The following is a 72,089-nucleotide window of genomic DNA, read 5'->3' on the forward strand; positions in this document are numbered from 1 at the left end:
TACCTAAATCTATGCAGTGGAACAGGAACACGGCCTCTCAAGCTTGACAGTGTTGTAGCATCACCTCTGACATGGACTTGAGTGATAGAAAGCAGGCAGTGAAACTCGTCAACACTGATTGCTTAAGGAGCTGTTAATACGAGTCTGGATGGTTTTGCAGAAAGACTCTCCCTGCATCTCCAGACCCTAACATTCGTCAATGCTCTCACTGAGAGGCTGACAAGACTACTTAAAACTCCAGTCCCATTTCGAAGAGTACTACCCTCCATAAGAGACTAATCTGAATCTTCCGACACTTCTCTGCCATCCTCCTGTGAGGAAAGGCAAAGAATGACAGGGGGATGAGAGGAGTGGGGGAGGTATTTAAGCCTTTGGCTGGGATGTCTATGCCTCCTTCTGCTGGCCAGGTTCTGTATTTAACACAAGTAATGAATGAAGCCATGGACTCTCCTCGTATTAAGATAAAAATTTGTTTTTGTCTAATGAAACTGCTGAAAATATTAATACTGCTGTATTCTTTATAAAAAGAGATGTAATCAAGAGGCATCAGCAAAAAATAGTTGGATATTGGGGTTGATTACAATCTATCACTGCTTTGCTTTTAAATTGTTTGTTGTGTGATCACAATGTAAAATAAAATCAGTGTGTTAAAAGCCCACAGCCGTGAATGCATTTTCCAAAGAAACGTTCCCAAAAAAAGCCTTTTTGTGTTAAAGGACCAGTAAACACAGTTGCTTTGCATAATCAACAAATGCATGATGAAAAGACAATGCAATAGCACTTGGGGCTCCATTTATTAAGCCGCAGATGTTGTTTCGGAGGCCCATCATTTCAGGCTTTTCATAAGACCGCTGCTCCTTAGTCTTTCCGGCACCTTTTAAAGGTGAAATCATCCCTATCTGATACGATCGGGATAATTGACAGCCCCTGCTAGCGGACAATTGGCTGTCAGTGAGCATGGGGCGGCATTGCTATCCGCATTTAGCCATGTCGAGCATAAATGATTTGCTATAGCTCGACATATGATAAATCTACCCTTAGAGGGCCATTTATCAAGCTCCGGATGGAGCTTGTGGGCCCGTGTTTCTGGCAAATCTTCAGACTCGCCAGAAACAGCAGTTATGAAGCAGCGGTCTAAAGACCGCAGCTCCATAACCCTGTCCGCCTGCTCTGAGCACACAATTGCCACACGAGTACGATTGGGATGATTGACACCCCCCTGCTGGCGGCCAATTGGCCGCTAGTCTGCAGGGGGCGCGTTGCACCAGCAGCTCTGGTGAGCTGCTGGTGATGAGCTGCTGGTGCAATGCTGAATACGGAGAGCGTATTGCTCTCCGCATTCAGCGAGGTTTTGCGGACCTAATCCGCACTGTCGGATCAGGTGCGCAAGACCTTTGATAAATATGCCTCTTAGTCTGGACTGTATCATGTGACAGCCATCAGCCAATCATAAAAGCATATACGTATATTCTGTGAATTCCTACACATGCTCAGTAGAAACTGGTGACTCAAAGGGATCAAATTATCATGCTGCAAATGCAGCAGTTTCCACACAAGCCTTCAGGCTCAACGGAAACAAAAGTTAAGAAGCAGCGGTCTTAAGATCGCTGCTCTTAAACTCATCCGCTACCTCTGAGGGATGATTGACACCCTCTGCTAGCGTCCAATTGGCCACAAATGTGAAGGGGGCGGCATTGCAGAAGCATTTCACATAAAATGCTTGTGCAATGATAAACGCTGTCAGCATTTATCAATGTTGGGGGGACATGATCCGCTACAGCAGATCATGTCCGCCCGACACTTGATAAATCGTCCCCAAAAAGTCTAAATATAAGACTGTGTACATTTTGTTTATGGAAGTAAATTGGAAAGTTGTTTAAAATTGCATGCCGTAACATAAAACTCATAACTAAAGTGCTAAGTACACTAACACCCATAAACTACCTATTAACCCCTAAACCGAGGCCCTCCCGCATCACTAATACTAAAATAAAAAATGTAACCCCTAATCTGCCGCTCCGGACACCGCCGCCACCTACATTATATTTATTAACCCCTAATCTGCTGCCCCCAACATCGCCGACACCTACATTATATTTATTAACCCCTAATCTGCCGCCCCCAATGTCGCCACAACCTACCTACACTTATTAACCCCCAACGTCGCCAACACTATAATAAACATATTAACCCCGACACCGCCGCACTCCCGCCTCGCAAACATTAGTTAAATAGTATTAACCCCTAATCTGCTCTCCCTAACATCGCCGCCACCTACCTACATTTATTAACCCCTAATCTGCCGCCCCCAACGTCGCCACCACTATATTAAAGTTATTAACCCCTAAACCTAAGGCTAACCCTAAACCTAACACCCCCTAACTTAAATATAATTTAAATAAATCTTAATAAATATTCCTATCATTAACTAAATTATTCCTAATTAAAACTAAATACTTACCTGTAAAATAAACCCTAAAGATAGCTACAATATAACTAATAGTTACATTGTATCTACCTTAGGGTTTATTTTTATTTTACAAGCAAGTTTGTATTTATTTTAACTAGGTAGAATAGTTATTAAATAGTTATTAAAGGGACACTCAAGTCAAAATTAAGCTTCATGATTCAGATACAGCATGCAATTTTAAACTGTAATTATTCTGCCCGTCTGGAGGACCACTTCTGCCCGGCTTGGATAAAGACTTCTGCCCATATGGAGGACCACTTTGCCTGGCTTGGATGAAGACGTCTCCCGGTAAGTTGATCTTCAGGGGGTTAGTGTTAGGTTTTTTTAAGGGTGTATAGGGTGGGCCCTTTTAAGGGCAATGCCCATCCAAATGCCCTTTTCAGGGCAATGGGGAGCTTAGGTTTTTTTAGCTAGTATTTTATTTGGGAGGTTGGTTTTGTGGGTGGTGGGTTTTTACTGTTGGGGGGGTTGTTTGTATTTGTTTTTACAGGTAAAAGAGCTGATTACTTTGGGGCAATGTCCCGCAAAAGGCCCTTTTAAGGGCTATTGGTAGCTTAGTTTAGGCTAGGGGTTTTTTTTATTTTGGGGGGGCTTTTTTATTTTAATAGGGCTATTAGATTATGTGTAATTAGTTTAAATTTCTGTAATTTGTTTATTATTTTCTGTAATTTAGTGGGGGGGGGGGGGTTTGTACTTTTAATTTAATTTAGGTAATTGTATTTAATTTAGTTAATTAATTTAATTATAGTGTAGTGTTAGGTGTTAGTGTTACTTAGGTTAGGTTTTATTTTACAGGTACTTTTGTATTTATTTTAGCTAGGTAGTTATTAAATAGTTATAACTATTCTACCTAGTTAAAATAAATACAAACTTGCCTGTAAAATAAAAATAAATCCTAAGCTAGCTTCAATGTAACTATTAGTTATATAGTAGCTATTTTAGGTTTTATTTTACAGGTACAGTATTTAGTTTTAAATAGGAATAATTTAGTTAATGATAGGAATATTTATTTAGATTTATTTAAATTATATTTAAGTTAGGGGGGTGTTAGGTTTAGGGTTAGACTTAGGTATAGGGGTTAATAACTTTAATATAGTGGCAGCAACGTTGGGGGTGGCAGATTAGGGGTTAATAAGTGTAGGTAGGTGGCGGCGACATTGGGGGCGGCAGATTAGGGGTTAATAAATATAATGTAGGTGTCGGCGATGTTGGGGTCAGCAGATTAGGGGTTCATATATATAATGTGGGTGGCGGCAGTGTCCGGAGCGGCAGATTAGGGGTTAATAATATAATTCCGGTGTCGGCAATGTCGGGCGGCAGATTAGGGGTTAATAAGTGTAAGATTAGGGGTGTTTACACTCGGGGGTTCATGTTAGGGTGTTAGGTGTAGACATAAATTTTATTTCCCCATAGGAATCAATGGGGCTGCGTTAAGGAGTTTTACGCTGCTTTTTTGCAGGTGTTAGACTTTTTTTCAGCCGGCTCTCCCCGTTGATACCTATGGGGAAATCTTGGAGTGCGGTAATGAGCAAAATTTTGCTCTACGCTCACTTCTTGTCTTTTAACGACGGGTTTGTAAAAACCTGTAATACCAGCACTGTAGGTAAGTGAGCGATGAGAGAAAACTGCACAGCCTCTAACGCAAAACTCGTAATGTAGGTGATAGCTTTTATAGGGAATGCACCTTTGTGCACAATAAATCCAAACATGGTCACAACAGTCTATTTTATAGTGCACCAGTCTATTTTATAGTGCTAGCACCTATATTATTGAACATCTAAATAGGATAGCGCCTTTGTGAATGTGAGTTAAAAATCATTTGATAAGTGATAGGTGAGCTTAGGTTGCATACATTGTTTTAAAGGGACTAAAGCGCTCAGATTTGTTACTAATCAGTAATTATGACCTCGATCACAGTCTATTGGCTTAGGCCTTTTCAGCTATTTTTCTGTTCGAAAAGGCTACATTTCAATTTGGCGTGATAACCTTTTAAGCTCTTTACCGCACCAGCAAACGTTTTCTCAGATCGTTGCTGAAAACCCTATTTTTACTAGGGGGCAATAAAGTTCTCTGGTATTACAATTAATTTTCGAGTGACTTTTCAACACTTTGTTCAAGGCCAGTTTTGACTTCAAATTCAACACCTCAAGGCACTTACTAAGTCCTTAAAAGGGCATTTTGGATATCTTTACAAATATTTCACAAACTTTTTGCAAACAGTATAATATCTTGCACATGTGCAAAACACTCTGAATAGTTTTTTGCAGTATTTATTTGTATACAGCTAGATTACAAGTTTTGCATTGTGGTTTGTAAATCTGAAAATATGGCATTTTCAGCGTTAAAACAGCACAGCGGCTATTACAAGTGTTGCCAGTATAGCTGTACCGCACACCTTTTAGCCTGTACCGCAACGTCAGTCCTGCACACGTAAAAATTACGTTTTTTCATGGGATTCCTATAGCAGCAGCATTACGAGTTTTGCAGTTAGGCTAAAAAGTGAGCGTTACAGCCTAAAATGACAAGATCTGTACATCCATCTAAAGTAAATAGTTATGAGTTTTACATTAGAAAGCTGTATCATAAAACTCATAACTAAACAGCTAAAAAGTACACTAAACGGCCATAAACTACCTATTAACCCCTAAACCGAGGCTCTCCCGCATCGCAAACACTACAATAAATTTATTAACCCCTATTTTCCGCCGCACCCCGACATCGTCACCACTATACTAAAGTTATTAACCTCTAAACCGCCGCCCTCCCGCATCGCAAACACTATTTAAATATTATTAACTCCTACTCTGCCGTCCGCCCACACCGCCGCTATAATAAACATATTAACCCCTAAACCGCAAGCCCTTCACAACGAAATATACTAAAATAAACTATTAACCCCTAAACCGAAAGCTCCCCACAATGAAATAAACTAATTTAAACTAGTAACCCCTAAACCTAACGCCCCCCTAACTTTATTTTAAAATTACAATTTCCCTACCTTAAATTAAACTAAAACTTACCTGTCAAATAAAAAATAAATAAACTAACAATTAAACTATTATAATTAGTAAACTAAAATTAAACTAACTACCAATTAAATAAAACTAAACTACAAAAAAAATCCTAACACTACTCTAAAAAGTACAAAAAGTATCTCATTACAAAAAATAAAAACTAACTAATATACGAAAAATAACAAATTATCAAAAATAAAAAAGAATAACACCTAATCTAATAGCCCTATCAAAATAAAAAAGCCCACCCAAAATAAAAAAACCTAGCCTACAATAAATTACCAATGCCCCTTAAAAGGGCCTTTTGTGGGGCATCGCTGGCTGGATGAAGATCAAAGAGGACGCCTGTATGAAGACTTCTTGCCGCATGGTAGAGGACTTCGCCGGCTGGATGAAGAGGCCGTCTGGATGAAGACTTCTTGCCGCATGGATTAAGACTTCTTGCCGCATGGATGAGGACTTTGCCGGCTGGATGGATCCTTCACGCGGGACTTCAACAACTGTAAGTGGATCGTCTTGGGGTTAGTGTTAGGTTTTTTAAGGGTTTTTTGGGTGTTTTTTTTTTAGTTTAGGGTCTGGGCAGTAAAAGAGCTAAATGCCCTTTTAAGGGCAATGCCCATACAAATGCCCTTTTCAGGGCAATGGGGAGCTTAGGTTATTTTAGACAGGTTTTTTATTTGGGGGGTTGGTTGGTTGGGTGGTGGGTTTTACTGTTGGGGGGTGTTTGTATTTTTTTTTTTACAGGTAAAAGAGCTGATTTCTTTGGGTCAATGCTCCACAAAAGGCCCTTTTAAGGGACATTGGTAGTTTATTGTAGGCTAGAGTTTTAAATTTTATTTTGGGTGGGCTTTTTTATTTTGATAGGGCTATTAGATTAGGTGTAATTCTTTTTTATTTTTGATAATTTGTTTATTTTGTGTAATATATCTTTTAGGGGGTGTTTTTTTTTTTTTTTAAGTAAAAGAGCTGTTTGTCTCATGGCAATGCCCTACAAAAGGACCTTTTAAGGGCCCTTGGTAGTTTATTCTAGAGTAGGGTTTTTTATTTTGGGGTGTTTTTTTTTTAAGGGTATTAGAATAGGATTAATCTTTATTTTTTTTTTGATAATTTTGTTAGTTTTTTTTTGTAATGGTAGTTTTTTTTTATTTTTTGTAATGGTAGGTTTTTTATTTTTGTAATGTTAGCTTTTAGTGTAAGGCAGGTTAGGTTTTATTTCAAATGTAAGTTTGTCTTTATTTTAACTATGTAGTTAGTAAATAGTTAAAGGGACACTGAACCCAAATTTTTTCTTTCATGATTCAGATAGAGCATGCAATTTTAAGCAACTTTCTAATTTACTCCTATTATCAAATTTTCTTCATTCTCTTGGTATCTTTATTTAAAAAGCAAGAAGTTTAGATGGCGGCCCATTTTTGGTGAACAACCTGGGTTGTCCTTGCTGATTGGATAGCACCGAGAAACAAGTGCTGTCCATGGTCTGAACCAAAAATTTGCTGGCTTCTTAGCTTATATTCATTCTTTTTCAAATAAAGATAGCAAAAGAACGAAAAAAAATTGATAATAGAAGTAAATTAGGAAGTTGTTTAAAATTTCATGCTCTATCTGAATCATGAAAGAAAAAAATGGGGTTCAGTATCCCTAATAACTATTTACTATCTAGTCTACCTAGTTAAAATAAATACAAACTTACCTGTGAAATAAAAATAAAACCTAAGCTAGCTACAATATAACTACTAGTTATATTGTAGCTAGCTTAGGTTTTATTTCACAGGTATTTAGTTTTAAATAGGTATTATTTAGTTAATAATTGTAAATTTAATTTAGTTATTTAATTATGTTAAAGTTATGGGGGGATTAGGTTTAGGGGTTAATATAGTTTAATTTAGCTTGTTGTGATGTAGGGGGCTGGCGGTTTAGGGGCTAATAGGTTTATTTAGTTAATTGTAAATTTAATTTAGATATAATTCAATTATGTTAAAGTTAGGGGGTTAGGTTAATAATTTTGTTTAGGGAGCGGCGATATCGGGAGCGGCAGATTAGGGGTTAATAACTGTAGGCAGGCGTTGGCGATGTCAGGGGCAGCAGATTAGGGGTGTTTAGACGTAGGGTTTATGTTAGGGTGTTAGGTTTAAACTGTATTTTTATTTCCCCATAGACATCAATGGGGCTGCATTATAGAACTTTAGTTTCTGCGATTGCATGCGTTAGTTGGTTATTTTTGCCGGCTCTCCCCATTGATGTCTATGGGGAAATCGTGCATGAGCACGTCTCAGCAGCGCTCTGATTGTGTGCGATATGGAGCTAAACGCAACCATATCGCAAGGCGTATGTTTGAGAACTTGTAATAGCAGTGCTATAGGAAATTAAATAATGTAACTTTTGTGGCGTTCGTTAATTTCTCTATAGCGCTCAAAACTCGTAATCTAGCTGATAGTTTGTTAACATTATCGCACCACAAAGGACGCTGTATCTAATTGCTTACAATATATTTTTTATGCAGTTTTCTGTTACACTGAAGTTAAAGGGACATTAAACACTAATTAATGGTTAGCTAGAATAATGCCTTCAAAGAAAAGATAAGTCTGAGAATAAAATGGATATAGTTTTTAAGGTTTCATTAATGTTTAAATATAGACTAAATAAGTGTAAAGTTTAAGTGTCTATAAAACAATGGGAGATGCCATGTTGTAACTTAGGTTACCTTCTCTGCTGTGGCCAATTAAGGACAGTTATAAATAGGTGCAGCCAATGGCTGTGTGGAATACAACAGTTTTCTGCACTTCCATTTCTAACAGAAAATGATAAGCTCACAACTTCAAAATTACATGAAAATGGGACAAAATAAATAATGAATGTATATTGCAGAGGTTTTTTTAACCCCTTAAGGACCACAGCACTTTTCCATTTTCTGTCCGTTTGGGACCAAGGCTATTTTTACATTTCTGCGGTGTTTGTGTTTAGCTATAATTTTCCTCTTACTCATTTACTGTACCCACACATATTATATACCGTTTTTCTCACCATTAAATGGACTTTCTAAACATACCATTATTTTCATCATATCTTATAATTTACTATAAAAATTTTTTATAAAATATGAGGAAAAAATGAAAAAAAACACACTTTTTCTAACTTTGACCCCCAAAATCTGTTACACATCTACAACCACCAAAAAACACCCATGCTAAATAGTTTCTAAATTTTGTCCTGAGTTTAGAAATACCCAATGTTTACATGTGCTTTGCTTTTTTTGCAAGTTATAGGGAAATAAATACAGGTATACCTCACTTTACAGCGCTTCACTTTACAGCGCTTCGCTAATACAGTGCTTTGTGGAGCTGAAGTTCACCCTCCAAGGATTTTAAAACAGTGATGTAATCTTCGTGAGATTGCGAGAAAAGTGACTGGCACCATTTTGTTATGCACAGTTCAGTCTGTTTACAGCATTACAGTGCAATCTGTGTCTCAGTGCTATAGTCTGGCAAATTTTACTACAGTAATTGTCACTATTTTACAGGTACAGTATTTATTGAATACTGTGCTGTGCTAGTGTTAAAACTAAATTAGCACTATTGCACCCCTAATATAAGTTAGTTAAAACATGTTTTAAGTTTTTAAACACACTGGCAAGTGAAAAGAAAGCTAAAACTGCCTTGTTTCACTTTAAGGCGGTTTTCACTTTACAGCGGGGCTCCGGTCCCTAACCCGCTGTATGAGCGGGGTATACCTGTACAAGTAGCACTTTGCTATTTCCAAACCACTTTTTTTTTAAATTAGCGCTAGTTACATTGGGACACTGATATCTTTCAGGAATCCCTGAATATCCCTTGACATGCATATATTTTTTTTTAGAAGACATCCCAAAGTATTGATCTAGGCCCATTTTGGTATATTTCATGCCACCATTTCACTACCAAATGCGATCAAATTGTTTCACAAACTTTAGGTTTCTCACTGAAATTATTTACAAACAACTTGTGCAATTATGGCACAAATGGTTGTAAATGCTTCTCTGGGATCCCCTTTGTTCAGAAATTGCAGACATATATGGCTTTGGCATTGCTTTTTGGTATTTAGAAGGCCACAAAATGCCACTGTGCACCACACATGTATTATGCCCAGCATTGAAGGGGTTAATTAGGAAGCTTGTAGGGAGCTTTTAGGGTTAATTTTAGCTTTAGTATAATGTAGTAGACAACCCAAAGTATTGATCTAGGCCCATTTTGGTATATTTCATGCCACCATTTCACCGCCAAATGCTAACAAATAAAAATAAAGCGTTACATTTTTCACTATTTTAGGTTTCTCACTGAAATTATTTACAAACAGCTTGTGCAATTATGGCATAAATGGTTGTAAAAGCTTCTCTGGGATCCCCTTTGTTCAGAAATAGCAGACATATATGGCTTTGGCTTTGCTTTTTGGTAATTAGAAGGCAGCTAAATGCTGTTGCGCACCACACGTGTATAATGCCCAGCATTGAAGGGGTTAATTAGGGAGCTTGTAGGGAGCTTGCAGGGTTAATTTTAGCTTTAGTGTAGGTATCAACCTCCCACATGACACATCACACCCCCTGATCCCTCCCAAACAGCTCTCTTCCCTCCCCCACCCCACAATTGTCCCCGCCATCTTAAGTACTGGCAGTAAGTCTGCCAGTACTAAAATAAGAGTTTTTTGGGGATTTAAAAAAAAAAAAAAGATAATTATGCTCTGTAGGATCCCCCCTTAGCCCCCAACTTCCCTGATTCCCCCCCCCCAAACAGCTCTCTAACCCCCCTCTCGGCCTTATTATGCGCCATATTGGGTACTGGCAGCTGTCTGCCAGTACCCAGTTTGAAATCAAATATGTTTTTTAGAACATTTTATTATTTTGTTATTTTAAAAATAGTATTTTCTGTAGTGTAGCTGCCCCCCCTCAACAAAATATAGCCGCCAATAAGCAAAATGTAGCCGCCAATAAGCAAGCACTATCCAGGGTGCTGAACCAAAAATCCGGCTTCTAAGCTTTACATTCACGCTTTTTTTTAAATAAAGATAGCAAGAGAACGAAGAAAAAATAAATATTAGTTGTAAACTAGAAAGTTGCTTAAAATTGCATGCTCTATCTGAATCATGAAAGAAAAAATTTGGGTTTAGTATCCCTTTACTTTCAGGCTGTGTAAATCTATATAATCGAGTGTGCTTTGTGGTGTCCTGCTATACAAATGCTGAAGAATTAATAATTTAACCCTTGCTTGCTTCTTATATTTACTTGCTGTAAAGTTCATTTTCACTACCGGGAAGTAAACAACCCAAGTTATTGATCTAGGTGCAGTCTGGTATACTTGATGCCACTATTTGACCACTAAATAAAATCATATAAAACAAATCGTTAAATTTTGTTGCAAACTTTAGGTTTCATACTGAAATTATTTACACATAACTACTGGACTCATAAAACAAATGGTTGTAAAAGCAGACATGCATGGCTTTGCCATTGTTTTATTGCAATTAGAAGGCTGCTTATTGCAGCTGCACATCACACTTCTGAAATTCCTGGCAGTGAAGGGGTTAATCAGTTTGCATTTTTGCTGTATTGCAGAGATTACCCTCCCACCTGACACCACCCACTCCCTGATCCCTACCCAATTCCTCTCAAACAGCTCTCTTCCCTCCTCTCCCCTACTGGTCACCACCATCTTTGGTACTGGCAGACAATCTGTCAGGAAGAAGTTCAGTTTTTTTTTTTATTTATTTATGTAGTGTAGGGGTCCCACCTCCCACTGCAATAACAAATTATAATTTATTTTTATCATATTTTATAATACATTTTATTTCTTTTTCTGTATGTTTCAATAACATCTTTTTCTGTAGCGTATTGTCCTTCCTCTAAACAGTTTTCTGTAGCAGTTTTCTGTCCCTCTCCCCTGCCTTACATTTTCCCCCCTCATTCGCTGTGCCGTCCACCCACATTACTCTTTCCCTTCCATCGCACCCACTCGGCACCAACGGAAGATTGTTACAGAGAGTGTGACAGTGTCACTGTCTGTAACAATCAGCGACCTGCCTTCATATCGTAAGGGAGCATGATCAGTGCAGATGCCTTCTGCCCCCTTGGTTGCAGCTCTCATTGTCTAAGCTGACAGCAGGGACAACAAGAGATGCTGGGGCCGATGTATTAAGCAGCGGAAGCTGCTTATTCCGCGTGAGCCTTCTGGCTCGCCGGAAACAGGAGTTAAGAAGCAGTAGTCTTAAGACTGATGCTCCTTAACTCATCCACCACCTCTGAGGTGGCGGACTGCAATCATCCCGATCTGATACGATCGGAATTATTGACACCCCCCCTGCTAACGGCCGATTGGCCGCGAATGTGCAGGGGGCGGCATTGCACAAGCATTTCACCAGAAATGTTTGTGCAATGTTAAATGCCGACAGCATATGCTGTCGGCATTTAGCAATGTAGGGCGGACATGATTAGCTATCTACCCCGCTGTCTGAATTGGACGTACTACGTCAACACAGTACACTGGGCAAAGTACTTACATCCAAATGGCGCAAGGGCATATATATATATATATAATGAATGGAAGGCCGCACTCTCTGGTCCTTTACATATATAGTTTTATTTGTAAAACTATATATGTAAAGGACCAGAGAGTGCGGCCTTCCATTCATTATATTATTCAACCCCTGCAAGCACCCTGGAGGATTGACTTATGAAGTGAGAGTGCTCTCCAGCTACTTATATATATATAAATGTTTCTTGGAGTCTACACCCTATGTACAAGCTAACTGTGTAGCCACAAACAATCTCAGACTTTTGCAACAACACTTTTTGAGGTGTATTTTACTTTTTTACTTTTTGCTTAGGCAATAACTAATTTTTGTCATAATTTTCGTCAATTGGTATTGCACAACTAGAGAACCCTACTCTTGGTTTGTATTATTTAACCACATGCAGATTTATAAATGAGGCCTTAGTGGGATTGGAATTCCTAAGTAAAAAACATGACCATTGAGTTATAGCGAATCTGTTACCCTGTTCAGTAACATTTGTGTGCACTTTACTGTAATTAAAATGGCTCCACAGATTAAAAAAAAAGAAAAGTAAAAAAAATCTCCTTTTATGACATGAAATGAAGCAAAATGAATTATTTAAGATTCTCTAGCTATGACCTAGGGCAGTGTCTCTATAGCTTTTTGTTTGAGCCATCCCTGACATACTTTTGAAATACATGCAATACCCCTGATTTATTTGCTCAATGCCTCTTCCGAGTCCATTAATGTAATACAATAAGATGAACGAAAACACAGTGAACAAAGGAATATACAAATGCAACATTTCACATCTTGTGGCACTAGATTAATTCTTAACATATTACCAAATATGAGGACATCAAACAGAATTTACTGAACCTAACACTATGGGGCCCTCCATGTTGAAACCTCTGCTGCAGCCAGTTATAAATCAAAGGGATATTAAAGGGACATTATACACTAGATTTTTCTTTGCATAAATGTTTTGTAGATGATCCATTTATATAGCCTATACAGTTGTTGTTTTTTTAAAAAAGTATAGTTTTGCTTATTTTTAAATAACATTGCTCTAATTTTCAGACTTCTAACCAAGGCCCAAAGTTTTAGGAGAATACTGACGTATACCTACTCCAGCTTGCTCCTGTTTGTGTAAAGGGTCTTTTCATATGCAAAGGAATGGGGAGAGGGGAAGGTCTGCTATTTCCCACTTGCAGTGGGTGTTCCAGCTACCTTTTAAACAGAGCTAAACTGGAAGCTTCTAAGTAAGTTTTTAAACAGTTTTATAATGGATTTTTATATCAGTATCTGTGCATCTTATTCTTTATAGTAGTGTCTATTACATGCAGTTATATGAAAATTGGTGTATACTGTCCCTTTAATCACATTTTGCTTTGTCCCATACTCCCTAAAGAGGCCAAAAGCACAGGGGCCAATTTATCAAGCTCCGTATGGAGCTTGAAGCCCCGTGTTTTCTTTCTTTTCGTGTGTTCTTTAAACCGCTGTCCCATAACATGTGTTTCTGGCGAGTCTGAAACCTGTCCGCCTGCTCTGAGGATCGTATTCGATCGCCAGAAATCAACCCAATCGAATACGATCGGGTTGATTGACACCCCCTGCTAGCGGTTGATTGGCCGCGAATCTGCAGGGGGCGGCGTTCTCTTGCTATCTTTTTTTTAAGAAACAGGAATGTGATGCATAGGAGCCAGCCCAATTTGTAATTGAGAACCTGGGTTATGCTTGCTTATTGGTGGGTAAATGTCAGCTTCCAATAAGCAAGCACTATTCATGGTGCTGAACCTTTAATGGGCTGGCTGCTAAGATTTACATTCATGATTTTCAAATAAATATAGCAAGAGAAAGAAGAAAAATTGATAATAGGAGTAAATTAGAAAGTTGATTAAAATTGCATGCTCTATCTGAATCATGAAAGAAAGAATTTGGGTTCAGTGTCCCTTTAAGTGTGTGCGTGACAAGCTGTATTTTTAACATAAAATAGCAAATAAAAGGAATTTCTCAACCAATACATGTGTTCAATTCATTAAATAGAACAAGCCAAGATATGATAAACAACAGAATACTATAAAACAGCCAACATCAACTTTGTGGCAGCGCAAAAAAAGAAATAAATTGACGTTTCACTGCTAACAAGGAGATGTCCCCAGTCTTGTTTTGCATTTATTGCTATACATAGAATATTTATCAGGGTAACAAAAAAGGCTTTAGCATGGAAATATTTACTGATCATTTATAACATTCTCTCTGCATTTTTGTTTTTCCCCCAAAGGATTAGGAAAAGGTACCTTCTTGGAATTTTCAGCTGTTATAATTGAGGTAGACGCAGAGGCTCGATAGTAATTAAAGTGAAGTGAAGTGCTTATCTATCCATATCTCATATTACAGAAGGGACCAGTAACGATCTAATTAGAGTCCGAGGTCAGATATCAGGAAGATGTCTTTAAGTCGAGAACAGGATTGTGAAAAGATATGAAAGAAACAGGAAGGTTTGACCAGTGAATAAGACCTAGAGACCAAAACAACGTGATGGTGAAAGACAAGTTGACAAGAGTTTTACATAAGATGGAGACGGGAAGGGTCAAGCAAGGTCAAACAAGAAAGCAAGATATGGAAATGTCAAGATGATACTAAGTTGGCCACATTGGCCCTCATTCTAATAGATAACATCTGCCATGTGATTCATTTGCATGCATCTTAGGAAATTTCTTGTAATTCCAATCCATCTGAACTGCTACAGCTTGAATAAGTTTAAAGAACGTTCTAATGGAAAAAATGTCAAGCTCTTATAATAAAAGGGAAAAAAATTAAATTAAAAACTCTAGTTTTTTAGGGTATATGTTTTATCATGACAGAGATTAGAGTTCCTTATGCTTAACCCAACAAAAGGGTTAACACATAAAGTCCCATGACTACCAAATGAATAGTAAATACTGGTCAGGCTACTGCTATTCCTGATTGGCTCATGTGTGGTTTCCTGTTAAAGATTTTCAATTATTGCTGGTCCTAAACAAGATTTTACCTATGTATTTAATCCCTTTGGGGAGCATAAACACATAGGCCTCTATCACAATCTTTCCAATATCAGCACCCGATAACTGTTTCAATTTTGATTGATGCATGTTTTTTAGGTGATCATAATCCAAAATGGATTCCGCTGATAAAACACCACAGCCGTAAACAAGTTTTCACTAGAAAAGTTCACAAAAACATGTTATCAGTTGTTAAAGGGACATTAAACTGCTGTGCACAACTATAAAAGAATAGTAACTGCTCACTATGTTATAGCCTTCCATCCTGTTCCTGCAGCTCTTTTCAAATTTGTTTTCCTGTTTTAATAGCTTAAAGGTTCCAGATACTGAATCTCCGCCTCTTTTTACTGGGGGCTGCCATCTTGGAGCTCAGGTATTCTCAAAGCCTGTGACTGAAGCAGTGCACACTCATAGATCAGTGATATTTACCACAACCATTTGCTTGGAGTTAGAGTGCAAAATACAGTGTGTTGGCTTTACATTTATGCATTTTTTATACAGTTTTAAGAAATATATTAAAAACACTCACTAACATTATAAAGCAATACAGCCACTGCAAACGTACAGTTCTGTATCATAACCTGAAGCACATTATACTGTTGTCAAAAAGTTGACAACCTCATTGATATATAAATGCACACTGATGCTGTTACATGCTGTGTGAGAGTGCCTGAGCTCCAAGATGGCAGCCCCCAGTAAAAAGAGGTGGAGGTATCTTGATTTGAAAAAGCAGTAATAAAAGGTTAGGAGCCGGCCCATTTTTTAGTTCAGCACCTTGGTAGAGCTGCTGATTGGTTTGCTACATTTAGCCACAAATCAGGAAGTGCTACCCATGTGCTGAACATGGCTCTAAAGCTTACAGTACTGATTTTTCAAATCAAGATAGCATGAGAACAAAGAAAAAATTGATAATAGGAGTAAATTAGAAAGGTGCTTATAATCTCATGCTCTATCTGAATCATGAAATAAAAAAAATTGGTTTAGTATCCCTTTAATTACTTATTGTAATAAAAACTGGGAATCCAACCTTTTAAGGTTACAGTTCTTTTGACTCAGCCCCTTTGTACAGTGTGTAAGGGACATCATCATTTACATGTGTGAGATTAACCAATTGTAATCTGAATCCATCCTGATCATTGGTTAACAATATGAATGCCATTTGAATATAGGAATGATGGGTATCCTGGGAATGTTAGCTTAATAATTATATTGACACTTAATATTGTAAAAGTATTTTTTCCCAATATTTGCAATTATTGATTGAAAAATCATTATTTTCCAATTTAGGGAGATATAATTGTTAAATCAAGAAAAACATCACAGGTTTTTATTAGAAGTGGCCGCAACTTAGCTCAATTTCTAAAATGGGATTCTCACACTGTAAACCGTGAAACTGTCCTATTGCAATAATTTAGATGTGTTTTGTGACTGGGCTTTCAAATGGGCTAGCGCCTTTGTTACTAGGATTAACAGGTTTTCTCAATGTGGTCATGAAGGTACAATCCCGTTAGATATCCTGGTGATAAAGACGTGATCACGTTTGAAAGCCAGGTTATTGTATTGTGTTGGGTACTTGTAAAGCGCGGCTAATCACCAGTAAGGGTCTCAAGGCGCTGCTCATTTTATCGACCTCGGAAGGATGAAAGACAGAGTGGACCTCGCCGGGGATCGAACCTGCAACCCTTGGGTTGCTACAGAGCTCAGCCACAGTGCCTTAGCATGCTGAGCTATCTGTCCGGCTTGTGCAATCCCATTTTGAAGCCTAGTCATGAAGATACAACCCGTCTGAACGCTCAGGGATAAAGGCGTGATCTGAAAGCTGGTTATGAAGATGGCTACGTATTAAATTGTAACCATGTTACACATAAGGGACTTTTTCTTTTATTAGGACACAGATTTGGATATTTTTTTTCATCATTTTTGTATAATTCTTTTGGGATAATATCACATAAGGCACTTTTGAATATTTTAAGGCATTTTTTGGAACTCTTTCCTGGAAGATATTGGAATTTAATTTCAGATTGGGACTTACCTTTTCATTGACTTATTCATTTAATAATTTTCCAATTTTAATTTTGTTATATTATTTGCATGCTGTTATAAATTCACATTATTTGTACGCTGCTGTATTTTAAAAAAAAATTCACTCAAGTGCTAACTGCACTCAAAGTACAGAATTAGTGTGCATTAGAAGTTGAAACTAAAAAGTTAGCATGCAAGCGAAAGACGTGCTAAATTAAAGGGACATGAAACCCAAAAATTTTCTTTCATGATTTTGATAGAGAATACAATTTTAAACAACTTTCCAATTTACTTATATTATTTAATTTGCTTTCTTCTCTTGTTATCCTTTGCTGAAAGGTTTATCTATGAAAGATCAGGAGCAGCAAAGAACCTAGTTTCTAGTTGCTGATTGGTGGATGCATATATATACCGATTGTCATTGGCTCCTGCATGTGTTCAGTCAGCAACCAGAAGTGCATTGCTGCTCATTCAACACAGCATACCAAGAGAACTGAGAAAAATTGTTAATAGGGGTAAATTAGAAAGTTGCTTAAAATTTTCTGCTCAGTCTAAATCACGAAAGAAAATGTTTTGGTTTCATATACCTTTAAGGCTTATTCCATCTCCACACAGACTTCTATGGGGCGCGCTACAAAAAGTCTTACTAGTTATGGCTTGCGCCAATCAGACACTGAGCTAAAACTGAATGTGCCTTAGAAGTATTTTGCATTCCTATCTTCTTCATACAGAAGAAAATGCACATATAGAGGTCAATTTATTAAATGTTGGGCGGACATGATTCGCTGTAGCGAATCATATCCGCCCGGCATTGCTAAATGCTGACAGCATACGCTGTCGGCATTTAACATTGCACAAGCATTTCTTGCAATGCTCTGTGGGGGAACTTACTGGTACCACAATCTCTGCCATCTCATAACAGGTAATATTTGTAATCATTATGTAAATACTTACAAGAGGTGAATGCAAAATATATCTAACATTGTAAATAACTTTGTCCCTTTGTTAGTCTCAAAGTTACTGAGCACAATATATTAATCAATAATTAGTGAGTACCGGCACTTTTTTTTTTTGGAGTACCGGCACCTTTTTCTTACCAAAAAGCACTATATATATATATATATATATATATATATATGTGTATATATATATATATATATATATATATATATATATATATATATATATATGTATTTATATACAGGGGTTGAAAAGCCCAGTGGTCCAGGACGACCTTGAAATTTCTTTGGACGACTTCGAAAAATGGTCTGCTATTTCCAACATGTATTTGTCATATAAACTTTCATTTTTATAAAGATTTCTGTTTCCTTAAAATATAAAAATGTTTAACATGTTAAAACAATCCACATCATGTAGAAAGTGACTTAAAAACAGAAGATTACCCCTATATTTTTTTGCAGGCTAAGCCATGATGATTTTTTTAATATATACTGGCAACAAAAATTATGTGCCAGCAAAACATATATAATTTAAGTTTTTTTTAATTATGTAAGAATATATAATTCCCTGTAATATTTCAAATAGACTTTACATTATTGTACAGCTACTCCCCTCTGGCTGAATGATAATCAAGTCAGTCAGGAGGGGGGTATAAGGGTACAGCAAACTCTCAGCATTTGTGCACACTTTATAAGAAGTTAAGTGGTCAACAGAAAATATTTGGTATATTATGAGAATAGTATGTATATCTATTTGTGTAAAGCATAAGCTACACTTTATTAAAACGTGTTTACAAGTATAGGCTGCTGGAACAATTTTAAATTATGATTTTCTCATATTATGTTACTACAACTTTTTCTAATTCTGCCCCACACAACAATTTTCAAATAACAAATAAAGTCATCATTGTAGAGGCTTCTCAGGTTAATATTTCCAAATGATAGGGTAATAAATAACAGAAAACAAAGGGCTCCATGTACGAAGCAGCGAAAGCTGCTCCGGAGCCTTTGCGGGGCAGGTTCGCATATGCGAGCCTGCTTCCCGCAATGTAAGAAGCAGCGGTCATTAGACCGCTGCTTCCTACAGCCTACGCCACCTCTTAGGTGGCGAAGCAAAATCACTGAGAGCACGCTCGCTCTCAGTGATTGACAGCCCCTTCAGTCACGTGATTGGTCGCGCGACTGAAGGGGTGGGCATTACACACTCCGATGAGTGTGTAATGGTACATACGGGCAAGCGGATCAATAGATCCGCTGCCCGTGTGTAGCGGAGGCGGGCGGACAGCTTCCCGAGTTAAGAAGCTATCCGCCCGCCTCTTAGTACATGGCGCCCAAAGTGTCTATAATGTTACATGCAGAATGAATTCTCTAATCTGGTCAGTATAAAATGTGCCTTGCCTGAAAAAGATGATAGTTAAGAGTTTGTCTATAGTAGAGGTGGGTTCTACACTATAATGTCTTAGTTGTTTTTTTAGCAACCTTAGCTTGTTCTCTATCAATGGCTGCATAGTGGAGATGGGAGAGGGTATCATATTTACTTATTCCTACTTTTCTGATTTATCATTCTGCTTGTCCTGCTGTAGCATAGGATATGTAAAAAATACCTAGTAAAGGTATGGCTGTGCCTTTAAGAAGTAGGGGTGCTACAGTAATAACTGCAAAACAACTGTGTGTAAGAGAGTTTGTGGGGCCCATTTATCGAGCTCCGTAAGGGCTGTGTGTCACCAGTTATGAAGCAACAGTCTAAAGACCGCTGCTCCATAACCTGTACGTCTGCTCTAAGAAGGCGGACAGAGATCACGTGAAATCAACCGGATCGAATACGATCAGGTTGATTAACACCCCCTGCTAGCAAATCTGCAGGGGGGCGGCGTTGCACCAGCAGTTCACAAGAGCTGCTGGTGCAATGCTGAATGTGGAGAGCTTATTGCTCTCCGCATTCAGCGATGTCTGTCGGACATGATCCGCTGATTGGATCATGTCGGACAGACATTTATTAAATAGGCCCCTATGTGTGTTAGGTAGTGAGAATATAAGAGTATGAGAAATAGGATGTGTGTGTGAGAATATATGTGAGAGAAACGTTGTGACAGAGTGTTTAAAAGTGTGTGTGTCTTATTTGTAAGAGAGTGTGAGTTAGTTTGTGTGAGGGTGTAAAAGAGACCTTGGCCTCTATTTATCATTGGTCTTGCAGACCTGATCCGACAGTGCGGATCAGGTCCGCAAGACCTCGCTAAATGTGGAGAGCAATATGCTCTCCACATTTAACATTGCACCAGCAGCTCAGAAGAGCTGCTGGTGCAACACCGCCCCCTGCTGACTCGCGGCCAATCAGGGGGGTGTCAATCAACCCGATCGTACTCGATCGGGTTGATTTCCGGCGATTCCTGCTCAGAGCAGGCGGACAGGGTTATGGAGCAGCAGTCTTTAGAACGCTGCTTCATAACTTGTGTTTCTGGCGAGTCTGAAACACGGCCCTTCAAGCTCCATACGGAGCTTGATAAATATGGGCCCTTGTGTGAGTGTTTGTGTGACTGTGTATCTGAGATTGTGTGTGTGCGTATTTATCTGAGTGTGTGTATATCCCTGGCTGTATATGTATGTGTGCGTATTTATCTGAGTGTGTGTATATCCCTGGCTGTATATGTATGTGTGCGTATTTATCTGAGTGTGTGTATATCCCTGGCTGTATATGTGTGTGTGCGTATTTATCTGAGTGTGTGTATATCCCTGGCTGTATATGTATGTGTGCGTATTTATCTGAGTGTGTGTATATCCCTGGCTGTATATGTATGTGTGCGTATGGCTGTATATGTATGTGTGCGTATTTATCTGAGTGTGTGTATATCCCTGGCTGTATATGTGTGTGTGCGTATTTATCTGAGTGTGTGTATATCCCTGGCTGTATATGTATGTGTGCGTATTTATCTGAGTGTGTGTATATCCCTGGCTGTATATGTATGTGTGCGTATTTATCTGAGTGTGTGTATATCCCTGGCTGTATATGTATGTGTGCGTATTTATCTGAGTGTGTGTATATCCCTGGCTGTATATGTATGTGTGCGTATTTATCTGAGTGTGTGTATATCCCTGGCTGTATATGTATGTGTGCGTATGGCTGTATATGTATGTGTGCGTATTTATCTGAGTGTGTGTATATCCCTGGCTGTATATGTGTGTGTGCGTATTTATCTGAGTGTGTGTATATCCCTGGCTGTATATGTATGTGTGCGTATTTATCTGAGTGTGTGTATATCCCTGGCTGTATATGTATGTGTGCGTATTTATCTGAGTGTGTGTATATCCCTGGCTGTATATGTATGTGTGCGTATTTATCTGAGTGTGTGTATATCCCTGGCTGTATATGTATGTGTGCGTATTTATCTGAGTGTGTGTATATCCCTGGCTGTATATTAATGTGTGCGTATTTATCTGAGTGTGTGTATATCCCTGGCTGTATATGTATGTGTGCGTATTTATCTGAGTGTGTGTATATCCCTGGCTGTATATGTATGTGTGCGTATTTATCTGAGTGTGTGTATATCCCTGGCTGTATATGTATGTGTGCGTATTTATCTGAGTGTGTGTATATCCCTGGCTGTATATGTATGTGTGCGTATTTATCTGAGTGTGTGTATATCCCTGGCTGTATATGTATGTGTGCGTATTTATCTGAGTGTGTGTATATCCCTGGCTGTATATGTATGTGTGCGTATTTATCTGAGTGTGTGTATATCCCTGGCTGTATATGTATGTGTGCGTATTTATCTGAGTGTGTGTATATCCCTGGCTGTATATGTATGTGTGCGTATTTATCTGAGTGTGTGCATATCCCTGGCTGTATATTAATGTGTGCGTATTTATCTGAGTGTGTGTATATCCCTGGCTGTATATGTGTGTGTGCGTATTTATCTGAGTGTGTGTATATCCCTGGCTGTATATGTATGTGTGCGTATTTATCTGAGTGTGTGTATATCCCTGGCTGTATATGTATGTGTGCGTATTTATCTGAGTGTGTGTATATCCCTGGCTGTATATGTATGTGTGCGTATTTATCTGAGTGTGTGTATATCCCTGGCTGTATATGTATGTGTGCGTATTTATCTGAGTGTGTGTATATCCCTGGCTGTATATGTATGTGTGCGTATTTATCTGAGTGTGTGTATATCCCTGGCTGTATATGTATGTGTGCGTATTTATCTGAGTGTGTGTATATCCCTGGCTGTATATGTATGTGTGCGTATTTATCTGAGTGTGTGTATATCCCTGGCTGTATATGTATGTGTGCGTATTTATCTGAGTGTGTGTATATCCCTGGCTGTATATGTATGTGTGCGTATTTATCTGAGTGTGTGTATATCCCTGGCTGTATATGTATGTGTGCGTATTTATCTGAGTGTGTGTATATCCCTGGCTGTATATGTATGTGTGCGTATTTATCTGAGTGTGTGTATATCCCTGGCTGTATATGTATGTGTGCGTATTTATCTGAGTGTGTGTATATCCCTGGCTGTATATGTATGTGTGCGTATTTATCTGAGTGTGTGTATATCCCTGGCTGTATATGTATGTGTGCGTATTTATCTGAGTGTGTGTATATCCCTGGCTGTATATGTATGTGTGCGTATTTATCTGAGTGTGTGTATATCCCTGGCTGTATATGTATGTGTGCGTATTTATCTGAGTGTGTGTATATCCCTGGCTGTATATGTATGTGTGCGTATTTATCTGAGTGTGTGTATATCCCTGGCTGTATATGTATGTGTGCGTATTTATCTGAGTGTGTGTATATCCCTGGCTGTATATGTATGTGTGCGTATTTATCTGAGTGTGTGTATATCCCTGGCTGTATATGTATGTGTGCAATTATTCCTGCCCCAGCTGGCTGCCATGTGAACAAGAATATTCTCTTTTTAGGTATGAGAATAAGTTTAAAATATTTATTAGTATATAATTGTATACAAAGAGTGTTTTATTATTAATACAAATGTATATTAGAAGCGTATAACAGCGCAACACAAGTTTACTTATGACATCGGGAAAATTTCGAGTTGAAAAAGTGGGACCACTACAAAATTTCATGGGACCACTAGATCTTGGGCAACTTTTTGAACCGCTGTATATTATATAGGTGTGTGTGTGACTGTTTTCATGTGTATATATGTGTTTATATATATGTGCACATGCATATTTACACATATAAACACATGTATTGACATGTATACACACACTCATAAACCTAGGAGTTTCAAAAAAAGATACAGAGAAAGATGTCAATTTTATAATATTAAAAGGCTATGAAACCCAATTTTTTTATTTAATAATTCAAACAGAGCATACAATTTAAAAAAGTTTCACATTTACTTCTATTATCAGATTTGCCTCCTTCTTGTGCTATTCTTTGTTGAAGAAACAGGCTCAGAAGCAGCAATGCATTATTGGGACCTAGCTGGTAATTAGTGGCTGCACATATATGCCTCTTGTCATTGGCTCACCCAATGTGTTCAGCTAGTTTCCAGTAGTGCATTGTTGCTCTTTCAACAAAAGATACCAAGAGAATGAAGCAAATTTGAAAACAGAAGTAAATTGGAAAATGGAACGCTCTCTCTGAATCATAAAAGTTTAATTTTGACTTTACTATCCCTTTAAGCAAAAACATTGATAAACAATTGATTTAAAGAACAGGTGATGCTATGAGGAAATTAAGCATGTTTGTATAACAGGACCGGCATCAGAACCATACCTATACAATTATCATATGATTATTTGTTAATAAACAGATTCTCTAACAGTTAATTTGATATTGGTTGTATATTTTCTCCTTTGTATAATGCTTTTTCCTAGATGGTGAATGGGACAGAAAAGACAAGATACAGAGAGGAGGGCGGAGGAAGGAAAGCACTCAAATAATTTATCTTATTGCCCCTCTAAATCCAGCAGGTGTCGGTTATGTTGGACTGGAAGCGACAGATCAGATTGCATCTGTCTGGAGAGAGCAGAGAACGCTGCTGCTTGATGGCCACAGGAAATTTAATTAGTTCTTGTTCTCCTGATAGAATCAGCTTTCTGCTGCTAAAGCAATGCTCTCGCACCAGTATCACAAGGACTGACAAGGTAATAGGCATTTTATATACATGGTGATGTGTTAACCCCTTCATCTCACATGGGAGACTTCTAGCAAGCCCCTACTGAGCACTAGCCATGTGGATATAGATAACATTGTGATGTTAGGAATATTGCTAAAAGGTCTGCAGAATGCAGCTTACCACATAGCTGGAAGTGCTCAGATCACTGTAGGGATCTGTTTATACAGTGAACAGATTATACCTAAAAGTCCACAACATTTTACTATAGCAACTGAGTTTTACTGAATTGTAACAAATACAATTGTACCCATATTGTCACACACAATTATACCCAAATATAAACAAAAAGTCATACCTAGATTCCAACACACATTCACAGCAACAGTGAAACATATGCTGTCTTAAAGGGACAGTCTACTCCAAAATGTACATTTTTTAAAAGATAGATAACACGTTTACTACCCAACAACATTGTTATATTAAGATACTTTATAACATTTAAACCTCTACATTTCTGTTTCTAAGCCACTACAGACAGCCTCTTATTTCAGCATTTTTATTTATTTTTTCAGCAAGGCACTGCTTGTTCATGTTTGCCATATAGATAACATTGTGCATACTCCCATGGATTTATTCATAAGTCAGCACTAAAATGCCTGTAAATACAGATAAGGGGGCAGTCTGCAGAGGCTTAGATACAAGGCAATCACAGAAGTAAAAAGTGTATTAATATAGCAGTGTTGGTTATGCAAAACTGGGGAATAAACATAGAAACATGGGCCTAGATTTGGAGTTCGGCGGTAAAAGGGCTGCTAACGCTCCGCGGGCTTTTTTCTGGCCGCACCATAAATTTAACTCTGGTATCGAGAGTTCAAACAAATGCTGCGTTAGGCTCCAAAAAAGGAGCGTAGAGCATTTTTACCGCAAATGCAACTCTCGATACCAGAGTTGCTTACGGACGCGGCCGGCCTCAAAAACGTGCTCGTGCACGATTCCCCCATAGGAAACAATGGGGCTGTTTGAGCTGAAAAAAAACCTAACACCTGCAAAAAAGCAGCGTTCAGCTCCTAACGCAGCCCCATTGTTTCCTATGGGGAAACACTTCCTACGTCTGCACCTAACACTCTAACATGTACCCCGAGTCTAAACACCCCTAGCCTTACACTTATTAACCCCTAATCTGCCGCCCCCGCTATCGCTGACCCCTGCATATTTTTTTAAACCCCTAATTTGCCGCTCCGTAAACCGCCGCAACCTACGTTATCCCTATGTACCCCTAATCTGCTGCCCTAACATCGCCGACCCCTATATTATATTTATTAACCCCTAATCTGCCCCCCTCAACGTCGCCGACACCTGCCTACACTTATTAACCCCTAATCTGCCGAGCGGACCTGAGCGCTACTATAATAAAGTTATTAACCCCTAATCCGCCTCACTAACCCTATCATAAATAGTATTAACCCCTAATCTGCCCTCCCTAACATCGCCGACACCTAACTTCAATTATTAACCCCTAATCTGCCGACCGGAGCTCACCGCTACTATAATAAATGGATTAACCCCTAAAGCTAAGTCTAACCCTAACACTAACACCCCCCTAAATTAAATATAATTTTTATCTAACGAAATAAATTAACTCTTATTAAATAAATGATTCCTATTTAAAGCTAAATACTTACCTGTAAAATAAATCCTAATATAGCTACAATATAAATTATAATTATATTATAGCTATTTTAGGATTAATATTTATTTTACAGGTAACTTTGTAATTATTTTAACCAGGTACAATAGCTATTAAATAGTTAAGAACTATTTAATAGTTACCTAGTTAAAATAATAACAAAATTACCTGTAAAATAAGTCCTAACCTAAGATATAATTAAACCTAACACTACCCTATCAATAAAATAATTAAATAAACTACCTACAATTACCTACAATTAACCTAACACTACACTATCAATACATTAATTAAATACAATTCCTACAAATAAATACAATTAAATAAACTAGCTAAAGTACAAAAAATAAAAAAGATCTAAGTTACAGAAAATAAAAAAATATTTACAAACATAATAAAAATATTACAACAATTTTAAACTAATTACACCTACTCTAAGCCCCCTAATAAAATAACAAAGCCCCCCAAAATAAAAAATTCCCTACCCTATTCTAAATTAAAAAAGTTACAAGCTCTTTTACCTTACCAGCCCTGAACAGGGCCCTTTGCGGGGCATGCCCCAAGAATTTCAGCTCTTTTGCCTGTAAAAAAAACACATACAATACCCCCCCCCCCAACATTACAACCCACCACCCACATACCCCTAATCTAACCCAAACCCCCCTTAAATAAACCTAACACTAAGCCCCTGAAGATCTTCCTACCTTGTCTTCACCATACCAGGTTCACCGATCCGTCCTGAAGAGCTCCTCCGATGTCCTGATCCAAGCCCAAGCGGGGGCTGAAGAGGTCCATGATCCGGTCAAAGTCTTCATCCAAGCGGGGCAGAAGAGGATCTTCCATCCGATTGAAGTCATCATCCAGGCGGCATCTTCGATCTTCTTCCATCCGGAGCGAAGCGGCAGGATCCTGAAGACAGCCAGCGCGGAACATCCATCCGGACCGACGACTGAACGACGAATGACTGTTCCTTTAAGGGACGTCATCCAAGATGGCGTCCCTCGAATTCCGATTGGCTGATAGGATTCTATCAGCCAATCGGAATTAAGGTAGGAATTTTCTGATTGGCTGATGGAATCAGCCAATCAGAATCTAGTTCAATCCGATTGGCCGATCCAATCAGCCAATCAGATTGAGCTCGCATTCTATTGGCTGATCGGAACAGCCAATAGAATGCGAGCTCAATCTGATTGGCTGATTGGATCAGCCAATCGGATTGAACTTGATTCTGATTGGCTGATTCCATCAGCCAATCAGAAAATTCCTACCTTAATTCCGATTGGCTGATAGAATCCTATCAGCCAATCGGAATTCGAGGGACGCCATCTTGGATGACGTCCCTTAAAGGAACAGTCATTCGTCGTTCAGTCGTCGGTCCGGATGGATGTTCCGCGCTGGATGTCTTCAGGATCCTGCCGCTTCGCTCCGGATGGAAGAAGATCGAAGATGCCGCCTGGATGATGACTTCAATCGGATGGAAGATCCTCTTCTGCCCCGCTTGGATGAAGACTTTGACCGGATCATGGACCTCTTCAGCCCCCGCTTGGGCTTGGATCAGGACATCGGAGGAGCTCTTCAGGACGGATCGGTGAACCTGGTATGGTGAAGACAAGGTAGGAAGATCTTCAGGGGCTTAGTGTTAGGTTTATTTAAGGGGGGTTTGGGTTAGATTAGGGGTATGTGGGTGGTGGGTTGTAATGTTGGGGGGGGGTATTGTATGTGTTTTTTTTACAGGCAAAAGAGCTGAAATTCTTGGGGCATGCCCCGCAAAGGGCCCTGTTCAGGGCTGGTAAGGTAAAAGAGCTTGTAACTTTTTTAATTTAGAATAGGGTAGGGAATTTTTTATTTTGGGGGGCTTTGTTATTTTATTAGGGGGCTTAGAGTAGGTGTAATTAGTTTAAAATTGTTGTAATATTTTTATTATGTTTGTAAATATTTTTTTATTTTCTGTAACTTAGATCTTTTTTATTTTTTGTACTTTAGCTAGTTTATTTAATTGTATTTATTTGTAGGAATTGTATTTAATTAATTTATTGATAGTGTAGTGTTAGGTTAATTGTAGGTAATTGTAGGTAGTTTATTTAATTATTTTATTGATAGGGTAGTGTTAGGTTTAATTATATCTTAGGTTAGGACTTATTTTACAGGTAATTTTGTTATTATTTTAACTAGGTAACTATTAAATAGTTCTTAACTATTTAATAGCTATTGTACATGGTTAAAATAATTTATATTGTAGCTATATTAGGATGTATTTTACAGGTAAGTATTTAGCTTTAAATAGGAATCATTTATTTAATAAGAGTTAATTTATTTCGTTAGATAAAAATTATATTTAACTTAGGGGGGTGTTAGTGTTAGGGTTAGACTTAGCTTTAGGGGTTAATACATTTATTAGAATAGCGGTGAGCTCCGGTCGGCAGATTAGGGGTTAATAATTGAAGGTAGGTGTCGGCGATGTTAGGGAGGGCAGATTAGGGGTTAATACTATTTATGATAGGGTTAGTGAGGCGGGTTAGGGGTTCATAACTTTATTATAGTAGCGCTCAGGTCCGCTCGGCAGATTAGGGGTTAATAAGTGTAGGCAGGTGTCGGCGACGTTGAGGGGGGCAGATTAGGGGTTAATAAATATAATATAGGGGTCGGCGATGTTAGGGGTAGCAGATTAGGGGTACATAGGGATAACGTAGGTGGCGGCGATTTGCGGTCGGAAGATTAGGGGTTAATTATTTTAAGTAGCTTGCGGCGACGTTGTGGGGGGCAAGTTAGGGGTTAAGAAATATAATATAGGGGTCGGCGGGGTTAGGGGCAGCAGATTAGGGGTACATAAGTATAACGTAGGTGGCGGTCGGCAGATTAGGGGTTAAAAATTTTAATCGAGTGGCGGCGATGTGGGGGGACCTCGGTTTAGGGGTACATAGGTAGTTTATGGGTGTTAGTGTACTTTAGGGTACAGTAGTTAAGAGCTTTATAAACCGGCGTTAGCCAGAAAGCTCTTAACTCCTGCTATTTTCAGGCGGCTGGAATTTTGTCGTTAGAGCTCTAACGCTCACTTCAGAAACGACTCTAAATACCAGCGTTAGAAAGATCCCATTGAAAAGATAGGCTACGCAAATGGCGTAGGGGGATCTGCGGTATGGAAAAGTCGCGGCTGAAAAGTGAGCGTTAGACCCTTTAATCACTGACTCCAAATACCAGCGGGCGCCCAAAACCAGCGTTAGGAGCCTCTAACGCTGGTTTTGACGGCTACCGCCGAACTCCAAATCTAGGCCATAGAATTTGACGGTAGATAAGAACCAAAAAGGCCCATCAAGTCTACCCATATGGAATGGTTAATAAAGGGATTATCTATCTTTTAAAACCATAAATATTTTGGAATAGACTGTGCCTTTAAATGCACACATACAGTAGGCTTACAGCAAACTGGTAGATTGCAATATACAGTGTATGTATGTATATATATATTTTTTTTTGTAGCCATTTACTACCTCTGCTTCTATCTACAGTAGCTATTTTTACTCTTGTAGTTTGTGTCATTATCTATAGCTACTACACTAGAGTTTTACACAATGAAACATCCACCCCCTTGTAATTCAGCTTTCAACAGAAAATTGTAGCATCCCAGTAGTAGTTGTCCTTCCAGGTATCCTAAACCAGCTCCATGTTTAGTCTTTTAAACAGGTTAATGTGTTACTATCCTTGTATACCATAGCTTCTCAGACTACTGAATCCTCAATCGGTCATTTTTTACAAAAGGAAATTTCACCCTTAGTATAAATCTGCCACTCCCATAATTCACTGCAACCAAATTTTAAAGGGATAGTCATGTCAAAATGAAACGTTCATGATTCACATAAGACATGCAATTTTAAACAACTTTCAAATTTACTTTTATCATCAAATTTGATTTTTTTTTGTTTTGGTATTCTTTATTAAAAGCTAAACCTAGGTAGGCTTATATGCTAATTTCTAAACCCTTGAAGGCTGCTCTTATCTCAGTGCATTTGGACATTTTTTCACAATTTGACACTGCTAGTTCATGTGTGTCATATAGATAACGTTGTGCTCACTCCTGTGGAGTAATTTATAAGTCAGCATCGATTGGCTAAAATGCAAATCTGTCAAAAGAAATGGGATTAGGGGGCAGTCTGTAGAGGCTTAGATACAAGGTAATCACAGAGGTAAAAAGTGTATTAATATAACTGTGTTCTTTATGCAAAAATTGAAAATGGGTAATAAAAGGATAATCTTTTTAATAAATAAAAATTTTCAAGTAGACTGTCCCTTTACTCACGATTTTTTTATTATTTATTTATTTTCTCTTTTATATTCTCCTCCCACCATGGATGGAACATACTCCCACCTCTTATAGCCCATCTCTAATAAGGTTTAGAGCTAGATTATGAGTAAAGCAATATTTTGCTAGATTGAGGCTTTTGAGTGCATCGGGTTAAGCTCATATTATGAGTTGAAAGTAAAAAGTTAGCGCGAGAGCGAAAACCTGGTGCGTAAAAAAAAAAAAAAATTTGAATATCGGAAACACGTTAATATATTCTCCCATAGACTTCAAGGGAGCATGAAAACTGCAAAAAAAACTATAAATTATGCTTACCTGATAATTTCATTTCCATCTGTGACAGTCCACGGCTTCAATCATTACTTGTGGTAATTAAAAACCTGGCCACCAGGAGGAGGCAAAGACACCCCAGCCAAAGGCTTAAATACCTCCCCAACTCCCTTCATCCCCCAGTCATTCTGCCGAGGGAACAAGGAACAGTAGGAGACATATCAGGGTATAAATGGTGCCAGAAGAAAAAAAAATAAATTTAGGTCCACCCACCGGAGAAACGTGCGGGAGCCATGGACTCTCCTCCCACAGATGGAAATGAAATTATCAGGTAAGCATAATTTATGTTTTCCATCTTAATGGGAGGAGAGTCTACGGCTTCATTCATTACTTGTTGGAAACAAATACCCAAGGCTCTAGAGCACACGGAATGAAAAAAACGTGAGGGCAAAAGGAGACGGACCCTAATCTGAGGGCATCACAGCCTGCAAAACCTTTCTCCCAAAAGCTGCTTCCGCCGAAGCAAAAACATCAAACTTTTAAAATTTTGCAAAAGTATGTAAGGAGGACCAAGTAGCCACCTTACAAATCTGCTCCATAGATGCCTCATTCTTAAAGGCCCATGAAGTCGAGTAATCTGTAATCTTCTGAGGAGGCTTATATCCCGCTGTCTCATAGGCCAAGCGAGTAATGCTCCTCAACCAAAAAGATAGGGAAGTGGAAGAGGCCCTCTGCCCCTTGCGTTTCCCTGAATATATGACAAATAAAGACGAAGTCTGTCTGAAGTCTTTCGTGGCCTAAAGATAGAATTTCAAGGCTCGAACCACATCCAAATTATGAAGCAACCTTTCCTTTTGAAGAAGAAGGGTTAGGACACAAGGAAGGAACTACTATCTCCTGTTTGATGTTACGATTCGACACAACCTTGGGAAGAAATCCCAACCCAGTGCGAAGAACAGCCTTATCGGCATGAAAAACCAGGTAAGGAGGCTCACATTGCAAGGCCACCAACTCAGAGACTCTGCATGCCAATGCAATCGCCAGTAGGAACAGAACCTTCCATGAAAGAATTTTAATGTCAAGCGAATGCATAGGCTCAAACGGAGCCCTCTGCAAAATCTTAAAAAACAGAATTTATGTTTACCTGATAAATTACTTTCTCCAACGGTGTGTCCGGTCCACGGCGTCATCCTTACTTGTGGGATATTCTCTTCCCCAACAGGAAATGGCAAAGAGCCCAGCAAAGCTGGTCACATGATCCCTCCTAGGCTCCGCCTACCCCAGTCATTCGACCGACGTTAAGGAGGAATATTTGCATAGGAGAAACCATATGTTACCGTGGTGACTGTAGTTAAAGAAAATAAATTATCAGACCTGATTAAAAAAACCAGGGCGGGCCGTGGACCGGACACACCGTTGGAGAAAGTAATTTATCAGGTAAACATAAATTCTGTTTTCTCCAACATAGGTGTGTCCGGTCCACGGCGTCATCCTTACTTGTGGGAACCAATACCAAAGCTTTAGGACACGGATGAAGGGAGGGAGCAAATCAGGTCACCTAAATGGAAGGCACCACGGCTTGCAAAACCTTTCTCCCAAAAATAGCCTCAGAAGAAGCAAAAGTATCAAATTTGTAAAATTTAGAAAAAGTGTGCAGTGAAGACCAAGTCGCTGCCTTACATATCTGATCAACAGAAGCCTCGTTCTTGAAGGCCCATGTGGAAGCCACAGCCCTAGTGGAGTGAGCTGTGATTCTTTCAGGAGGCTGCCGTCCGGCAGTCTCATAAGCCAATCGGATAATGCTTTTAATCCAGAAGGAGAGAGAGGTAGAAGTTGCTTTTTGACCTCTCCGTTTACCAGAATAAACAACAAACAAAGACAAAGTTTGTCTGAAATCCTTAGTAGCTGCTAAGTAAAATTTGAGAGCACGAACAACATCCAAGTTGTGCAACAAACGTTCCTTCTTTGAAACTGGATTAGGACACAAAGAAGGCACAACTATCTCCTGGTTAATGTTTTTGTTAGAAACAACTTTTGGAAGAAAACCAGGTTTAGTACGCAAAACCACCTTATCTGCATGGAACACCAGATAAGGAGAAGAACACTGCAGAGCAGATAATTCTGAAACTCTCCTAGCAGAAGAAATTGCAACCAAAAACAAAACTTTCCAAGATAATAACTTAATATCAACGGAATGTAAGGGTTCAAACGGAACCCCCTGAAGAACTGAAAGAACTAGGTTGAGACTCCAAGGAGGAGTCAAAATTTTGTAAACAGGCTTGATTCTAACCAGAGCCTGAACAAAAGGCTAGAACATCTGGCACAGCTGCCAGCTTTTTGTGAAGTAACACAGACAAGGCAGAAATCTGTCCCATCAAGGAACTTGCAGATAATCCTTTTTCCAATCCTTCTCGAAGGAAGGATAGACTCTTAGGAATCTTAACCTTGTCCCAAGGGAATCCTGCAGATTCACACCAACAGATATACCAAATTATGTGGTAATTTTTCTGGTTACAGGCTTTCAGGCCTGAACAAGAGTATTAATAACAGAATCTGAGAACCCTCGCTTTGATAAGATCAAGCGTTCAATCTCCAAGCAGTCAGCTGGAGTGGGTCGAACGGACCTAGAACAAGAAGGTCTCTCAAAGGTAGCTTCCATGGTGGAGCCGATGACATATTCACCAGATCTGCATACCAAGTCCTGCGTGGCCACGCAGGAGCTATCAAAATCACCGACGCCCTCTCCTGATTGATCCTGGCTACCAGCCTGGGGATGAGAGGAAACGGCGGGAACACATAAGCTAGTTTGAAGGTCCAAGGTGCTGCTAGTGCATCCACTAGAGCCGCCTTGGGATCCCTGGATCTGTACCCGTAGTAAGGAACTCTGAAGTTCTGACGAGAGGCCATCAGATCCATGTCTGGAATGCCCCACGGTTGAGTTAAACACTAAAAAACTCTAAGCCATCTCCGTGGAGATGTTGCCTGTACAACGGCAAAGAGAATGACTGGGGTAGGCGGAGCCTAGGAGGGATCATGTGACCAGCTTTGCTGGGCTCTTTGCCATTTCCTGTTGGGGAAGAGAATATCCCACAAGTAAGGATGACGCCGTGGACCGGACACACCTATGTTGGAGAAACCAAGTTTAAGCTCTAAGGGGAGCGGAATTTTTAAAGACAGGCCTGATCAAGGACAGAGCCTGAACAAAAGACTGAATATCAGGAAGCTCTGCAAGCTTCTTGTGTAACAGTACAGATAAAGCCAAAATCTGTCTTTTAAGGAACTGGCAGCAAGACCCTTCTCCAACCCATCCTGGAGGAAGGACACAATCCTGAATACCCTAAGCTTATGCCAGGGATATCCACATTCCTCACACCAAGCAGGTCCTCCACACCTTATGACAGATGCGACGAGTGACCAGTTTCCTGGCTTGAATGAGAGTATCAATCACTATCTCAGAAAATTCCCTCTTGGCTAAGACTAAGCGTTCAATCCCCACGCAGTCAGCCTCAGAGAATCAAGATTTTGATGTAGAAAGGGACACTGAACCAGCAGATCTCTGCGACAAGGTAACCTTCATAGAGGAGACAATGACATCCCCACCATATCCGCAAACCACATCCTCCACGGCCACGAAGGAGCAATCAGAGTAGCCAGAGCTTGCTCCTGCTTGATGTGGGCCACTACTCGAGGTAGAAGTGGCAATGGTGCAAATATGTAGACTAGGTTGAACTCCCAAGGCACCGCTAAGGCATCTATCAGCTCTGCCTGGGGATCCCTGGACCGCGACCCGTATCTGGGGAGCTTAAAGTTGAGTCTGGATGCCATGAGATCTATCTCCGGCGTCCCCTATCAGTTGCAGATCTCCGCAAACACCTCAGGATAGAGAAACCATTCCCCCGGATGAAACGATTGTCTGCTTAGAAAATCCGCTTCCCAGTTGTCCACATCTGGAATGTGGATCGCTAAGAGCAAACAGTTGCGGGTCTCCGTCCATTCCAGAATCCGAGGTACTTACCCCATGGCTTGGGAGCTTCTCGTTCCCCCCTGATGGTTGATGTAAGCCACCGAGGTACCGTTGTCCGACTGGAATCTGATGAATCGGGATAACCCCAGGAGGGGCCAAGCCCTCAGAGCATTGAAGATCGCTCGAAGTTCCAGAATATTGATCGGGAGAAGAGACTCCTCTCGAGTCCACTTGCTTTGTGCCTTACTGGCACCCCAAACAGCTCCCCATCCTGACAGATGTGCGTTCGTGGTCACAATCAGCCAGAATGGTCTTAGGAAGGATGTCCCCTGGGACAGTTGGCTTGGACAGATCCACCAAGAGAGGGATTCCCTCGTTTGGTTGTCCAGAGGGATCTGTTGGGATAGAGCTGAGTGATCGCCGTTCCATTGTCTCAACATGCACAACTAAAGAGGTCTGAGATGGAACCTGGCGTATGGAATGACATCTATGCTGGATACCATGAGCCAATCACCTCCATACACCGGGCCACAGATGGCCTTGAAGAGGTCTGACAGCAGGACGCAATCTTGCAGCGTCTCTGGTCTGTCAGGAATATTTTCATGGATATGGAATCTATTGATGTGCCCAGGAATTCCACTCTGTTGCTGGGAACCAGGGAACTCTTTCCTACGTTTAAATTCCATCCATTAGATCGAAAGAGAAGAAGAAAAGCCCTCAAATGGTCCTCTGCAAGACTGCAGGACGGAGCCTGGACCAGAATGTCGTCCAGATAAGGTGCTACTACGATCCCTTTGGCTCTCGTAACCGCAAGCAGCGCTCCCAGAACCTTCGTAAAGACTCTTGGGGCAAGTGTTGGTCCAGAAATGCAAATCTTAGGAACCTGAAGTGATCCTTGTGGATTGGCACATGAAGGTAAGCATCCTTCAGATCTATTGTAGTCATGAACTGTCCCTCTTGAACTAGGGGCAGAATAGACCTGATTGTCTGCATCTTGACCGATGGGACCGACAGAAACTTGTTTAGGCACTTTAGGTCTACAATCGGGCGAACCCTGCCCTCCTTCTTTGGGACCACAAAATGGTTTGAATAATACCCCAGACCTCTTTCTGCCAGAAGTACTGGTACGATTACTCAGAGAGAAGAGAGATCCCTCACGCACTATAGAAAGGCGTCTCTCTTCTCTGGTCTTGATGATAGGTTTGACAGGAGGAATCTGCTCCTGGGCGGATGAGTCTTGAACCCTATCCTGTAACCCTGGGCGATGACCTCCAGAACCAAAGGATCCTGAACGTCTCTCATCCAAGCCTCCGCAAAAAGAGAGAGTCTGCTCCCTACATGATCCAGAGATTGGCTTTGTTCCAAGATTGAGCTGGTTTCCAAGATCACTTGGACTGCTTGGTTATTGAGGCAGGCTGCTGGCGTTGGGACTTGTCCGAATGAAAGGGACGAAAAGTAGACCCCTTACGCTTATTCTTCTTATCCTGCAGTAGGAAAGCACCTTTGCCTCCCATGACCGTGGATATAATAGAGTCCAGGCCTGGACCAAAAAGAACTTTCCCCTGAAATGGGAGGGATAGACTTGAAAGTCATGTCAGCAGACCACAACTTTTTAACCACAAAGCCATAAGGGATAGAACTGAAAATCCTGATGTCTTGGCATTCAGGCGAATAATCTGCATATTTGCATCACAGATAAATGAATTAGCTACCCTTAAGGCCTTAATTATTTCCTGTATCTCCTCGAGGGGAGTCTCCACCTCGACCATAGCTGAAAGAGCATCACATCAGTAGGTAGCAGATCCAGCCACCACAGTGACCGCCACTGCCGGATGAAATAAAAACCCTGTGAGCTGAAACATCTTTCTCAACATGGATTCTAATTTTTTATCCATGGCCTCTTTTAACGACGAACTATCATCGAGCGGGATAGTTGTGTGTTTAGCGAGTGTGGAGATAGCTCCATTCATCTTAGGGATGGCCCCCACAGCTCAAGCTGAGAGTCCGGGACGGAGAACAGTTTCTTAAAAGAAGAAGAGGGAGAAAAGGACGGGCCAAGTTAATATATAATATTAAAATAATATTAGTCATCTTAACGGGAACCGGGAAAGTCTGAGGTACCACCCTATCCTCGTAAACCCTATCTAACTTAGGAATCAAAGGTTCCTCCGGTAGTTTTGGTTCCGGAACCTCCAACGTAGCAAGCACCTCTTTCAGCAGAAAGTGCAAATGCTCCATCTCAAACTTAGTCTGGTTCCTCTGCAGCCGGAGGTTGAGATGTCACTGATCCGACCCAGAAAGAGCGTCCTCCAAAGAGTCAGAGTCGTCTTCATCTGCAGATAATCTGTCAGAGACATCCAACGGAGTAGAGGACCCCTGGGACGGATAGCAATGTTTCACCTTTCGCTTGCGCTTAGCAGGGCGTGGTAAGGCACTGAAGGCCGCAGACACCGCTGTTTGCAACTGATCCGCAAAATCCGGCGGCCAAAGGGCACTGTGGAGCTGCATGTGTAATCGGAGATGAATGTAGGGAACGCACCTCGCAGGACAGAGAACCCTAAGAGGTGGACGGCTCAGTTGTACTAAATATCTTATTTTTTTGAGATATTGAAATGCTATCAAAGCATGTGGAACATAGTTGAGCAGGCAGATCTACTGGAACTTCCTCAAATAAACACAGTTATTAGATTTGGTTAAAGAGGTAGTGCCCTCTAACATATCAGAGTCCTCCATAGCTTGCGCCTTTATTACGGACTAGATAGAAAAAATAAATGGCACTTTATACCCCAAGGCCAGGACACCCACCACCTCCTATGACTCGGACCCACAGAAAAACCACTTTGTCTCCTGCAACCGACGGTCAAGAAAGAGGAAGTTGAAGAGGCCACACCCGGTCACATGGAGTGCCATGCAAGACCGCCCTTGCATTAAGGAGAAAAACATGCCAGGCCTCGCCATATCTCCTAATGAAAACCTGACTGTTCCACATTGTCAGAGTCTCATCTCACACATGTTGCAGCATCAAACACAATAAAGTAACATTATGCATAAATCCCCCCCCCCCTGTTCGATAACCCCCTTTTCGATAACCCTTGATTCTATACAGATAAAAGGAGTCACACTGTGACCCTGTATTCTTGCGTTATCATATGTGTATAAATGAAACAATCTTAAACATCGCTCCTGACATGGACTTGAGTGTAGAAAGCAGGCAGCGAAACTCGTCAACCCTAGTTGCTTATGGAGCTGTTAATCCGAGTCGAGATGGTTTTGCAGAAAGACTCTCCCTGCATCTCCGGACCCTAACTTTCATCCAAGCTCTCACTGAAAGGCTAACAGGAATACTTAAAATTCCAGTCCCATTCCGAAGAGTACTACCCTCCATAAGATACTACTCTGAATTTTCCGACACTTCTCTGCCAACCTCCTGTGAGGCAAAGAATGACTGGGGGTTAAGGGGAGTGGGGGAGGTATTTAAGCGTTTGGCTGGGGTGTCTTTGCCTCCTCCTGGTGGCAAGATTCTTAATTCCCACAAGTAATGAATAAAGCCGTGGACTCTCCTCCCATTAAGATGGAAAAACATAAATTATGCTTACCTGATAATTTCATTTCCATCGTTACGAGGAGAGTCCACGGCTTCATTCATTACTTGTGGGAATACAGAACCTGGCCATCAGGAGGAGGCAAAGACACCCCAGTCACGGGCTTAAATACCTCCCCCACTCCCCTCATCCCCCAGTCATTCTGCCGAGGGAAGAAGGAACAGTAGGTGAAATATCAGGGTATAAAAGGTGCCAGAAGAACAAAAAACTAAATTTAGGTCTGCCCAATGGAGAATCGGGCGGGAGCCGTGGACTCTCCTCGTAACGATGGAAATTAAATTATCAGGTAAGCATAATTTATGTTTTCCATCTAATTCAAGGAGAATCCACGCCTTCATTCATTACTTGTGGGAAACACATACCCCAGCTCTGGAGGATACTGAATGAAAAACGGGACTCATAAGCCAAACAAATCACGCTCCTCAGCCAAAAAAATAGGAAAGTAGAAGAAACCTTCTGCCCCTTGCACTTCCCTGAATAGACAACAAACAAGTAGGAAGCCTGTCTGAAATCCTTTGTCGCCTGAAGATAGAATTTCAAGGCACGAGCCACATCCAAGTTATGAAGTAACCGTTCCTTCGAAGAAGAAAATTTAGGACATAATGAAGGAACCACAATTTCTTGATTAATGTTGCGATCAGACACAATCTTAGGAAGAAAACGCAAGCCAGTGCATAAAAAAAACAGATAAGGAGGCTCACATTGCAAGGCCGCTAATTGAGACACTCTGCGTCCCGAGGCAATGGCCAAAAGAAAAAGAACCTTCCAAGAAAGAGTCTTGATCAAGAGAATGTATAGGCTCGAACGAAGGCCCCTGCAAAACCTTCAGAACTAAATTCAAACTCCAAGGAAAAGCAGAATGTCTAAACACAGGCCTGATTCTGGACAGGGCCTGGACAAAAGACTGAATATCAGGTAGCTCAGTGAGTTTCTTATGGAACAGTACAGATAGAGACTAAATCTGTCCCCTTAAGGAACTGGTGGCAAGTCTCTTCTCCAGACCATCCTGGAGGAAGCAAAAAATTCTGGATACCCTGACCTTGTGCCAGGAGCATCCCTGAGATTCGCACCAGAGTAAGTAGGTCCTCCACACCTTGTGATAGATGCCATGGGTAACCGGCTTTCTGGCTTGAATGAGAGTATCAATCACCCTCTCAAAAAACCCTCTTATGGCTAAGACTAAGCATTCAATCTCCACGCAGTCAGCCTCAGAGAATCTAGATTCTGATGCACAAAAGAACCCTGTACCAGCAGATCCCTGCAACAGGAGAGGACGACATCCCCACTAAATCCGCAAACCACGTCCTCCGCGGCCATGATGCAGCAATCAGAATAGTTGACGCTTGCTCCTGCTTGATGTGTGCAACTACACAAGGTAGAAGTGGTAACGGTGGAAACATTTACACTAGGATGAATCCCCAAGGCACTGCCAAGGCGTCTATAAGATCCGTGACCCGTATCTGGGTAGCTTACAGTTGAGTCTGGATGCCATGAGATCTATCTCCGTAGTCCCCCAACTGTCGCAGATCTCCGCAAACATTTCGGATTGAAGATACCATTCCCCTGGATGGAAGGATTGTCTACTGAGAAAATCCGCTTCCCAGTTGTCCACACCCGGGATGTGGATCGCTGATAGCAAATACTTGTGGGTCTCTGCTCATTCCAGGATTCAAGATACTACCCTCATAGCCAGGGAGCTTCTCGTTCCGCCCTGGTGGTTGATGTAAGTCACCAAGGTAATATTGCCTGTCTGGAACCTGATGGATTTGAACGAACCCAGGAGGGGTCAAGCCTCCAGAGCATTGAAGATCGCCCGAAGTTCCAGGATGTTGATCGGGAGAAGAGCCTCCTTTCTGATTCCACCTGCCCTGTGCCTTCCTGGCACCCCAAACTGCTCCCCAACCTGAGAGACTCGCATGCGTAGTTGCAATCTCCCACGATGGTCTGAGGAAGGATGTCCCCTGGGACAGCTGTTCTGGATGGAGCCATCAAGAGAAAGACTCCCTCAAACTGTTGTCCAGAGAGATAAGTTGGGACAGGTCCGAATGGTCGCCGTTCCACTGCCTCAGCATGCACAGCTGAAGAGGGCGGAGATGGAATCTGGTGAACGGAATGACATCTATAGTGTATATCATGAGCCCAATCATCTCCATGCACCTGGCCACCGACGGCCTGGAGGAGGATTGAAGGGCAAGACAGCTGGAGACAATCTTGCAACATCTCTTGTCTGTTAGGCATATCTTCATGGCAACGGAATCTATTATTGTGCCCAGGAATTACACCCTGGTACTGAGAACCAGAGAACTCTTCCCTGAGTTCACCTTCCAACCATGAGATTGCAGAAGAAGGAGAAGAACACTCGAATGATCCTCTGCCAACTGGTAGGACGGAGCCTGAACCAGAATGTCGTCCAGATAAGGAGCAACTGCAATCCCTCTGGACCTCGCTCCTGCAACCTTTGTAAAGATCCTTGGAGCCGTAGCCGACCCGAAGGGAAGAGCTATAAACTGGAAGTGTTGATCCAGAAAGGCGAACCTTAAGAACCTGAAGTGATCCTTGTAAATTAGCACATGAAGGTAAGCGTCCTTCAGGTCTATCATGGTCATAAACTGACCCTCTTGAACTAGGCCTTATCGTCTCCATTTTGAATGATGGAACAGACGGAAACTTGTTTAAGCATTTTAAGTCTAGAACTGGGCGAAACGTGCCCTCTTTCTTTGGTACCACGAAAAGGTTTGAATAGTACCCTAGACCCCTTTCTGCTAGAAATACCGGTACAATTACTCCTAGAGAGGAGAGATCCCTCACGCACTCTAGAAAAGCATTCCTTTTTTCTAGATTTGATGAGAGATTTGACAAGAGGAATCTGCCCCTGGGAGGATGGGTTTTGAAACCTATCCTGTAACACTGGGCAACATGTCAGGGATCAGGTTGTTTCTACTCTTAATTGGATCACCAATCATATTCTGACAACGCCTATATAACACCTGAATACCTAACTAACCTTGCTTAGTATTTTGTTTCTCCTTGCCAGAGCAACACTGAGCCTTTTCCTTGAGACTTCCTAGTTTCACTGGATATTCATTATCTAACTGAACTCTCCTTAACAAAGCTTGTTTGTTTTCCTATACAGGAGGAATTGTTGCCGAACTACTAAAGAACCTAATCATACAATTAATTCAAAACCTCTCACAGCCTGGAATCTCTAACACAGGACCTACTTCTGGACAGCTTTATTACAAACACAGGGTAACTAACCGTATCTGCAGTAAGTGTGCCTTTTAACCTGGAAACTTGTCAGCTCTCCGGTTATCTCTCCCCTGCTCTCTCACAGCGTTCAACCGCTGACGTCACTCTGACAGCCTGCAACTCCTCTCGCTGTTCAGACAGGAAGTATCTGGATTGCTGCCAGTTTTCGTACAGACACCGGAGTTTCACTGCCACATAACAAGACACTGTGAGTACTTAGCAAACTTTTCTATTAAGTTGTCAACTGTACTCCATCTGAGTATTTCATTACAAGAGTTATCTGGGACATTTTGTTTATTTGAAACACTGCTTCAAACTTGTGATCTGTTTGGATTAATCAATTGAACTGTCATTTCCTGTGTATCTCAGCTGCTAATTTCTAAGAAGTATACCAATTCCTGTTCATGACTTTAAATCATATTAAGGCAATATTGTCTCCTGTTCTTCAATAAGGACAAAAGAGACATCTAATAACGTTACCAGTCAGTATATCCTGACTTCTGTATTGAATAATAACTTACACTGTTCTATGTGGATTCACTTTGAAGCTAGTGTTTCCTTTCTTGAATAGTGTTACATTTACCTCTATTCAATTGATAGAGAATTCTAGTTGATCTGCCGATTTCTGACATAATACTAAGCCCTAAAAAGAAAACATACAGCAGCTATGGATCCTGCTGAAGTTCCTCAGTTTGTTTTCAATTTAAATCAAAAGGTGGATAAAATGGGGCAGGCAATACTTGATCTGCAACTAGAAACACAGGTTCTCAGGGAATTAATAAAAGATCTAAAAGAACAACGCACCCCCACTGTGGAACCACAGGTTAGTTTACCCGAATTTTTTTCTGGTGATAGGAGAACATACAGACAATTCAAAAATGCATGTCACCTCCTATTTAACTTGAAACCTCACACCTACCCTACGGACACGGTCAGGGTACTTTCCACTATATCTTTCCTCAGGTCAGAACCCAGGGTATGGGCAGACCACCTATATGAAAGTAATGATCCATTAATTAATTCTTTTTCCGGATTCTTCTCAGCTATGGATGAATTATACAGTGACTCTGATATTCAACTCTCTGCTGAACAAAAGATGAGAAATCTTAGACAAGGGAAGAGATCCGTCGAGGATTATATTACAGAGTTTAAATTATATGCCTCTGATTCAGCTTGGAGTCTGGTTTCACTCCGGAATCAGTTTAGACTTGGCTTATCAGATCAAGTTAAGGATGGCTCTGTTTTAGTAAATGGTCCTATTACACATCATACAGTTCCGTTATTAGTTACTACTCAAGAGGGACATTATGAATATATTACTTTTGATGTCATACCGTCCCCTCATTTCCAAGTTGTTTTAGGTCTCTACTGGTTGCAATTACATAATCCCACCATAGATTGGACTTCACTCACCATGTCTTTTCAGTCATCATTTTGTAAAAACACCTGTTTCCCTCACCCTGTGGTTTTACAAACTAGTACAGAATTACCTAGTATACCACATCACTATTTGGATTTTCAGGAAGTATTCAGCAAGGTGGAGGCCGACTCCTTACCACCTCATCGGGTATACGACTGCCCAATAGAACTCATTCCTGGATCTACCTTACCAGTAGGTCATCTTTACCCACTTAGTCAACCTGAATTAGAACATTTAAAGGTCTATTTACAAGACAATCTTAAGAAAGGTTTTATCCGACCATCCACCTCACCTGCAGCAGCCGGAATGTTTTTCGTGACCAACAAAGATTCAACTCTTCGTCCCATCATCGACTACAGGGAGCTCAATAAACGTACTGTAAAAAATCGGTATCCACTCCCTTTAATACCAGAAATGATTGAACGGTTAACTGATGCTACAATATTCACTAAACTGGATTTGCGTGGGGCTTACAACCTAATTCGCATTAGGGAAGGCGACGAATGGCTCACTGCTTTTAGAACAAGATACGGGTTATTTGAATACCTAGTGATGCCATTCGGCCTTTGTAATGCCCCCGCAACCTTTCAGCACTTTATAAACGATATATTTCGAGATCTCTTAGATGTTTGCCTTGTTGTCTATCTAGACGACATCCTGATTTACTCGCAGAACATCAAAGATCATATAAAACATGTCCGATGGGTCCTGGCTCGACTGAAGGTTCATAAGTTATATGCTAAGCTTGAGAAATGCTCATTCCACCAATCTACCATCTCTTTTTTAGGTTATACCATCTCTTCAGAAGGTATTCAGATGCAGTCTCAAAAGGTAGAAGCTGTTAAGAACTGGCCACAACCCCAAGACCGAAAATCCTTACAGAGATTTCTCGGATTCGCTAATTATTATAGAAAGTTCATAAGGAATTTTTCTAGAATAGTCAAACCTTTAACTCACCTCACAGGTACGACGCAGCCATTTATTTGGGAACCAAAGCATACTACAGTCTTCGAACTACTAAAAACGTTGTTCACTGAAGCTCCTGTTTTACATTTACCGAATCCCGATCTCCAGTATGTTCTTGAGGTGGACTCTTCGGATTACGCCATAGGTGCAGTATTATCCCAACAAAAGGGGCCCCATGAACCTCTACATCCAATTTCATTTTTCTCGAAGTCTATGACTCCAGCTGAAAAGAACTACGCAATCGGAGACAAAGAATTGCTAGCAATCCGAAAGTCATTGGAATTTTGGAGGCACCTCCTGGAGGGTGCAAAGAAAACTTTCATAATATACACTGATCACAAAAACCTACAATATCTCCAAAATAATAAGACCCTCTCCTCCAGACAAGTCAGGTGGAGTCTCTATTTCGCACGTTTTGATTTTCAGATACTTTATCGTCCAGCTGATAAAAACGGAAAAGCAGATGCTCTCTCACGTCAGACTACTCATTCTTCACAGAATACCAATCCAACCATTATCATACCTACTGAACGATTCATAGGTTTAACCTCGGATTTCCTAAAGGATATACAAAAGTTTTCATATTTACCACTACCAGAAACCAAGACAACTTTTGTCAACCGCAATGGAGTTTTCTACTACAAAGATCGGATTTTCGTACCCGAACCTTTAAGACCTCAAGTTTTGCAAGAACAGCACGATTCTCCTATGGCTGGTCATCCAGGAGAAAGGCGAACATTGGAGTTATTAAGCAGAACTTATTGGTGGCCAGACATGAAAAAGTCTATATCAGATTACATAAAAACTTGCCTTACTTGCCAAACCTGTAAAACAGAAAAAAAAAGCCCATACGGATTACTCATGCCTTTACCTGTTTCAGATAGACCCTGGAAACAAGTTGGCATAGATTTTATCGTTGATCTACCACCTTCAAGGAATTTTACCACCATAATGGTAGTTGTTGATAGTTTCTCTAAAATGGCCCATTTTCTACCGTTCCATAAACTCCCAACAGCACCTGAAACTGCAAGACTATTTATTGATCACATCATCAAGTTACATGGGGTTCCCAATATCATCATTTCCGATCGGGGTTCGCAATTCACTTCACGGTTTTGGCAATGCCTCTGTAAATCCCTCAACATAAAACATCAGTTTACAACATCATTTCATCCACAATCAAACGGACAAGTTGAGAGAATCAACCAATGGTTGGATGAATATTTACGATGTTTTTGCGCCTATCAACAACATGACTGGATATCATTTATCTCATCTGCTGAATTTGCTTACAACAATCTATTGAATTCCTCGACAAAACTCACACCATTCTTTGCTAACTACGGTTATCATCCCACCTTCACTTCACTTTCTGCTACTCCTTCTGATTCTCCCTTGGTAGATGAGTTCAATAACTCTTTGATGGACAACTTCAATTTTATTAAGGAAAACATCCAAAAAGCCCAGAATTCACAAAAGCATCATTACGATTTAAGACACAGGGAAGCACCTCAATACAAAACTGGAGACCAAGTCTGGTTATCAACCAGAAACTTGAGGATACAAGTGCCCAGTAGGAAGTTAACCCAAAAATATTGCGGTCCCTTCACTATTCTGAAAGTAATCAATCCAAATGCAGTTACTTTGGACCTTCCACCTTCCATGAAGATACATGCTACCTTCCATGTTTCCCTCCTCAAACCATACTTTCCAACCAGATTAAAATCATCTCTTACACCCTCAACTATTCAACTCCAGGATTCCGATGTTTATGAAGTTGATCAGATATTGGATTCAAGATTTTCCAAAGGGGAACTACAGTACCTGGTGAGATGGAAAAACTTATCCCAGGACGACGATACTTGGGAACCATCGAGTAATATATATGCCCCCAGACTGGTATCTAGGTTCCATCAAAAATACCCTGATTCTCCTCGGCCTCAAGCTGAGGATCAGCTTGTTTAACGGGGGGATCATGTCAGGGATCAGGTTGTTTCTACTCTTAATTGGATCACCAATCATATTCTGACAACGCCTATATAACACCTGAATACCTAACTAACCTTGCTTAGTATTTTGTTTCTCCTTGCCAGAGCAACACTGAGCCTTTTCCTTGAGACTTCCTAGTTTCACTGGATATTCATTATCTAACTGAACTCTCCTTAACAAAGCTTGTTTGTTTTCCTATACAGGAGGAATTGTTGCCGAACTACTAAAGAACCTAATCATACAATTAATTCAAAACCTCTCACAGCCTGGAATCTCTAACACAGGACCTACTTCTGGACAGCTTTATTACAAACACAGGGTAACTAACCGTATCTGCAGTAAGTGTGCCTTTTAACCTGGAAACTTGTCAGCTCTCCGGTTATCTCTCCCCTGCTCTCTCACAGCGTTCAACCGCTGACGTCACTCTGACAGCCTGCAACTCCTCTCGCTGTTCAGACAGGAAGTATCTGGATTGCTGCCAGTTTTCGTACAGACACCGGAGTTTCACTGCCACATAACAAGACACTGTGAGTACTTAGCAAACTTTTCTATTAAGTTGTCAACTGTACTCCATCTGAGTATTTCATTACAAGAGTTATCTGGGACATTTTGTTTATTTGAAACACTGCTTCAAACTTGTGATCTGTTTGGATTAATCAATTGAACTGTCATTTCCTGTGTATCTCAGCTGCTAATTTCTAAGAAGTATACCAATTCCTGTTCATGACTTTAAATCATATTAAGGCAATATTGTCTCCTGTTCTTCAATAAGGACAAAAGAGACATCTAATAACGTTACCAGTCAGTATATCCTGACTTCTGTATTGAATAATAACTTACACTGTTCTATGTGGATTCACTTTGAAGCTAGTGTTTCCTTTCTTGAATAGTGTTACATTTACCTCTATTCAATTGATAGAGAATTCTAGTTGATCTGCCGATTTCTGACACAACAACCTCCAGAACCCAAGGATCCTGAATGTCTCTCAACCAAGCCTCTGCGAAAAGAGAGAGTCTGCCCCCAACTAGATCCAGAGATGGATCGGGGGCCACCCCTTAATGCCGATTTTGTCTCGGCAGGATTCTTGCTCTGTTTGGGTTTATTCCAGAACTGAGAAGGCTTCCAAGATCCCTTGGACTGCTCGGGCTTTGCGGCTGATTGCTGTCGTATGGAGTTGTCCGAACAAAAGGGACAAAAATTAGGACCTTTTAGGTTTAATCTTTTTATCCTGCGGTAGAAAGGCACCCTTGCCCTCTGTGATCGTGGATATGATCGAGTCCAGTCCTGGACCAAAAAGAATCTTTCCCTTAAAAGGAAGGGACAGCATTCTAGATTTGGATAAAGGCATCCGCCGAAACGCGTAGATCTGCCCACCTGAGTGTGCACCCTCTTTTGACACTATATGCCCACACTGTGGGTTTTTGAACTTTCAAACGGATTCAACTTATTTAGCGCTTGAACGTTTTTAAGAGCACAAGAAGCAATATACTACAGGAGACCTCTACGGACAGATAAATTGTCCCGGTCTTCAGAATCTTCAGAATTTATTTGAACTCTGAAATTGGTATCGGATCAAAGACAGTACTACCCATAAATACTACAAGCCTCTTAGAGACTCCTGCAAACCCTGAACATCAAATCTACCATATCAAAAGGGTAAACAGTCTCAGAGACCAACGAGTTCATTTCACTATCAAACATCACACCAACGAGTACAACGGCTAAGAATTTTAAGCATATCGAATAAAGAGTTATACATTGTCTCACCCTTCTTAAAGACAATCTTAAATTTGGAACAAAAAGAAAAAAAAATTTTTGAAACAGAAACAACTCTACAACTTTGTTCACATTTGTTGCCACTTCTAGCCTTTTCAAAGAAGGAGCGTCTTAAACATAAGGCAGTCACCTTTTTCATTTGTCTCTCCAACGGCCTATCCTGGACACAAATTAAGGCCATTTAAAAGTCTATTATTCAGGACTAAATCGTGAGTACAAGAATAACATTCACAAAAAACTTTTAAACCAAAATATGAAACAACTCAAATTATATGAGCAGATAGAATACAAATCATAAATACTGCGTACAAATGCTCCAATGTTGTCCTTATAAAATTGTATACTGTTTTAATGTTTTAAAGTATAAGAGCTCTATACTTACATTCTACTTGTTTTAAAGTGTTTTTAAATAAATACAATTTGTATATAAGCATAATTATTTTTAATTTGTATAACACTGTGATACACAACATTTCAAACCACACCGTTAGCTCCCCACACCTTGGTTATTTCATACTTAGACAGTCGTTTGAAGGAACCACTGTCAAACTTCGTAGGGTTTAGAGCGTGGTTACAAAAACTATTTTCTCAAAATAAACACCCACTAGGTGCACTCACTCTATATTTGTTCTTTTTATAATTCTAGATTTGGACGTCATGTCAGCAGACCACGACTTCAACCATAGGGCCCTCTGGGCCAAAACAAAAAAACTTGATGTCTTAGAATTCAAGCGAATAATCTGCATGTTAGCATCACAAATTAAACGAACGAGTCACTCTCAGGGTCTTGAGTCACTCTTGTATCTCGTCAAGTGGAGTCTCCACCTCGACCATGTCAGCCAGAGAGTCGCACCAATAGGTAGCAGCTACTGCAATCGCAGTCACAGCGGCTGCAGGTTGAAAAAACGAACCCTGTATGCTGAAACATCTTTCTTAACAGGGTTTCCAATTTTTTATCCATGGGTTCCTTAAATGACGAACTATCCTCAAGTGGGATAGTGGTACGTTTAGCGAGTGTGTAAATAGCTCCATCTACCTTGGGGAAAGAACCCCACAGTTCTAGCTGCGCATCTGGAACCAGAAACAAATTTTTTTAAACGAAAAAGAAGGGGAAAAAGACGATCCCAGTCTCTCCCATTCATTCTTAATAATATTCGCCAAGTTCGGTTCGGGAACCTTTAGAGTTGCTAACACCTAAGTGTAAGTTTTCCATCCTAAACCTGGTTCAAAGCCAGAGGTTTAGAGGCCGCAGATTCCGACCCAGAGAGAGAGAGAGTCCTCCGAAGTATCGGAATCCTCTGCATCGTCGGATAATTTATTCTCAGATACATCCAACGGAGTAGATGACCCCTGGGAAGGACCGCAATGTTTCACCTTTTTCTTGTGCTTGGCCTGACGAGGTAAAGCACTAATGACCGCAGAAACTGCCTTTTGCAACTGTTCTGCAAAATTGGACGGCAACGAGGCCCCTCTCGCAGAAGGATTAGAAGTGCATTGGGGAGCTGCATGTGTAATCAGAGATGAATGTAGGGAACGCACCACATGGGATGGAGACCCCCTCAAAGGTGGATGGCTCAGTGGTACTAAACATTTTATTTCTTTTAGATATCACTATTTTATCAAAGCATGTGGAACATAATTGAGCAGGTGGGTATACTGAAACCTCCTCACAATCAACACAGGCAATAGACTTAGGTAAAGAGGAAGTCCCCTCTAACATATCAGAGTCCTCCATAGCTTGCACTTTAATAAGAATTATAGAAAACATATTAAATGGCACTTTTATACTCCAATGGCTGGGGCACTCACCACCTCCTATGACCCAGGCCCACAGAGAAAACTCCAGCAACCAACAGTCAGGAAAGGAAGAGAAAGGAGTAATGGAGTATCGTGCAGGACCGCCCCTGCAGCCATAAAAAAGCGTGCCAACTAAACGGGCTGCGCAGTAATCGAGGACAGTAAAACCTGACTGTTCCACAATGCAAGAGCCTCATCTCACACATGTCACAGCAAAACACAATAAAGCAGTCATGTATACATTCCCCCCCCCCCCCGTTCAATAATCACCTTCTGGAGATATTAACCTTTTGATGCTTTACAGATAATGGAGCCACACTGTGTCTGTGTCTTCTTGCGTTATCATTACAGATATAAAAGGAAACTATCTTACCAGAATCAATGCCGCGGAACAGCTAAACGGCCCCTAAAGTTTGACAGTGTGTAGCAATGCTCCTGACATGGACTTGAGTGAAGAAAGCAGGCAGTGACACTCGTCAACACTGATTGTTTAAGGAGCTGTTAATACAAGTCTGGATGGTTTTGCAGAAAGACTCTCCCTGCATCTCCAGACCCTAACATTCGTCAATGCTCTCACTGAGAGGCTGACAGGACTACTTAAAACTCCAGTCCGAAGCATACTACCCTCCATAAGAGACTACTCCAAAATCTTCTGACACTTCTCTGCCATCCTCCTGTGACAAAAGGCAAAGAATGACTGGGGGATGAGGGGAGTGGGGGAGGTATTTAAGCCTTTGGCTGGGGTGTCTTTGCCTCCTCCTGGTGGCCAGGTTCTGTATACCCACAAGTAATGAATGAAGCCGTGGACTCTCCTCGTATTAGATGGAAAAACTAACACCCTCACTCACGCTCTAACACGACCGCTTTTATTCAAGTGCGCTAAACCCGACATGAATTATGAATATTTCACATTCCAATGTTCTTCTATTAGAAGAATATGTTTTATATATTCTTAAATAAATATTTATATACATCTATTGTATCTATATTAGTAAAAAAAAATTGATAATGGTAAAAATGATATATAGGTGTGTGTGTATAAAATCCATGCATAGAAGTAGTTCATGTGATATTGGAAAATATAGTCACCAATGTACACTCATATATACATACACACACACACACACACATACATATATATATATATATATATATATATATATATATATATATATACATACTTAGACATGTGTATGTACAGTATGTCTCTCTATGTTAAAGCCCATTGCAGCGCTTTATTTTTTCTAACACCTTTTGTTACTATGAGTGTAACTGTACTGTTAAATGTATTTTTGATATATCTTGTGTAACAGCTAACCAGAGCCCTGACGCGCTTTAAATTGGATTGTCCACAAGCGAACTCACTTACTTTCAACTCATAATACGCACACCATTTCTGTTGCGCAGAAAGAGTTTCTAAATACCCCATATTGCTTGCGCGCTACAGTTAGAGCGCCACATGTAATCTAGCCCTTCGTAGGGCAAATCAAGCCAAACTACACAATCCAAAAGTTTCACTTTTTCTCCTGTTATCTCATCTTATTGATTGAATATTCATGTATCTTGTCTTTGAAGTATGAACTTGCTTTAACTTTGCTTTATTTATATGGTTCTCTTGTTTTTATGAACTTACAATTTTAAACAACTTTCCAATTTACTTCCATTATCAAATTTGCTTCGTTCTCTTGCTATCCTTTGCTGAATGAACAGCTTTGCAATACTGGCAGCAAGAAGAACACATCTAGTTAGCCAGTCACAAAAGACTAATGTGTGCAGACAACAATTAGCAGCAACTAACACTAGTGTAGGATAAGTGAATTCTTTTTCAACAATAATGCTATAGACACTTAACAAAGGATACAAAAAGAACAAAGTAAATTTGACAAGAGAGGTACATGGTATTTTTTTGTAATTGTGCACTCTATCTGAATCATGAAAGAACATTGATGGGTTTAAACAGTGTTTAATTGGCTCTGTATTTGGGAAAAATTGAATCACTGCTATTACATTTCATCAAAGGGAAATAGAGAGATACATATGAAGAGGGAAAATGCTATGTGTGAAAAAAAATTACGTTTGTGAATGACACTTTGGACAGAGCTATCACTCACTATTCTCTCAGTAATATTGAGGTTTTGAATACTTTTCTGCATATGCTCAACTCTCTTAGTAAAATATCTGATCCATTCTGCAGGTTATCTGCTTGCTGTCTCCAGTCTTCCCAGCACAATGCAACATTGTCAAATCTTACAGATGAATCTTTGCCTAGAAAAACACGTTCCTTGTCTCTCAAAATAATTGCGGACTTTGTGTTTCTCCCTGTTTGTTGACATCTGACACTGAGCAAACATTGTCTGTCATGCCTTACAAAAGAATTCTCCAACTGTGGCTAAAGATGCATAAGTACTTGGCAGCTGGAAGAAGAAATTTCAGAAAATTCCATAATCTTTGAGTTACCTGCTAACTGGAGATTTCCCTTTAGGCGGACTGGCTGTAGTTTGTAATGACAATCTGACATATAGGATTTTCTTGAGGATGACCCTGTCTGAACATTGGTCCACCCTATCAATGCCCGATATAATCTGAAAACAATACCGACAAAACATACAGTGGTTTTATTATGGTACCAGAAAAGAATCAGGGGCGAGATTACATGTGCAGCGCAAGCGTCAGCGCAACTGTTGAAACCCGCGGCGCCCGTAATTTCCCCTTGCACATGTGGGAATCACATATATGGTGCCGGCAGTTCATAAAGTGCCGTAAGTCGGATAAACTAGCTATGTCCAGAAATGAGCATAAATACAAATTTCTGGAGTCGCCAGTGACTGCCGGCGCCAAAGAAAATATAAAAAAATGTAAAATCTTCCAACCCGCCTCCCAAAAATAAACCCGACAAGTAAAACCCCTATATTCACAATCCCCCCCACATCACAACTAATAATAAATGTATTAACCCCTAAACCAACAAGCCCCCACAACGCAATATGCCTAATTAAACTATTAACCTCTAATCTACCATTAACCCACATTGCAATCTACCTAGTAAACATATTAACCCCTAAATCCACCAACCCCATCGCAAACTAACTAATAACTTTATTAACCCCTAATCCGCCATTAACCTACATCTCAAAGTCCCGCATCGCAACAAACCTTATAAACCTATTAACCCCTACACTGCCAAACCCACACAACGCAATAATCCTAATAAAACTATTAACCCCTAATCCACCAAACCCGACAATGCAAGTACCCTAATTAACCTATTAACCTCTAATCCGCCAAACCCCCACAATGCAACTAATTTAATTACTAAGCCCCCTAACCTAACATCCACCAAATTAACCCCAAAATACATAAATACTAAATTATAATTAAAATAAAAAATCCTAACAGTACTTAGAAAAATAAACCTAACATTAAATTAAAATAAATTAATTTAAAGAAAAAAAATAAACAAAATTATCCAAAATAAAAAAATTAAATCTAATCCTTATGAACATAAAAAAGGCCCACAAAATAAAAACACCCCCTAATCTAATGATAAACTACCAATAGCCCTTAAAAGGACAACATCATGCAGTGCGGAAGGGCCCTGAATTGCCTAAACAATAATTTAAAGGTTAAATGGTGGATTGGTGACTTCCGGAAAGGTCTCATTAGTCTCAAAGTCTGTAGAAAGATGTGAATAATCAGTAGTAAGGTCAAAATGTCCTAAAAAGGAACATACAATGGACACACACACACACAAACTCAAACTTGCACATACACCCAAGGAAACACCGACAGAGACAGCCTCAGAAAACACACAAAGACATACAGTATACACACACACACACACACACACACACAGAAAACACACAAAGACATACACATACAGAGAGATAACCACATAAAACACAGAAAGACATACACACACACACACCCACACTGAGACATCCACAGAAAACAAACAAAGACATACACACACTCTCACAGAGACACCCACAAAAAATGCACAGACACACACCCTCACAGAGACACCCACAGAAAACACACACCCTCACAAAGACATCCACAGAAAACACAGAGACATATACACCCACCCTCACAGAGGCATCCAGAGAAAATACACAAAGACATACATACACACATCCTTACAGAGACACCCATAGAAAAAGCACAAAGATATACACACACCCTCACAGAGACACCCATAGAAAAAGCACAAAAACATACACACCCTCAGAGGCATCCACAGAAAATGCACAAAGACATACACACCCACACTCACAGAGAGACCCACAAAAAAAATACATACACACTCATAGAGACACAAACAAAAGCACAAAGACATAAACACAGACACCCACAAAAACACTCACAGGAGGTAACATTTCTGCACATTGCATCCCCTAAATCAACAGTGTGTGACATGCATTACAAAAAAACAACAGAAATTAAGAGATTACTTTTATATTAAAGAATCAAACTTGCCTGCAAAATAAAAATAAACCCTACGCTAGATACAATGTAACTATTAGTTATATTGTAGCTAGCTTAGGGTTTATTTTACAGGTAAGTATTTAGTTTTAAATAGGAATAATTTAGTTACTGATAGGAATATTTATTTTGATTTATTTAAATTATATTTAAGTTAGGGGGTGTTAAGTTTAGGGTTAGACTTAGGTTTAGGGGTTAATAACTTTAATATAGTGGCGGCGATGTTGGGGGCGGCAGATTAGGGGTTAATAAGTGTAGGTAGGTGGCAGCAACATTGGGGCAGCAGAGTAGGAGTTAATAAATATAATGTAGGTGTCGGCGATGTTGGGCAGCAGATTAGGGGTTAATAAGTATAATGTAGGTGGCGGTGGTGTCCGGAGCCAGATTAGGGGTTAATAAGTGTAAGATTAGGGGTGTTTAGACTCAGGTTTCATGTTAGGGTGTTAGGTGTAGACATAACTTTTATTTCCCCATAGAAAACAATGGGGCTGCGTTAAGGAGTTTTACGCTGTTTTTTTGCAGGTGTTAGACTTTTTTTCAGCCGGCTCTCCCCGTTGATTCCTATGGGGAAATCGTGCACGAGCACGTTACATCAGCTCAATACTGACTTAAGCAGCGCTGGTATTGGAATGCGGTAATGAGCAAAATTTTGATCAACGCTCACTTCTTGTCTTTTAATGACAGGTTTCTGAAAACTCGTAATACCAGTGCTGCAGGTAAGTGAGCGGTTAGGGAAAACTGCTCGTTAGCACCGCACAGCCTCTAACACAAAACTCATAATCTTGGCCATAGTGTACAAATGTTCCCGTCTGTCAGCTGTACTTATGGATTTTGAAAATGCTGTACTCTATATGGTCTTGGTGGAAGCATAAGCTGTGGTACTCATACCATTAAATCTGGTTAAATGCAGGATTTAGGCTTGTTAGTATGTATTTCAAAATTAAGTCAGCTGTAGTGTAAACTGAACAGTTTTAAGTTAACCCGTCTCATTTCAAACACTGAGCAATCTTAGTCTGAGAGTATAACATTTTATGCAGATGTAAAAATCTTAGATAAAATGCCTCCTTTCATCTGAAAAGTCCTTGCACAAAGGGGCAGTAAACTGGAATGTAATTATTATATATATATATATATATATATATATATATATATATATATATATATATATATATATATATATATATATATAAAACGCATATCTACCAAAAGGGCACCTACCATTTGTGTATTGAGGAGGAAACATTTCTGCATGGCTTTAAATATAGAATTTCTACAACATTGTCAAATAATCATAAATACACTGCTGCTAAAAAAAAATTGTTTTTATGGACCCGTGGCCCCACCATACAACTACTACCACACTGAAGTTACAATCCGAAATTGCACTAAGAAATAAAATACATTTACTAAGTAAGTCCTACCTCCTCTGCAAATGAAAGTGATCTGCCGTCTGATTCAGGCACACACTGCACAAACAAAGTGACAAGTCTGTCTCACATTGTGCATAGTGGTTTAGTGCACACTCAAAAATCCTCTAAAATGCTAATACTTTACTCCTTGTAATAACATTTCCCATGCTCAATTAGCACTGCTGTAGTACCCACTGGTGGCTGCCAAAATTTAAAAATAAATATATATATTTATATATTTATAAATATATATATATATATATATATATTTTAGTTGTTCTTGCCTTATGGGGCCCCCCTGGCCCATTGGGCCCCTGACAGGAGTCACCCCTGTCACCCCCTGATGGCGGCCCTGGTTCCTGAAGTCTGGCGGGAAGGTCCTGTTCCAGGCGGTGAAGTCTTCTTCCAAGCAGACATCTTTTTCCTAGCGGCGACCACTTCCTTCTTCTTTCAGGAACAAGCCGGCGCGAAGCGGAAATGAGCAGGACCGGTGACCGCGGAGCGTGAAGGATCCTCTTCATACGATCACCGCTGTACACTGAATAGTGAATTCAAGGTACGTGTTTAAATATGGCGTCCCATGTATTCCTATTGGCCGATTTGATTCTTCAAATTCAAATCAGCCAATAGGATGAGAGCTACTGAAATCCTATTGGCTGTTCAAATCAGTCAATAGGATTTCAGTAGCTCTCATCCTATTGGCTGTTCAAATCAGTCAATAGGATTTCAGTAGCTCTCATCCTATTGGCTGATTTGAATTTGAAGAATCAAATAAGCCAATCGGAATGCAAGGGACACCATATTTAAACGTGTACCTTGAATTTACTATTTAGTGTACGGCAGCGATCGTACGAAGAGTATCCTCCACGATCCATGGCTCTGCGGTCCAGGGTCCTGCTCCGAACTCATCTCCGCTCTGCGCCAGATTGGTCCTGGATGAAGAAGGAAGTGGTCCACGCTTGGAAGAAGACTTCACCGCGTGAAACAGGACCTTCTACGCTGGGCCTCAGGAACGGTGAGTACCTATTTGGGGGTTAGATTTAAGATTTTTTTATTTTGGGGGTTTTTAGATTAGGGTTTTAATGGGCACTCTTAAAAGAGCTGAATGCCCTTTTAAGAGCAATGCCCATACAAATGCCCCTTTAGGGGCAATGGGTAGTTAAGGATTTTTAGTGTTATGTTTATTTATTTTGGGGGTTTGGTTGGTTTTACTGTTAGGGGGGGAGTTAGATTTTTTTTTTTAAATGAAAAAGAGCTGTTTAACTTAGGGCAATGCCCCACAAAAGGCCCTTTTTAAGGGCTATTGGTAGTATAGCATTAGATTAGGGGGTGTTTTTTATTTTGGGGGGCTTTTTATTTTCATAGGGATTAGGTCTTTTTTATTTTGGATAATTTGATTATTTTCTGGGTAATGTTAAACTTTTTATTTTTGGTAATTTTAGATTGATTCATTTTAATTTAATGTTAGGTTTATTTTTCTAAGTACTGTTAGGATTTTTTTTTAATTATAATTTAGTATTTTATTATTTTATGTAATTTGGGGTTAATTTAGTGGGTGTTAGGTTAGGGGGCTTAGTAATTAAATTAGTTATTTGCGTTGTTGGGGTTTGGCAGATTAGGGGTTAATAGTTTTATTAGGTTTATTGTGTTGTGGGTTAATGGATATATATTTAGATATTTATGCAAAAATCCATCAGATATGTAGTTAATCATCTATTTAAGAATAAAGAAACATATTCTGCTATGTGTAGAACTTTGGATTATGAAATATGCAATATTATCTTCTTATGTTGTGCTTTTAAATAATCGCAATTGTGTTTGTGTGACTTGTGGGTGTTTTTCTCGACTTTTTCAACTATATTGAAGTCTTTGGGGGAATGTGATTTTGCATTTGCGCCTTCTCAAAGTCTATTTGTTACCGCGTCTTTGCGAATGTGAGAGCACAAACTTTTTAATTTTGACTCGTAATACGAGCGCAATTTTTTTTTTTTTTAACACTCAAACCAAATCTTAAACTACGGATCTACTCCTAATCTGGCCCTAAAGCTAAGCTTTAAATTATTTTTTCAATACTTAAAAAAAATATACAGTGTTTAATATCTCTTTAAAGACCTCCAAATAAATAATGTTTAGGTTAATGGGTTTATAAAGTCTACAGCATCCACCATAGAAAAGATACGTTGTAATGGTGCCAAGGAATGGATTGGACATAAGTATTCACTATAGCAACTCATGTCCGCCCTGCATTGCTAAATGCCAACAGCATACGCTGTCAGCATTTAACATTGCACAAGCAGTTCTGGTGAAATGCTTGTGCAATGCTGCCCCCTGCAGATTTGCGACCAATCAGCCTCTAGCATGGGGTGTCAATCAAACGTATGCGATTGGGCGGATTGCTGTCTGCCGCCTCAGAGCTGGCGGACGAGTTAAGGAGCAGCGGTCTTAACTCCTGTTTCCTGAAGGCTCGTGCGGAAACAGTTATATTCAGGGCCATTCGGGCCTTGTTAAGTCAGCCCCATGGTGTTTGATTTCTGATCCTCTAGTAACATGTAGCATCTGTGTGTATGCCAATGAAACAGTAATACATTTTACTAGAACCATTTTTGCAAATGGAAGTATAGTGCAAACATGCTTTTATTAAAAAATTAAATGCATTCATGCACATTTCAATGTTGACCTTTCTATCCCTTTAAGTAATTTTTATAAATGGTACAGTTGGTTTACATCCTATAACAAGTATATAAACCTTTACCAACCCTTTTATTTCCCAAAACCTACGTTTATAGAAGGATGAGCAATGAACTGAAAGCAAAATAAAATATAGCAATTAAAACAACCTCCAATCTGCTCATGTACATACTAAATATTATTTGTATATTATCTTATATAAAATCACAGGCATTGCAGAAATGCATCAATCCCTATTTACTTTTGTAGAAGACAGATATCTGCAGTACAATATGCAAGAAAATACAACTGAGTGACAAACAAACTCTGGTATTTTAAAACAGGTATAAAAAAATATTAACTGAAAGAATACTGGATGGACAAAATGCGTCCTCCCTGCCATCAAATTACAGGCTTCCATGTTTGTAAAATCCAACCATATATTAGACTGAGGCTCTGATTAAGTGAACAAGATGTACAACATTTAATTAGAGGCGGATTCAGACACAGGGGGTCATGAGTTACACGGTCTCTGCAAACAGAAAACAAAAATCAGGATCCAGCAGTTAGAGGACTCCTGTGACAGAGAGAATTTGGGCACTCTGACGATGTGGCTCTGAGCACACGGGAATTAACGTGCAATTAAGGCTCATTGACACTTGAGCATTATTTTGCAACTCAGAGTCCCTGGAGCCCTAGAAAATCAAAGTAAGTGTCAATGAGCCTTAATTGCACTTAAACTCTCCCATGACTCTGAGCAACACAATATAAAATCCTTTCTGCTACTCAGTATCTGATTCACTTCTCTGCCATCCACTTCTCTAGAACCTCTCAGTTTTTCTTCTCTGTGTATTTGCCCTACGTTCCCCAATCTTACCCATCTTACCTATTACTTCCTCCTTTCATTTGTCTTCACGATCAGCCCCTTCACTCACAGCTTTCTTCCAAAAATGTCTGCTGCTTCTTAGGCTAGATTACGAGTGGCATGCTAACTGTAGCGCAAGAGTTACTGTATATCGTGTTTTTCCAGCTTTTTGTGCATGATGGAAATAGCGTGCGTATTAAGGAGGAGATTTATCAAGCAGCCGATACTGCTTACTCCGCCCATTGTTTCAGGCTCTCCGGAAACATAAGTTAAGAAATATAAGAAGCAGCGGTCATAAGACCGCTGCTCCTTAACTCAATCTCCACCTATTAGGTGGCGGACTGCAATCATCCCAATCAGAAACGATTGGGATGATTGACACCCCCTGATAGCGAATGTGCAGGGGGCAGCATTGCACAAGCATTTCACCAGAAATGCTTGTGCAATGTTACATGCCGACAGCATATGAGATGTTGGGCGGACATGATTCAATATTGCGAATCGCGTCCGTCCACCACTTGATAATTCGACCCTTATGAGTTAAACGCGTTCACTTGAGCATAAACGCATTTAACGCGCGTCAGGTTAGCGTGACTTGCAGTTCTGCAGTGTACTTCTTTACAGAAGGGCTAACTGGATTATGGAATAGACTTCCAAAAGAGTTGGTAATGAAAATGAATTTAAAGGAATTCGAGAATAGCGGGAATATGAATAAGGTTAATCTCACTCAATGGACCTTTTTGTCCTTATCTACAGTTTCTAGGTTTTCATGCTCCCCCTTTCTCACCACTTGCCTCTCCATTAAAACAGCAGAAACAACCGTATGATATTTTTGTAACATTTTCAAACATAAGATACAATTATATCCATGCATCTGTGACTGCTCTTGGTTCAAAAGCATGCAGGAATACTGAATACTTCAGAGGATCTGTGATTCTAGAGATATAATTAACACGTGACACACAGCACATGCAATTAGACATACTGATCGTCTTATAAAATATGCGTTACCAGTTTGTCAGAATTTATCACAATTACGTGATCCTAGAAATATGTGTAATAACAAATAACAGAAGATCTACACCCATCACAAAAGGGGTTAATGATAGAACGAGCTACAACACCCACGCCACTCTGCATCCGCCTCTCTGCAGTGCCAATGCTTCGCTACAGGAGGGGGCTGCCTGATTAATATTACAGAAGAGGCACCTTTAATTCGGTTATGGACATGGATTTTCACGCAGACTTCCATCAGGGAACCGTACATTGAAATTGAAGTGTATTAGGATAATTTTATCAGGTTTTATTAAGCCTGGGGTGTTGCATTTTTGATATATAGTTTTAATTAAGTTTTAAGTCAAAGAACGTGGTATCTCATATTTTATCGTACCATGCCAAGCTTGATGAAAGCAGTTAATCACAATGTGAATAAAACTTCTACAAGCTTGCTCTCTGCAGTGATGGATGCCCCTAATCCCAGCCTAAAGAAACTGTTCCTGTTAACTACAAAACAAAAATGGATCCCACCCTTTAAGAACATTGTTTCAAACGATAGCTCCTTACCTCCCTATGGTCAGTGCCTGTCTTACACATTCACTGATTTGTCCCTTTCTACCTACTAAATATAAACAAGCAGGTTTTGATCAATGTCCTATAGCATCAGCATCTATTCTGCAAACTAACAGTACTACTTTGTACAAGTAAGTGGCTTATGGGAGTATTAACCACACCCACTTATGATTTCCATAGCCCCTCCCACTCTGCTCCACCCCAATGCTAGTTTTTCACACACAATGCACAAAAATGTCAATTATTGTATTATTCTGCTGTGCAAGATACTCATAAAATGCAAACAAATAAATACATAAGACTGAAATAAGAGCTAATGTCTGATTCCCACAGTTGGATATCCATATCAAGCCCACACCTCAGGGGACATATTTACATTGTGAGAAATACTCTTGAGACAGTTATACAGGACAGGAGGCTAAAAAGAGGGTCTGAAACAGGGAAATCAGGACAGTAAGCTATGTAGAATGTATGAGACCATGTAGTAGTATGCTAATAGTCTCATATCTGCCCATATGCCTAATGCAAATCTTCTTCAATAAATCCACCCCACTGTTGCCCAGTCACAGCAACACCTGTCTAGCTTCTGCCCTCTTGCTGTATCTCAAACCACTTTTAAGCTGTTTATGGCCCCTCTCACACATGGGTAGTTTTTCATGTCCATTTATTACTGTACTGATATATACACATATATATATATATATATATATATATATATATATATATATATATATATATTTAATTTTATGTTCCTCTCCTCTGAAATAAACAAACACATGACCAGGGATATGCAAGGTGTCTGTACACGGACACTGGTGTCGGTGACTGGCCCTTGGTGTGTCCGCCACCCATTTTGTGGAGGGGAGGTAGGAGTAGGACAGATGAATGCTCCTTCTTGACCCAAGTGGTGCCATGCTTAGTAGCGGGAAAGTGAGGGAAGAAGCAAGCTGCCTGCAGTCAACTAACCGTGAGTCGTGACCCATCCTTGATCTGTGCGGCAGCGTAGTGCTGGTGTCTGTGCGTAGAAGACCGCTGCCTACTATGACAAACCTTACGTAACCAAGTAAGTAACCAACCATGATGATCATGCAATTAACATCAAGGTGGGTGGATTTGGTCAGGAGTTGCAGAATCTCAATATAATTAAAAAAATAATTAAAAAAAAAATAATACCACAAGCAGTCTTTATATAAATGTTATTTTAAACTTTAAACTAAAGCAGCCCATTTGACAGCAAAGTGTCGCTCTCCTGACTTATAGAAACATAGAATATGATAGCAGATAGGAACCATTCGGCCTATCTAGTCTGCCCAATTTTCTAAATACTTTCATTAGTTCCTGGCCTTATCTTATATCTAGCATAACCTTATGCCTATCTCATTCATATTTAAACTACTTCACTGTCTCTACCACTTCTGCTGGATGGCTATTCCACCATGTATCCACTGTAAAGAAAGTGTTTTTTGATGTTTTTAATTTGAAATGTACCTTGGTGTACTTCACTAATGTCTGAATTTTGGAAAATGTCCGCCACAGCCTTGGTCCATGCATATCCCTGCCCATGACTGATAAACCCACTTGACAGGAATACAGTGAAGCAACCCACAGGGGACATGCATTTAAAGCTATTTTATGTGCCCTTCATAAGACTTTAGGCTATGGCACAGGGGAAGGTGGGTGTATGAGAAAGAGAGCACTCAGCCATACAGCAACAATTCCAGTAGTGTATGTGCATAACTAAACTATCCATATTGTGCAAAATATAATGCTTTTCTGTTGAAGTCAATCTGATAACAATTACATGCACACATTTATATACACACAAGAACAAGTACACACACATGCACACATACGTACAGAATCCCATACATACACACACACACACACACACACAAGAATAAGTACACACATGCGCACATACGTACAGAATCCTTTATACACACACACACAAGAACAAGTACGCATAAGCATACATACATTTATACATACACACACAAGAACAAGTATGCACAAACACACATATACATACATAAATACCGAATCCCATACACACACATGAACAAGCACAAACACACATACATACACACACATGCACACACACATTTAAGCACACAAATACGTTCACCTAGAATCCCATACACACACACAAGAACAAGTACGTACAAACACACATACACACACATGCACACATACACAGAATCCCATGTACACACACAAGAACAAGTACGCTCAAACACACATACATACACACACACAAGTACACACAGAATCTCATGGACACACACACAAGAACAAGTACACACAAACACACATGCAAAAACACACACACATACATAAGCACACACATATGTACACCTAGAATCCCATACATACACACACAAGAACAAGTACACACACACATATACGTACACCCACAATCCCTTGCACACACACACAAGTACGCACAAACACACATATATTCACACACATGCACACACTCAAGCACAGACACACACAAGAACAAGTATACACGAACACACATGCGCACTCACACAAGAACAAGTACACACACCGCACTCACACAAGAACAAGTACACACAAAAACAAACACACAAGAACAAGTACACACAAGAACAAGTACGTACAAACACACATGCATACACACACATGCACACAGGCACATACACACAGAATCTCATGGACACACACATAAGAACAAGTATGCAGAAACACACACATGCACACACACATATAAACACAGAATACTATGCACACACACACAAGAACAAGTATGCACACATACATATGCACACACAGTAACACATGAACAAGCACAAACACACATACTGTACATACTCACACATGTACACAAACATAAGCACACACATACATACACACAGAATCCCATGCACACACACAAGATCAAGTACCACATACACACATGTAAGCACACAGACACATACACACAGAATCCCATGCACACACACAAGATCAAGTACCACATACACACACGTAAGCACACAGACACATACACACAGAATCCCATGCACACACACACATACACACAGAATCCCATGCACACACACACAAGATCAAGTACCACATACACACACGTACGCACACAGACACATACACACAGAATCCCATGCACGCACACACACACACAAGATCAAGTACCACATACACACACATAAGCACACAGACACATACACACAGAATCCCATGCACACACACAAGATCAAGTACCACATACACACACGTAAGCACACAGACACATACACACAGAATCCCATGCACACACACAAGATCAACTACCACATACACACATGTAAGCACACAGACACATACACACAGAATCCCATGCACACACACACAAGATCAACTACCACATACACACATGTAAGCACACAGACACATACACACAGAATCCCATGCACACACACACACAAGATCAAGTACCACATACACACACGTAAGCACACAGACACATACACACAGAATCCCATGCACACACACACAAGATCAAGTACCACATACACACACATAAGCACACACATACATACACACAGAATCCCATGCACACACACAAGATCAAGTACCACATACACACACGTAAGCACACAGACACATACACACAGAATCCCATGCACACACACAAGATCAAGTACCACATACACACACTTAAGCACATAGGCACATACACACAGAATCCCATGCACACACACAAGATCAAGTACCACATACACACATGTAAGCACACAGACACATACACACAGAATCCCATGCACACACACAAGATCAAGTACCACATACACACACGTAAGCACACAGACACATACACACAGAATCCCATGCACACACACAAGATCAACTACCACATACACACATGTAAGCACACAGACACATACACACAGAATCCCATGCACACACACACAAGATCAAGTACCACATACACACATGTAAGCACACAGACACATACACACAGAATCCCATGCACACACACACAAGATCAAGTACCACATACACACACGTAAGCACACAGACACATACACACAGAATCCCATGCACACACACACAAGATCAAGTACCACATACACACACATAAGCACACACATACATACACACAGAATCCCATGCACACACACAAGATCAAGTACCACATACACACGTAAGCACACAGACACATACACACAGAATCCCATGCACACACACAAGATCAAGTACCACATACACACACTTAAGCACATAGACACATACACACAGAATCCCATGCACACACACAAGATCAAGTACCACATACACACACGTAAGCACACAGACACATACACACAGAATCCCATGCACACACACAAGATCAAGTACCACATACACACACGTAAGCACACAGACACATACACACAGAATCCCATGCACACACACAAGATCAAGTACCACATACACACACGTAAGCACACAGACACATACACACAGAATCCCATGCACACACACAAGATCAAGTACCACATACACACACGTAAGCACACAGACACATACACACAGAATCCCATGCACACACACAAGATCAAGTACCACATACACACACTTAAGCACACAGACACATACACACAGAATCCCATGCACACACACAAGATCAAGTACCACATACACACATGTAAGCACACAGACACATACACACAGAAGCCCATGCACACACACAAGATCAAGTACCACATACACACACGTAAGCACACAGACACATACACACAGAAGCCCATGCACACACACAAGATCAAGTACCACATACACACACGTAAGCACACAGACACATACACACAGAATCCCATGCACACACACAAACAGAGATAATTTATTTGAAAAAAATCTTATATAATTATATTTTATATCTATCTGTTTTAAAAAGGAAAAACTTAATTGTATTAAAATTGTAACTTCCCTCTAATTTCCCTGCCTAGTTCTATCAGGGTAAAGCTGACAAATCATTTGTCTCTCCCCCTTCCTCCCTAGCAGATATCTCCTTTTTTCTTTTCCTCAGTTTCTCTGCTCTGTTTCTTTCCCACCGGAGCAGACAGGTGATATTAAGAGTGTTCACAAATCCCAGTCTTCATTGCAACAAGATGAAACCCTCGGGAATACCCTGGCAGACCTGTGATTCAATTTGATGTGAGCTGTTAAGAATTAAGATGCTTGGATACCTTTCTCCTTTCTGCAGCTTTCCTCCTCTCTGCTGCACTACTGAATGTTCTTTAAAAAAAAATGTTACTGAAAATATAACAGTTACAGCTTACTCCTGCGCTGGTCTTTCAGAAAGGAGCGCAGGATAGCGGCAGGAACCATTCTCTTAACAGGTGAACAAAAACAGATACATATAATGGATACAAAATGGACCAAGTCACATATTTAAAGGGACATAAATTGAGCATTTTATTACGGCATTATTGTTTTCAGATAACTATAAAACCCATCTTTAAACAGCCAAAATGAGATTGACTTCAAATTAAATTTACTTTAAAATGAAGGAAAACGGATTGTTGCTGTATTGGACCAAGTCAAGAATTTGTATTCCAGATGTAGATAAACGTGTTCTGTTTAGAAAAGGCTTATGTATACCCTGTGCATGAATAAAACACAGTCTCTAGGTAACTGGATCAATATAAATGGCTCAGTTCATCAATCTGCAGAGACAGATTCGGAGCCCTTGCATGAACAAGGCTGCAACCAATAGCTAAGGGGACATGAAACATAAAAAGTTTATTTTGTGATTCAGACAGAGCATACAATATAATAAGGGGTCGATTTATCAAAGGCTTTGCAAGTCTTTCAACCCCCTACGACTGCAGGTTCTCACAATAGAACCTGCACGCCGTATTTAACAAGCAGCAGGCATCAGACCGCTGCTTTCCTAACATTTCGCCACCTCTAAGGTTGCGGATTTCAATCTTCCGGTCTCCTCCAACCGGGGAGATTGACAGCTCCTGCCCGCGTGTGATTGGCTGTGCGCTGGCAGGGGCGGGATTTCACGTTAGCGCAAAATAGCACTCATGTGCAATCCTGAATCCTGCGGCAGAAGGGGATGCGTATGTGCGCCCCTGTCCATCGCAGATTGATAAATCGACCTCTAAAAGTTTCCAATTTACTTTTATTATTAAATTTGCTTTTTTCTCATGGTATTCTTTGTTTTTAAGAGATACTGTACCTAGGTAGGTAGAGTACACATGTGGGGAGCACTAAATGGCAGAAATAGTGCTGCAGACATGTGTAGGCTATGGAGCTTACTTCCCTGCTTCTCATCAAAGGATACCAAGAGAATGAAGAAAATGTCATATTAGAAGTAAATTGGAAAACTGCATGCTCTACATGAATCATGAAATAAGAATTTGTGGTTTCATGTTCCTTTAAGACGCAGCGGTCTTATGACTGCTATTTTTTACCCTTTCCATCGACAGATCTGATCTGCATGATTGACAGCCCCTGCTCTCATGCAGGTAGGTGACGTTGCACAAGTGTATACTCATACAATGATAAATGCAAGCAGCAAAATGCTGCCTGCTCACTGCAATCACCGATCAACAGGTTCTCTGGTTGGGAATCTTGTCTGTCTTGACAATGATAGATGAAGTCCAAAGCTTACAAAATACAAAATCTTGACTCACAACTAGGTTGGTCAATGAAAAGTTATCACAATCTACTAAAAAATATTTTGAAATTAAGAAAACTATTACTGATGTTTGACAGCATAAGAACAAATATAAATACAATATTCCTGTTTATACATTCAACCTCCATTTAGATTAATTTCAAGTAGGGCTGGGCGATATGGGGTAGGGATAAATCGCAATTTATTTTTTTATTTTTTTTAAAAACGCGATTGCGATTTAATCGTGATTTTATTAAAAATTACTATAACACCTTAATTTTTCAATAAACCGTTTATTTAACACTACAGAATCTTACTGTACATGTTTCTCAATGTCCAATACACTCTTGGAGCATAAAAATACAAACCACAAAATAGTTCAAATACAATTAGCTACCTGTGCTGTGGTTACATAGTAGAAACGTTTATTTAACACTAGAGAATCTTAGTGTACATGTTTCTCAATAGCCAATACACCCTTGGAGCATAACAGTAGAGGAACAATATAAAAATAAAAAAAACTTGTTGTGCACCGCACCAGGCCCGAACTGACCATAGGGCATACCGAGCAAATGCCCGGTGGGCCCCCAGTTACCTTAGCCCCGGCCACTATTACCGCACATACCTGTGAGTGCCTTTCAATGTAGCACTGTCTTTGTTTGCCCCATTATTATTGTGACATTCATGATGTTATTGTTTAGTGCCAGTGCGGCTGTTTGTTTGTTTTTTGGGGGGGAGCACTCCCTCCGCTCAGCCTTGCGCAGGTTCACTATAGTCAGGAGACCGGAGAGACTGATTCAGAAGAGCGCATTGGACTTTTGTACAGCAAGGAAGTGTAGGAGCCTGGGGCGAAGAGAGCATGATCGCTGAGGCTGGTTACCAAGCACGGAACGTCCACAGTGTGTGTGACACTGTCAAACTTCCTGTTCCCTCTGCTTGATTGAGCGGTCCCTTCTCAGCCTCCTCACTGAGAGAGAGGAGCCAGGATGAGTAAGGACCTTGCAGGCAGAACGCGGTCTGCACTCTGCTCTGCTGGGCGGCCCTGTGAGGCAAAGTTAAGACCTCCTGGGATGAGACTGACATGGTGACCAGAGGCGGAGCAAACAGCTCAGAGGCAGGGAAGAGTCTGCAGAGCGGGCCCCAACCGCACCATGACCTGTACTGCTGCGCTGCTGCCTGGACCTCAGAGAAGAAGAGGTAAATAGGCGCTGGCCAGAGGGACTAGATGGAAGCTAGTGCTACCAATCAACTAGTAAAATGTGTAAGTCTCTTGGATGCCCGGGAAGCGGTGGTTACCAGACCAGGGCGCAATGGTGTCCCTGTTCCCTCAAGGCATGATACACACTGGGAAGTTTTCTCAGCAGAATAACTAAACACTACCTTGTAACCCCGTTTTCTGGCTGACTCACCAAGAATGAGACACCTTTTTACATAGCAAAAAATACAAAAACTGTTAATATTAGAAATGCTATTCCTAAATATGCTTACAAAACAGAAAGTTCAAAATGAATAAACTCACATTTTATTTATTTTTAAAACTGAACTGCAGTTGTCTCATCTTGCCATTAAGTACAAATTTAGAAAATGCCCTTAATCAGGGTATAAAAAAAACTCACACATCTCCTGCGTAGAATAATATAATAAATGGGATATAATACATAAATAAGGCTTTGGCACCTGATAAAAATGTTGTACACCCAATAGTTCCATGTTATTAAAAAACAAACTAGAAACATAAAATGTTGTACTGTACTTTCTTTATAAGTATCTGCTACTTTTGTAGCTTTAATATTATAACATAAACATTTTGAAATATCAATGTTTTTGTATTGACATTAGGGCTCCTGTGATTAGGGAGAGTGGTAATTATGGATCTAGCTAGGACCAATGTTGTTTCAGAAAGCTGAACGCTGCTCTGCTGGGGGCCCAGAAGGGTGAGGTTAAAGGGATAGAAACCCCCAATTGTTTCTTTCATGATTTGGATAGAACATAACATTTTAAATAACTCTCCAATTTACTTCTATTATCAAATGTGCTTAATTCTCTTAAGGACAGCTACTAGCCAGTAATGAGTGAGTTTTCTAAAGGCCCAGGGGTAGGGATGGTTACCAAACCTGGGTGCAAAGTCTCCTCCATGTCTCTCTCCCCTCTACCTCTCTCTCCTCTCGGCTCTTTCTGTCCCCCCTCTCTCTCCCCCTGCCGCTCTCCCTCTCTCTGGCTATCTCTCTCCCCCTCAGTAGTGCATTGCAAGGCTATCAATGGAATAGAGCAAATCTAACAATAGAACATTGGATAGTTTGAGCATCATAGCATAATAGATATCTATCTAAAAGACCGAGCATTATGAGTAACAAAAAATATACTACTTACAAGCATGTTTCAAATGACCTCTAGGTCCTCTGTTTAGGTATATTTGATGTGACTTGTAAAAATGTTCTCATACATGTAACTGTGTGTTTTGTGTGCATATAAGAGTGTGTGGTGTGAGTGCATGTGAGTGTGTGTATGTGGGTGTATGTGTGGTGTGAGTGCATGTGAGTGTGTGTATGTGGGTGTATGTGTGGTGTGAGTGCATGTGAGTGTGTGTATGTGGGTGTATGTGTGGTGTGAATGCATGCGAGTGTGTGTATGTGGGTGTATGTGTGGTGTGAGTGCATGTGAGTGTGTGTATGAGTGGTGTGCATGCATATGCTTGTGTATATGTATGGTGTGCATGCATATACTGTATATGTGTAGTGTACAGTGCGCGTGCATAGTGTGTGGTGTGAATGCATGCGAGTGTGTGTATGTGGGTGTATGTGTGGTGTGCGTGCTTCTGAGTGTGTGTATGAGTGGTGTGCATGCATATGCTTGTGTATATGTATGGTGTGCATGCATATACTGTATATGTGTAGTGTACAGTGCGCGTGCATAGTGTGTGGTGTGAATGCATGCGAGTGTGTGTATGTGGGTGTATGTGTGGTGTGCGTGCTTCTGAGTGTGTGTATGAGTGGTGTGCATGCATATGCTTGTGTATATGTATGGCGTGCATGCATATACTGTATATGTGTAGTGTACAGTGCGCGTGCATAGTGTGTGGTGTGCGTACATACAAGTGTGTGTATGTGAAGTGTGCGTACTTAGGAGCTTATGTATGTCTGGGGGTGCGTGCATATGAGAGTGTGTATGTGGGCGGTTTAATAAAAAAATGGGGGAGGAGTGGGCTGCTTTGCTTTAAAATGCCCGGGCCTATTTCTGGTCCCAGTCCGGCCCTGCACTGCACCACTGTCTACTACTACTGATGATTAATGATCTATCTTCTGGGAATCTACACTTGACTAGTAAGTAACTCTATGGCGCCCATTTAACAAGCTCCGTAGTGAGGTTCTGGGCACGTGTTTCTAGCGAGCCTTCAGACTCGCCAGAAACAGCAGTTATGAAGCAGCGGTCACAAAGACCGCTGCTCCATAACCTGTCCGCCTGACATCGCCGGAAATCAACCCGATTGAGTACGATCGGGTTGATTGACACCTCCCTGCTGGTGGGCCATTGACCACGAGTCTGCAGGGGGCGGCGTTGCACCAGCAGCTCTTGTGAGCTGCTGCTGCTGCAATGCTGAATACGGAGAGCGTATTGCTCTCCGCATTCAGTGAGGTCTGGCGGACCTGATCCGCACTGTCGGATCAGGTCCGGCAGACTTTGTTAAATAGAGGCCGTTACATCATTCATCCTCTATAATCTATCTACTAGATAGATGATAGAGATAGAGCAGTACATAGTAGATATTATTTATATATATTTTGGTAACATCATGTTGAATATATTATATTTTACAATTCCCTTCACAATACATCCTACAAGCAACCCTTAATGAACATTTATAAATAAAATATATTGTATTATTGTAACATGTAATCAAACTCAATGTGATCCGTTTTCATGACGATCTAAAGATTTATTTTTAAATTGCGTACTCTCGCGGTTTTAAAACTGCTGCGATTAATCGCGGTTTAAAACCGCATCCGCGAATAATCGTGCAGCCCTAATTTCAAGTTATAATTTATTGTCTGATGAACTACTGGCACTAGCATTTCCCCTCGGGTTTTAGCACTAGAACATCAGCAGCTCATAGGGATATTAGTAGGGCTGATGTCATCATCCACACAAGCACAAATAACAGAATGCTAGTATAATTACACTAGTACTAAGTGTAATACAAATGTTATTTCTTATTAATTCAACGCATGTACTGAAATAAAACACTGGTACTGGCACATAATCTGAGACCCTTGCACATACATGTGACTAAACCTATGAATCGTGCCAATATAACATCTTGTATGGTAAGCAAATGTCCATGGAACTGCTCTACACTGAGATTGATAGAACCAAATATAGGAAAAACATAAATGATGACGATTTACAGCAAGCAGGTAACAGACTAATGATGTATACAAGTGGGTTTGAACTTGATGAGGGGAAACAGAATTTGTTTCTACAGAATATGAATTCCTCCATAGGGGACCTGACAGGTCTGAGAATCAGATGTGAGAGGAAAAGAAAGGGTCAAATCTGGGGGTAGACAAACATCAAATTTACATGGAGCAGATGGGTCTAATCTGGTGAATAAGTGAATGTGATCTGAAGGGATCAGGTGAGTCTGATCTGAAGAGAGAAGGCAAATCTGATCTAGGGAGCAGGTAAGTCAGATCTGAATGGAGTAGGTGGGTTTGATCTGGAGAGAGCAGGTAGATATGATGTGGGGAGCATGTGGGTCTTGCCTGGAGAGAGAAGATAGATCTGATCTGGGGAGCATGTGGGTCTTATCTGGAGAGAGCAGGTAGATCTTATCTGGGGAATATGTGGGTCTGATCTGGAGAGAGCAGGTAGATCTGCCCTGGGGAGCAAGTGGATCTGATCTAGAGGGAGCATGTGGGTCTAATCTTGTGAGCAATTTGATATAAATGTGGGTCTGATCTGGTGAGAAAGTGGATCTGATTTGGGAAGCAGGTAGATTGGATATGGGTAGAACGTGGGTCTGATCGGAAGGGAGAAGTATGTTTCCTGCTGAGAGAAAGATGTATCTGGTAAGTGGGGCAAATGTCTATGTCTTTTCTGGATTTATGGGCCTGGCATGTCTGATATAGGGAACATGCCTGTCTGATCTACAGAACAGACATGTTTAGGCTAAAAGTTAAGATTTTTTTATTTGCGGGGATGGCATGTCTGGTTCAGCTCGGGAAGCAGGCAAATTTGGGTTGGGGGGCAGGACTGTCTGATCTGGGAAGCACATATGTCTGATGTGGGGAGCATACATGTCAGATCAGGGGTGCAGACATGCTTGTTTTGGGGGACAGGTGTGTCTAATCTGGGGAC

Source organism: Bombina bombina, chromosome 1, assembly GCF_027579735.1.
Source record: "Bombina bombina isolate aBomBom1 chromosome 1, aBomBom1.pri, whole genome shotgun sequence".
NCBI classification, from domain to species: Eukaryota; Metazoa; Chordata; class Amphibia; order Anura; family Bombinatoridae; genus Bombina; species Bombina bombina.